At 32.2% G+C, this 64,527-nt stretch overlaps 5 protein-coding genes, 2 long non-coding RNA genes and 1 pseudogene across 9 annotated transcripts; 5 read left to right on the forward strand and 3 right to left on the reverse strand.

Annotated features, from left to right (window-relative positions):
- Positions 1-348: 348 nt before the first annotated feature.
- LOC114417837 lies at positions 349-1,394 on the forward strand. Its single transcript, XR_003667944.1, has 3 exons — positions 349-486; positions 787-850; positions 972-1,394. It is a non-coding gene; the product is annotated as an uncharacterized LOC114417837 (long non-coding RNA).
- Positions 1,395-2,027: 633 nt separating this feature from the next.
- On the forward strand, positions 2,028-6,498 carry LOC114418296. Its single transcript, XR_003667999.1, has 2 exons — positions 2,028-2,393; positions 5,871-6,498. It is a non-coding gene; the product is annotated as an uncharacterized LOC114418296 (long non-coding RNA).
- LOC114418295 (laccase-6-like) lies at positions 2,983-6,134 on the reverse strand. Its single transcript, XM_028383571.1, has 6 exons — positions 5,983-6,134; positions 5,711-5,862; positions 5,379-5,623; positions 5,150-5,278; positions 3,891-4,832; positions 2,983-3,745 (listed from the first exon to the last, which is right to left on the reverse strand). Exons 1-6 carry the CDS (start codon positions 6,100-6,102, stop codon positions 3,615-3,617), a joined length of 1,719 nt encoding a protein of 572 aa, XP_028239372.1. The 5' UTR covers positions 6,103-6,134; the 3' UTR covers positions 2,983-3,614.
- Positions 6,499-18,931: 12,433 nt separating the features above from the next.
- On the reverse strand, positions 18,932-19,438 carry LOC114418297. Its single transcript, XM_028383573.1, has one exon. The coding sequence runs from the start codon at positions 19,346-19,348 to the stop codon at positions 19,076-19,078; it is 273 nt and encodes a 90-aa protein (XP_028239374.1). The 5' UTR covers positions 19,349-19,438; the 3' UTR covers positions 18,932-19,075.
- An 8,116-nt stretch (positions 19,439-27,554) lies between these two features.
- On the forward strand, positions 27,555-28,426 carry LOC114419106 (annotated as a pseudogene).
- Positions 28,427-29,552: 1,126 nt separating this feature from the next.
- On the forward strand, positions 29,553-46,098 carry LOC114418298. 3 transcript variants are annotated; one of them, XM_028383574.1, is made up of 16 exons: positions 29,556-29,982; positions 30,381-33,104; positions 33,232-33,679; positions 35,445-35,673; positions 36,738-36,902; positions 37,144-37,416; positions 38,199-38,444; positions 39,280-39,666; positions 39,769-41,154; positions 41,244-41,300; positions 41,856-42,287; positions 42,771-42,994; positions 43,678-43,811; positions 44,371-44,613; positions 44,692-44,870; positions 45,367-46,098. In XM_028383574.1, exons 1-16 carry the CDS (start codon positions 29,625-29,627, stop codon positions 45,481-45,483), a joined length of 7,602 nt encoding a protein of 2,533 aa, XP_028239375.1. In that variant the 5' UTR covers positions 29,556-29,624; the 3' UTR covers positions 45,484-46,098. The 3 variants fall into 3 exon arrangements, 2 of the variants coding, with proteins under 2 accessions (XP_028239375.1, XP_028239376.1); XM_028383575.1 differs by having other exon boundaries at positions 29,798-29,982; positions 30,401-33,104; XR_003668000.1 differs by lacking the exons at positions 44,371-44,613; positions 44,692-44,870; positions 45,367-46,098 and having other exon boundaries at positions 29,553-29,982; positions 42,745-42,994; positions 43,678-43,809.
- A 3,030-nt stretch (positions 46,099-49,128) lies between these two features.
- On the forward strand, positions 49,129-51,872 carry LOC114418299. The gene is made up of 3 exons (XM_028383576.1): positions 49,129-49,430; positions 49,823-50,721; positions 51,169-51,872. The coding sequence occupies exons 2-3, from the start codon at positions 49,844-49,846 to the stop codon at positions 51,623-51,625; spliced, it is 1,335 nt and encodes a 444-aa protein (XP_028239377.1). The 5' UTR covers positions 49,129-49,430; positions 49,823-49,843; the 3' UTR covers positions 51,626-51,872.
- Positions 51,873-54,811: 2,939 nt separating this feature from the next.
- On the reverse strand, positions 54,812-56,829 carry LOC114418301 (uncharacterized protein At4g00950-like). The gene is made up of 2 exons (XM_028383579.1): positions 55,926-56,829; positions 54,812-55,203 (listed from the first exon to the last, which is right to left on the reverse strand). Exons 1-2 carry the CDS (start codon positions 56,571-56,573, stop codon positions 55,126-55,128), a joined length of 726 nt encoding a protein of 241 aa, XP_028239380.1. The 5' UTR covers positions 56,574-56,829; the 3' UTR covers positions 54,812-55,125.
- Between the last annotated feature and the right edge of the window lie 7,698 nt (positions 56,830-64,527).

Raw genomic sequence — 64,527 nt, forward strand, 5'->3', positions numbered from 1 at the left:
TTATTATTCTGTTAAGATGGAACTTGCCAGTTTTGCAAGTACCACCATAATCATGCATATCTTCAATAAAAAGCAGCGTAATCTCCCTCAACAGGAATACAATGCAAATAAATCAGCATATAAGTGTACTATAATATCTGAATAATAATAATAATAATAGAAGAAAGTACAAAAAAACTTGAACAAACTACAGGAAAGAGACAGAGTAATTAAGGAAAGAAAGCATCTATATGATTATTTTATGTGTACTATTAAATAAACTATCAGCTTTTGATCGTAATTCTTGCTAAATGATTCTGGTTTGGTATTTAGGAAACATTCACTAAAGATATCATGCATATTTTCCAACATGCTCTTCTCTAAATCTATCTTTTGGTAAGTCATCTGGATTTTATTCTATCTTCAATGTACATTTCATTTGCCTCACAATTTGTAAGTTTTCAGGAAGATGGAAAAGACATCTTCCAATTGTACTGTCGTTTTCAGGTTATCTCTCTTTCCCTACTTCTTTCTTAGGATGTGTTTGGTTTAAGGGGATAAATTTGAGATGTAATTGAATTGAGGTGATTTAGAGATGAAAGTTTTGGAATGGGTGCTTGTCAGGAGTAAATTTGGGCTGCAAGTTTTAAAAAAATTGTGGGTCCCATGGTGTAAAATTTTGATCCCAGACTGAGATGAAAGAGAGTGAATTTGGGTTGGGTACTAAGAAAAAGATGATCCTTCCAAAATTGCCATGGAGAACTAGTGACCCTGGTGGTCCTTTTTTTTTGTCTGCATAATTGATAGGCACAAGCTGGTTTCGAGGACCAGAGCCTCCTAAGAAGAAGAAGGGAAGAACAGAGAAGAAGAGGTAACTTGTATATTGCTTATATTGATCTGCTGTTATTACAATATTCATATATATATATATATATATATATATATATATATATATAACCTAGATTCCTAACAGAATTGTGATTCTGTTATAGGAAAAGATTACTAGCATAACAGAATTGGTATTGCTGTCCCCTGAGGCTCGACAAACATCTCAGCAGATCCTTCTAATCCAGCTCAGCTTGGTCATGCATAATCCTTCAGGTATGCAGGCTTGTTGATGGTCCTCTTTGGCTTTCCTTCTTGCACCTCCTTGTTGCTGGCTTTACTCTTAGTTACTCTCTGCACCTCTCTTTCTGTATCAATAATCAATTATCTTATTTACATTATTGGTTATGTAAAGCACTAGAACTTGTGGGTTGTCAATATAATTAATTATGCTTATATCATAATCGATTATGCTGTCAAATAAAATTGCATAATTGATTATGTAATTTTCAAAATCAATTATGAGCATAATTCTCAAAACAATTTGTCCAGTAACCTTTGGAAAACATGTGTGAATATATTGGAGGTAAAAGGGACTTATGGACAATTAATGACCCAGGATGTTCTACTTTTTTTTAGAGGATTCCAAGACAACAAATAACATCCAAATTAACACTGACATCTGCACTCGCAAGGTTATTCTTATTTTCTGTTAATTTTTCTAATTTATGCAATAATACTAAAGCTAAAGAGTCACTTTCATCCTTCAAAGTGTAATATAATGATAATTTAATCCTTAAAAGAATAAAAATTTTAAATAATCCTAAAATTGTAAAAAGTATGTCAAAAATGTCTTGTTAAATGTGAAACCTAACTTTAACGTCCAACATCAAATAGTCCCTAAAGAAGATAACAATGTTGACATGTTCTGTAAAAGCAATGTCGAACTATCTTAGTGCATGTTTGTTTTTCAGCTCCAAGCGGACTTTTGGAGCAAAATGACGTTTACAAAATCATCTAGACCTTTTCTTTTGTAAAACTGAGTTTGTGGACCATTAAATTTATTTTGGAATTCGTGCACTACATTTTGAATTGAAATCCAAATATGCACTTAGTGATTTAAGGATAAGTTGAGCCACATATAACTGGATAAGGAAAGATTAAAATGAAATGGTGGTCAGGAATTGAACGTAGCATATGACCAAAACTACTTCTGATTTTCCTCAGAAATACATTAGGCATATGAGAAATCACATATAATTGACAGACTAAGTAACTCAAGCAGTTGTAGCTTGTAGGGCATCCTTATGGACTGGATGACATTCGCTACCAAAGTGGGACTTGGGGTTTTACACTATTTGTATACACGTGCACCCTGCAAAATCAGGAGAAGTAAAGCAAAACTCTTGGGCCTTTTTTCAGTTTGGTTGTAAGTTTTGAGTTTTGAAAATTTGTGGCCCAGGATTACCATATTTGTGGCCTAACCCTGGACTTACTGTCTAAATGAGCAAGCACAAACAGAACTATCATTAGATCCTTCTAAAGGTCCAGTTGATGCGTTTTGTCTACTGATCCTGGAGCCAAATCAGGTAGGCATATCTGATATCTCTCATAGTCTAACATAAATATATGCCTTTTTGCATCTACACTTTCACTTTGGTTTCAACCCTTTTTACAGGTTGGTTACTTGAATTTAAAGAGTAACCAAAGGCTAACATTCAAATAAAGTGTGATTGTGGAGAGGGTCAATCCATAATCTGTTCTCTGTCAGTGTCATATACTCCTGTTCAGATTTCACTGTAAAGTGTAAACAATAAATTGCATGTTATGAAAGTATAGGACAGAGGATTGACTGGGAATGTGTTAGTCAGATATTCATTTAGAAATGGTCACTATATTAGTCAGATATAAACCTAGTAAGATTAGATGTGATTTAGCCTTGTGTATGGCAAATAATCTATGCGGACACCTCACTGAGAATTAGCATAGAGGTGGAACCTAGGAGAGAACTTGAGTCTCTTTTTATCACTTTCATTTCCATGATTAATATATTTGTTAATGTCAGAATTTTGATGGATTAGCAGATATAAACCAAACTATAGAGAATGAAATTTACATTTATCTAAGCGCATGTTTGGTTCAATTTATTTTAGAGATATAATTGCTTATTTTTTACTGCTTTCTAATAGAACTTTTGAAAAAATAAGCCATTATTTCTCCAAATTTAATCTTTACCAAACATACTAGTCATCTTACTTTTTTACATCCATAGTATTTTGCTTTTACTTTTAAAAGAATGACTTAATTGTAAATTTGTCCCCCTATTTCTCTCAGATTTCGAATTTGGTCCGCCTATAATTTAATTCAAATTCAGGAAATTAGTCCTCCGGTTTTTTGTAATCCCGTAATTTCAGTCTCCAATCCTGAAATTGAACCATTAATTGCTTACTTGACTGTAATGTGTCACACTTTTATTGGACGTATTGGACGTTGACATTAATTAGGTGTACGAAATTAACGTCCAATAAAAACGTGACACGTGACCGTCAAGATAAGCAAATATCAACGTTCAATTTTGGGATTGGACACTAAAATAATAGGATTGCAAAAAATTAAAGAATTATATTCGTGAATTAAATTATAGAGGGACCAAATTCGAAATCTGATATAAATAAGGAGACTAAATCTGCAATTAAGCCTAATGCCAATACCACATTCTATGGTAACAAAAAAATGGAACTAAAGAACGCTTGAATGAGAAGGTCTCAAAATCATGTGCTAGTTCTATTTGTTATGATCCGCTGGTAGTCTTAACATTGTGGCAGGTCTGGTGGAGGATGTGGTAAGGATTCCAGCTCTCCTTTTCCATTGTTTACTATAAATACCATTCCTAGTCCCCATTGCATGTGTATATCAATGTGACAGTGCATATACCACACCCCTGCAAAAAAGTTTCATGTTATTTTGATGATAAGAAATCAATAATTCAATTGACAAAGAGAGAGTGAGAGAGAAATCAGTAATTCCTTGCTGTTTCAATAATAAGAAAACAATAGAGAAAATAACTACAGCATTAGGATCTATACCTGGATTATCAGCAACAAAGCGAATTGCTGCCCATCCACCAGCTGGAACTCCAATTGTGTTCATGTATGGAGGATCCACTAAATTGAATTTTGCTGTTCGTGGGTTATAGTTGCCTGTGCCATACCCTACCACATAAAAGCTGTAGCCGTGAAAGTGCATAGGGTGGTTTTCAGTGTTGACTATCCCTGTGTCCTGCATAATGAGTTGCACCCTGCTACCATATTTAAGGACTTTTGTTCTAGTACCATTCAATGACTGCGTGTCGTATGAAATGTTATTAGGGGCACCATTAACAAAGTCATAGAACTTTGGGGGGGTGTCTGGGAAATCTTCAGTATATGATCCTTTAATCTTCTTATAATATGCTCCCAGGATTGAAATATTGGGATTAACAAAACTTACATTGTTCATTGAAGCTGCTAATACCCCATTGTGCATGAATTGGCAGTTTTGCTTTGGTTTCTTTGAATGACACTTTTGAACATTCAATCCAATGGTGACGAATAGATTTTTGTCAATTTCTTTGAAAACATTGACTTGATTTAGGCTCCTTAATCCGTCCATGACTGTCTTGACAGCCAATTTATCATCTAGTTTAGGCAATTTAGCTGGTAAAGGTAAGCTATCAGATGAAGTGCCTATGTAGTTGAAGTAGGCTATAGCCGAAATGTTTTGATATTTGACAAACCTTCCAGACTTGTAAGGTGTTATAGCCATGGAGTATTTTCCTATTGGTTGATCTGCAGAGAGAAGGACATTCAGTGTTTGACCAGGTCCAATCATTACTGTGTCTGTGGTGAATGGCTTTGTGTATTCTGCATCAGCTTCCACGATTGTTAAATTGTGATAAGCAATGGAAAAGAAGTTCTCAGTGTTCAAACCAGCATTAATCAGTCTTAACAAATAGATCTTCCCCGGAATCACATTGATTTGGTAGACATCTGAAATGACGAGGAAAGAAACGTATGTAAGAAAAGGGAATGCAGAAAATTCAAATTACAAATAGTATTGATTTGTGATAGACGACTGGTTTAGGAGACCAATGCTTATGTAACCTCGTCCATGTTGCCATGATGTCAACGAGTGTTAGTGAAAGATGACCATCATCCATCTAGAATTTTTATCTATTAGCTTAGTCTAATTGAAACATCAGTTACAAATAATGATTCTACAAATAGACAATTGTAAACAATCCCAATAAATGTGAATCACTATTATCACAATTACTTTGTTAATTATCTTTTGTTATCTCGAATACCATTAGTGGAGCAGTTGTAGTTAGGTCCTGGATGACCGTTAATGGTATATGCATCTGCTATAGGAGGAGGTCCTCCACTTGCTATAGTGGCATTCTCAATTTGTTGGAGATCCTGCAGCCAATACTCCCCTGCCATAATGCAAATCAACCCACAAACAATAGCATTATATGGAAAACTTATTACTAAGTAATACTCTAAATTCAAAACCAAAGGGAGCTACCAAGTTACCTAGTATAATTATGTGCTCTTGATAGGGAAAGTTAAATGGGTATGGTACTCCTGTCTTTGGATAAACAATCATGGCACCATAAACTGTTCCTCTTAACCAAGAAATATGAGCATGCCAGAAGAAGGTGCCCTTCTGCTGCACCACTGTAAAATTATAGGTGAAACTTTGGCCTGATTGAATTGGACATTGTGTAATCAAGGATGCCCCATCATACCAGCATGATAGCCTTTGCCGGACACCGTGCCTAAAATTTAACATTCAAGTTTGTCAGCTGTAAAAATATCGTTAACTGAATGAACTATTTCATGCATGAGGTTGTCATTGGAATTACCAGTGAATTGTAACATTGAAAGGTGTCATATTGGTCACTTTTACTATGATTCTATCATCTTCTTGGGCGTAAACAACAGGTCCTGGAAACATACCATTAATTGTAACAATGTCTTTGGAGTTGCAAAGTTTGGTAACTCTTTTAGTTTGAACCTGTGCAGTAACCGTTAAGAGCATCAACAAATGGAGAAAGAGGCATTGGAGAGCACTGCATTCCACTGGAAAGAAGAAAAAATGCTGTGTCATAATGTGCACGTTAAGAGTAGATTATACCTTGAAATCATAGAACCTTGTGGATTCTCCCTTAGTACTTCCATTTGCTATAAGCTTCACACTGTAGATAGTAGACATCATACTCAACCACAGCGAAAACAAGGTGATTAAGTTGGCCATTTTCAAGTGGAGTGAATAGAAGTGGAGGCTTGAGGTAGAATGGACGGGAAGCCCTTTTAAAAGAGTGCGACTCTCTTTGGAGGATTTTATTTTATTAGAGGAAAGCCTCAAAAAGTCTATGCAGGATCTATTCTATTTGTCAGCTTTCATGATTCCTCTAGCGTGAAGGGGTGATAATAAGGTGTTGGCTAGTGATTGTTCAACATGACCACAATGGTAGGGAAGGCTTCAACATACCCTTTTATCCCACTTCTCTGTTTTTATCTATTTTCTTCTTTGCTGTCAAACATTTTCTGTTACAAATCATACCATTGACTGAGAATAGAGGGCACACATGCCTCTAAACATGCTCTATATTAAACCCCACCACAATCAGCCACCTCCCTTTCCATTCTACTAATTTTCCATAAATCTGGATGCTTTATTACTTTTTATTATGGAGTAACATGTTCTAATCAAGTTGCTTCTTACTATTGAAAACCATATGGTAGAAACTCACACCATAAAGCAGCATTCAGCTATCACTAATAATTCAATAAGAAGTCATCAATAACAATTAATCATATTCCATCATTTGGGATCATCTATATGAATTAATTGATGTTATTGGCCAGTGTCTAAAACCAAATTAATTTATAATAAAAAAATTCAAAACATTGTCTTTTTATTGGTTTCTCTTAACGTTTTTAGAATATCAGAAATAAGTCTAGTGGAAGAAGTTAGTCTTACATAACATAGTGAACCTCCTTTGGGAGAGGTATCTACATTTTAGTGTCCTATTGTGCTAAAAAAAAGATACTTGTGGGAAATTAAAAAAAAAAAAGTACTCTATCATCCTGGCCGTTTTCTTTTTGCATGCATGACCAGATCAACTTATTGAATTTGAATTTCCCTTATTAAATTTCCTGCTAACGTTGCTGTAAATTGGTTATTAGTTAAGTCACAAAGCATCTAGATTGTAAGAGTTTAAGAAAACAAAGCACTCTGAAAAGACAAAGATTTAGACAACTCAAAACATTGATTTTCACTTTGTATTTGGGGGAAAAAGGTGGATTATTTTGTTTTGCTTTTATTAGACATCTTCCTCTTCTCAATGATAAGCAAAGTCGATGCACGCCTTCACATCCCTAGACCACCATTATTAGAGTAATAAATTATAACACGACCTTCGTTACAACTTATAAATATACCAGTTTTTAACTAAATCATTCCAAACATCTTTCTGATTGATTTGCTTTAACAGGGTACGTTTCCATTGGTCATCATGCCTGCAATACATGTGCTTTGCATTGCATGGTATCTTTTCCAAACGATTCATTTACAAAGAAAAGATTTCACCACCAATTTAAGGAAGAGTAATTGAATTGATTGATTATACATTCATCATGCAAATGTACTTACTACATATATATATATATATATATATATATATATATATATTCATCCAGTTAAACTACGTACTGATCAACTCAAATGTACTTAATTAGTTAACCAATTAATGACCTCAATAATTGGCAACATAACTAAATTTTACTAATTGCTATCTATTAGTTTTCCTCCATAATATAAATTGCTTTTAACCCCTATTTACTACTTTGGTTGAGGAAAGGAAAAGGGAGATGGTAGAGGTCGTGAATTGAAATTTCTTTACTGATATTTCTAATAAAATTAGTAAATTAACATTTATATGATTAAAAAAATACTTTGGTACCCTCATAAATATAGCTGTTTCTGAACAGACCAATAAAAATATAACACTCTGATCTCTCTCAGCATGCATTGATCTCATTCTTACAACACAGACAGAGTACAAGACGCTTAGGCCTAAAGGCACATACCCAATATAACTCCTTTATCACAACAAACAAGATAAAAAGGTAACAGCAAAACAATCATGCCCCAGAGAGAGAGAGGGATCACCCAATAACGGTTAATGACAAAAAAACTCGAACGATGGATCATGTTCGGTAGTTTTCTTTGGTAAAATTGCAGTAACATTTGAATGGTTATACTAATAAAGAGTCGTTGCTTTCAGTGTCACATGATTAGATTAGATGGATTTTTTTATTATATATACATAGGGGTGAGAATAGGCCAGGTCGGTCTATAGAAGTTTACAACCTAGCCTACAATATAAAGTTTGACCTGAACTGACTTATTTAATTAAAAGATTAGGCTCAGACTTTTTTAAAAGCCTATTAAATTAAATAGATCAGACTTAGACTTATTAAAAAGCCTTATAAACCTGATAGGTCGGTCTATATATATATATAATATTATTTTTTAGGTACCAATATATAATATTATTTTTTGGATACAATTAATTTTTTTTTTGAAATTATAAGACTTTGATTACATATTACTGCTTCATAACTTCTATTCCTATAATCAAGAACTTTAATTACAATTTAGGTGTGAGTCATGTGTCATTTTATATTCTTGGCTTTCCTTTGTGAGGAAGACTTTTAAAAAGACTATCACGCCAGACCAGGCTTATAAAAAGATAAGGCCGAGTCAAAATAAAAAATCTTTGATAGGCTATAGGCCAGACTTAGGCCTCAAAGATTCACTGTATTCGTAGGCTAAGCTCAAGTCTTTCAAAGCATGTCTCGACCTATTTCCACCCCTATATATACATTAGAAAGATAAAGACAAAACTATTTAATAGATTCGATGCCCAAAGTGAAACGACTCTTTAACTATTATTTATTCTCTTTTTATTTATAAGACTCAATTACCTAATTAACAAAAATTAAAAAAAATAATTAATTTAATTAATAATAATAAATTTATCTTAAATTTATAATTTTTTAAAAATTATTCTTATATTTAATACTTTTCTCTTTTTTAATTGTTTGTTGATATATTTTTTTCTCTTCTTTAAATTAGAGATATTTATAGTCTAAAAATAATTAATACAAGAAATACTTTATCTACCAAACACATTTCTTACATCAAATAATACATAAAATCTTAAAATTATTAGTTAAACTAAAACAATCATAAAGTTTAATCAAAGCAAAGGAAAATATAAAAGAAAGACAGAAATCTTTAATGGATTAAGGTAGTATTTGAACTCACAACCTCATTCCTTAAAAAGTCCTATAAAAAAATTCATTACTGCAATTTTGTAAAAGCAAATAAATAAATATTATATTACTTACATGTAGTTTATCTACCAATAAAAAATATATTTGAAAACATGCTAAAGAATATATTACTGCAATTTCTTTTTAAGTAGTGCAGCACACTTAAAATACAAAATTATATCTTCTCCTGCCTCTCTACCAGCTCAAAAGATAAAGGCATAAGCACACTAAATACTGATGAGAAAAAAATGATGGGAAAATAAACAAAAAGTAGAGAGAGAGAGAGAGCTTGGAGGGAGCTGGAGAAAGTGTAGGCAAGAGAGGGTCCAAGTCTCTTAAAGTACACGTAAACTAATTTGCCCACCTTTCAATTCAGTCACTTCATGTGTTATATTTATACATCTAACTTTTTTTCCATCTCATTTCTACCTCAACTTTCTTCTCATGTTTTTTTCTTAATTTTTCATCACATTATTTAAATATATTCATTTTTCTTTTTTCTTTTCTATTTTCCTCTTCATTCTACTCATACACTCAGAATGTGGTGTATGTTTAGAATTTTCCATCATTATTATACCAAATCACCCTTGAGCTGAACCTATGATGACCCGGGTGCCAAAAAATTGCCATTTTTGGAGAGGCATTTGAAGGACAAAAATATTTACGCTAAGTAGCTTAGGCAGGCCAAGATGGAGCAACTAGATGATTGTGTCTCATCTCATGCATGCCATCATACACATTGTAACTTCTGAAATACGCTTCCATCCAGTGTGTGCTGTTTATTATTTGTATAACTATTCATATGAGAAGTATACAATTAAGAAAGGGAAAGTGAGAGAAGAGAAAAATATAAGATGCATAATAAATGATATGGTGAAAATAAATAAACAAAAAAAATGTTTAAATGTTCTATGAGTTGTTGTATGAATAATATAATACGTGTTTATATACAAACAAAATTGAAAAAGATGTAGTTTTCCATCCAATGGTGATTAATTTTTGTAAGCAAAAAATTTATATACTATTTTAATTTTAATACAAAATAAAATATTTTAAAGGGAATAATCAAGATTAACTGTGTGTAGGAGATCAAGATCCAAATCATATAAATTGATCCTCCCAACAACAGTAGTAGTTGAATTCCTTCCCATATCTCATATATTCTCACGTCAACATTAGTTGGCTCCTTTTCTCATTTACTATTCTACTTCATCTTTAGATCAAATACCAAGTATAACTATTGTATACCTCAAAAAAAAAAAGTATAACTATTGTATTCAATATGTAGCTCGCGAAACGCACGCGTATCAAACTCACTTGTTCTTCCTTTATCACGATCCTTTAGATTAACTGTCCAAAATTCCAACCTTAGTTGAAAATTTAAATTTCATTTAGATATGTTTCACAAAATTGTAACTGAGAACATCTTCACCCAAAATAAAGTTGTTTTAAACATAATTTGAAATCCTAAAACACCTACCCCTTTCAAACGACATGAAAGAATGGCGTGTTACCAGGCCATTGATTTCTTGTACATTTTGATTGAGATTTCACTTCAACGCCAGCTTGATTTTGTTGGAAAAATAAAATAAAAAATGAAGGAAAAATAAATATGAAGAAGATGCACAGTCTTGAATTAAATAACAAAATAACAGTAACAAATTAAATTTAATTGACAGCACATGAATAATGCATTATCACAAGAAAAAAAAATTAAGGGAAGAAAGATATAGCCTGGGTTGAAACGCGTAAACTTTATCCTTAGAGAGAAAACGCCCCCACTGCACGGGTAAGAAATTCTGATTGCGCTCCTCTCCCAAGATACGACAACCCGTTGATTCCGATCGTGTGCAGCGAAAGGATCCCCAAACCTTATGAACACCAATGCTCTTACTCTCAAGAAATAAATTATTTTATAAGAAAAGAAATAGAAAACTTTGGGAGAAAGGGATGAGACTGTAGCTCTGTCATGTTTGTAGAAAGGAGGAAAGAGAATATATAGACATTTTGTAACAACAAAATATGACCGTTGGAATTATGACCGTTGAAAAACCAACCTACAGTTGTTACAACAAACATAACAAACTAGTTGACTCATTAAAACAAAATATTAAGAAAATCTAAAATAAATATTTTATTTTATAAAATATAATTAATATATTTATAAATTTTAAATTAAAACACAAATATTTACCAACATTCCCCCACATAATTTAAAATTTTAAAGTATATTTTTTAAAAGATAATTTGTATAAAAACATAAGAGAAAGAGCATGTAATATTGTATTTCGGTATAAGGAACCTTCCGGGTTTGAGCCTTATACCTAGTGTTTATGAACTTCCATCCGAGAAAAATGTAGTGACTTAATTGTCTTGAACTACATATTCTTTAACCAGACTTTAGTACACAACCCCTACAATATTGGCGTTCAATTAGGTTCTAATCAGTGGTAGCGCGTTACACGGCCTTGCGCTTGTATCTTGTTTCGTGAGTGTCCTTTAGAGATTAGCCCATATCTCACAGTGGCGGCCCCACCACCACACTCACTAGGTGAATCCTCAAAGAGTGAGTTGTGACCCTCACCCCTACAATAATTGTCATCGGATTCATTAAGAGGTATTTTGTTTTTTTTTTTTATCAAAAATACACATATATAAATACCTCAACCTTAATATTGCCACAATTTATAATACACCTCGTCATAGGAATGAGAAACGAAACAGCTCCGTCAAATTTCATTTTGGTGTACTTTAGTCAACAAACAATTTCGTTGTTACCCGTTGAACTCCATTCATGGGATCACCAATCACACGGAGACGGGTGTCCATTGTTGTAACTAAATAATGGGCTTTAATCCCATTCCCCTCGACGACTCAAGTACTTGTTGACGCGTCAACCCTTTTGTAAGCGGATCCGCAATATTATTTTTTGACCTGACAAAGTCAAGAGAAATGACACCATGAGAAATCAAATTTCTGATAGACTTATGTCTCACTCTTAAGTGTCTTCTTTTTTCATTAAAATTTTTGCTAGTAACTTTAGATATAGCAACTTGACTATCACAATGCATTGGAATTGGAGGTATAGGCTTATTCAACAATGGTAGATCACATAACAAATTTTTAAGAAACTCAGCCTCACTAGTAGCAGTATCTAAAGCAATAATTTCTGCTTCCATAGTAGAACGTGAAATAATAGTTTGTTTAGCAGATTTCCATGATACTGCACCACCAGCTAAAGTAAAAACATAACCACTTGTTGATTTTGTTTCATCAGAATCAGAAATCCAATTTGCATCACTAAACCCCTCAATTACTGCAGGAAAACATGTATAATGAATGCCATAATTGATGGTTCCTTTTAAGTATCTAAAAACTCTTTCTAATGCAATCCAATGAGAATGATCAGGATTATTAGTATACCTTCCTAATCTACCAACTGCATATGCAATGTCAGGCCTAGAGAAGTTTGTCAAATGCAACAAAGAACCGATAATTTGAGAATATTTATGTGAAGAAATTCCATTACCCAAATTTTTCTTTAGCTTGATGGATGAATCATAAGGAGTAGAAACAGGTTTCACATCAAAATAATTAAACTTCTTCAACAGCTTTTCAACATAGTGTGATTGGGTTAAAATCATGCCATCATTTTTCTTTATAAGCTTAATACCCAAAATCACATCTACAGGACCAAGGTCCTTCATATCAAAATTTCTAGACAAGAAAGACTTCACATCATTTATGAATTGCATATTACTACCAAATATCAATATGTCATCCACATACAAACATAAAATGACACATCCATTATCATCAAATTGTTTCATATACACACATTTATCAGTATTATTGATTTGAAAATCATACGAAAGAATAACTTGATCAAACTTGTGTGTCATTGCTTTGGGGCTTGTTTCAAACCATATAAAGATTTAACAATTTATTTTTTTAAGGAAAAAGATTTTCAAAGAAAGTGACATCTCTACATAATAGTAACATTATAATTTTTAGTCACTTCTGAATTAACAACTAAGAATCTATAAGTAGTACTATATAAAAAATATCCAACAAAATACAATTAACATTTTTTTTTTCAATTTTTCTTTTCTCATTAATAGGGATATTAACCTTTACTAGACACCCCCACACTTTAAGATATTTCAAATTTGGTTCTCTTTTTCTCCATAGCTCATAAAGATTTTTTTTTGTTTGTTTATAAGGTACTCTTTTAAGAATACGACATGCAAAATATAAAGTTTCACCAAAGTGTTTATTTTATTATTTTTGTGTGTTATATTTTCACAGGCTTATCTTTCATCAATGAGTTATAAATAAAGAGACAATCAGTCAACATGTAACAACAAAATATTTGCAGTAGTTATAATAACGTTAAACAATAAAAATTAAAAACCAAACAACAAATGTCCTGATTTTAAAGACTTGTGTTCACAGGATCATTTGACCAAGTAAAAAATACTTTTCTAATCATATAGGAATGAAATTAGAAGTATGCTTTTAGTTTTTCACACAAACTAATTCTAAAAGCATTTTTTCTTCAAAACCATCATTAATAAAGAAAATATATTTTAAATTTCAAATTATAAGAAAATATTTTTCAACAATCTCTCACTAATGTAAAATTTAAGGAAATGAAATAATATAATAAAACATTTTTAATAAAGCATAATACATTGTGTCTTCATCCATTAATTTTTCAGACTTACTAAAAGGGGAGTCAATCATATTCATGACAGATATTTTGATAAAATAAAATGCTACTACAGAAAAGACTATGCAAGAAGAAAGTGATGACTAATCTTCTCTCTAAGACTGTTGGAAAAATAAAATAAAAAATGAAGGAAAAATAAATATGAAGAAGATGCACAGTCTTGAATTAAATAACAAAATAACAGTAACAAATTAAATTTAATTGACAGCACATGAATAATGCATTATCACATACAATAAGCACAAGAAAAAAAATTAAGGGAAGAAAGATATAGTCTGGGTTGAAACGCGTAAACGCTATCCTTAGAGAGAAAACGCCCCCACTGCACGGGTAAGAAATTTTGATTGCGCTCCTCTCCCAAGATACGACAACCCATTGATTCCGATCGTGTGCAGCGAAAGGATCCCCAAACCTTATGAACACCAATGCTCTTACTCTCAAGAAATAAATTATTTTATAAGAAAAGAAATAGAAAACTTTGGGAGAAAGGGATGAGACTGTAGCTCTGTCATGTTTGTAGGAAGGAGGAAAGAGAATATATTGACATTTTGCAACAACAAAATATGACCGTTGGAATTATGACCGTTGGAAAACCAACCTACAGTTGTTACAACAAACATAACAAACTAGTTGACTCATTAAAACAAAATATTAAGAAAATCTAAAATAAATATTTTATTTTATAAAATAGAATTAATATATTTATAAATTTTAAATTAAAACACAAATATTTACCAACGGATTTAAGGCAAATTGAAAGGCTCAAGCATGTGATTTTTAGGAAACATTAAATGTTGTGCATGAAACTTTAAAGAATATATCTATAGCTTGAAGGTCATAACCAGCAAGCCAAGTTGCCACATTGCTTGATGAGTCATTCTCAAACCCCATTCGCCTTCAGATTCAAGGGTTTCAAAAACATGAATTCCACCATCGGACGGTCCTACAGCAAACTGATTTGGTTCTTGTGGGTGTGCTGCGATTACAAGTGTTCGTATGTTGGAACTGTTGCATCAAGATCAATAATGTTAGTATTCAACAAAAATTCCAAAGAAAGATTACTAGCACATTCCAAATTTAGAATAATCCAAATTCCGGTGGTTACTAAAAAAAACTCTAAAATTAATGGATTGTTTTTATCATACATTCATTTTCGCTTTTATCTCACTTTTATTCCATTTTTCTTTATATTTCTCTTTTATTTTTCATCACATCATTTGATATATCTATCACTTTTATTTTATTTTTCTCTTTATTTCTTTATCTTTCGTGTTGAAGGCATCGTACGTAAGCATGTTAGATATGTTTCTTCAAATTCATAGAATACTCTTAAACAACAGGGTTAATTACCTGACACTTGTAGGAAGATATGAAGAAGGATTGATCCGACAACGTAATCCGAAGTTTGAAGCACTAAATACACAGATTGTTGCGTCTAAAAAACTGGCATATAACACCTGGTTATCACATGAGAAAGTTAATGCAATATTGGTGCAGATGAGTCTTTCGGGAACCACTATACTATTGAAGCCATTAGTATCAGACAATGAAATTATTTACACAACACATTGAACTCCTCTGAGGCTAACCTGATTTAGACCTTCTAGTTTTGTTGCTTCATAAATGGCAAGCTGAGTTTCATGTACAACCAAGAACTGTATTTGATCTTGATGAAACTGTACATGGGTACCTGATTGTGCCTGTGGTGTTCTCCTCGGAGGAAAAAAAAGCTGAGTCAAACACTACCTAAGTCTTATCTAGGTCATCAAAGTAAAGGTGTTGCACAAATTTCTTTGTAAAATTTTCATTTTGTAATATTTGCTTAAAAAATAGAAAAATAAGATCAAGTGTAGCTTGTGTTTAATCACACTTGTGGTGGAACTCTTTTTGATACACAATAAAATTCTTTCTCAAACTTTCTCTAGCGTATCAAATTCATGCGAATTGTATATTGGGATTCAGTATTGATATCACCCTTTGTGAAACATTAAAAGTGGGAAGTGTAAATAAGTATTATAATAGAAAATAGAGATGAATAAAAAAGGTAAAGATAAATGACGTTTCATAACAAATAATGTCCATGTTCATGTGCTCTGGGAGTGTTGTAATTTGCTCTATAAATAATTTGAAGCAAACAACTGGAGTTCATGGAGGATCAAGAATCTTAGATCCATAAATGATTTTACTACCTAATTTAAGGATCCCTCAAGATGGAAATATAGGATTGATCAAGTGGTTAAGAAATGATTGTGGGTTTAATTCCTAATAAAAACTAACAAATTAACAATTTACCTTTATCGATAATAAAAAAAATCACTCAAGATGAAACTCTCCATTGTCTTTATTTGGAAAGACTAATGCAAGGGGTCCAATCAGAAATACTACACCATAAATAAGCAAGTCTATAGGCTGAGAGAAGTTAAAAGTTCAGAAATGTTAGAAAAGAAAGGCATAAAATGCACTATTGGATTGCACATTAGGCTGCTTGAGTGACTGATATCATCAAAGACTTTTGTCAACCTAACATGATTTGATCAACATATATAGCTCCTTATTGTAGCATCTTTCATTTTTTAGGCCATATATATTTTCATAGAAGCAGGTGCAATTAGAAGTCAACCTATTGTCCTAAGGAATAATATACTTATATACGTACTCAGTTACTCTGTTTTCTCATTCGTCCTGCTCACCATAAGCAAACACGTGAAAGTTTGAATAAATTGCACCAAATTCAATTGACATTTGCTTCAATTTGGAGAATTTGGACAAGAATAAATTTGCCAGTAACTTTCACAAAGTTGGTAAAAGAGGGTTTTCGAATCAGGGAATGAAACATTTTCAAGTGGGTTTAAATGCCACTTTCAAAACATAACAATCTTATATAGTTATATATAAATTATATGGGCCAGTGGCTACACTCTGGTTGTTCGAATGTTCCATAAATGTCACCTAATATTATGCATTCTTTTGCCAAATTTAACCCAATGCAATATATATAGTTTTATATTTTTTATTAAAAAAAGAAAAACTTTACATGATATCAGATAATTAAACAGTAGCAAATGCAAAAAAAGTATAATTTTTTTATTTTTGAAAATGTTTATTAGAATTTAATTATAATAGTATATTGACAGTGTATTCTTTGAGTTCAAAGATTTTCCCTACCTTAAATGGAGACATCATTTTTCTCACCCTAAAAATTTTAATACAAAAAAGGAAAAATATCACAAAATAATAGTCTGAATAAAACACTAGAAGCACATCATAACCGGGCCAATTGATAAAGGACTATTTTAATCCCTCAATGGATACTACTTTTCTGTGGAGATTTCAAAAGAAGATAAAAAGAAAATACTGTAACAAGCATAACCAATAGAGAGAACTTTGTCTCACTCTTCCTCTGCGATCTACTAATACCAACAACCTCAAGTGTCAAACATAAGTAGCCATGGGATGGCTAACTTTTAAGCTGTCAAGAACAAGGAAACTTCAAGTTTCAAAAGGAAAAGCTTGGAAGGGGAAGTATGCAAAGCTATACATAATCAAGCGTTGTGTTTTGATGCTAATTTGCTGGAGCAGGCAGGGAAATAAATGATTGATTCCTCCTACAATGTCTTCTAATTTGGTAACAGGTGTAAACATGTGTTCACACACTTCAGAGAATTTCTCAAGAAACTTGATGTAAATGAATGCCAGGTTTAGTTTCAAATTGTCCTTATGGATGTTTCACTGGGGTGTTGCACTAAATCTGCACTTGTTAGTTTTCTGTTAAGATAGGAGTTCCCAGTTTTTGCAAGTACCGTCACAATCATGCACATCTTGAATAAAAGGCAGCATAATCTCCCTCGACAAGAGTACAATGCAAATCACAATGTGTACTAATTAATATCTGAATAATAATAGGAAAAAAGTACAAAAAAACTTGAACAAACAACAGGAAAGTGCCAGATTAAAATTAATGAAAGAAAGCATCTATGACTATGACTATCATAAAATAAACTATTAGCATTTGATCACCAATTCTTGCTAAAAGATTGTGCTGTGTTATATAGGAAACATTCACTAGTGAACCAGGACTCACAGATGTTGCAAACCTTAAAGCTGATTCTGTCGGCCTGCCATTGTCAAGAAGTGAAACAAGGTCATTATTTCAATCATAAATGTCTAAAACTTAATCATTGTTCTTCTCTGAATTTATCCTTTATTTTGGTAAATCCTCTGGATTCTATTCTAGCTTCAATACTTAAAGCTTTATGTGTATTTCATTTGCCTCAAGTTGTAAGTTTTCGCGAAAATGAAAATCCCTCGGCCCTTAATAGTATAGTCAATCCACCTGCATTGCTACTTCTATCTTTTGTTTCATAATGTGGAAAGAAATTGAATAAGATTTCAACTAAAAATAGAGCTCCATGACTCCACAATGAGGAAAAACCCTTCCTAAACAAAAGATTTCAAAGCATTACTCACTAAGACATGCTTGAATTTGACATCCACTTCCAATCAAAACATGTGATCTTCACCAACGAAGCAGAAAACCTTATCCTCAATCAAACTCAATGGCAATTGCAGATCATAAAGTCAACTACACCTCTTTATGCAAATTAATTATTTGTCCATCTTAGATTGAAGCCTGATATCAGATACTTGTCAAAACACAAAACAAGCTCTTTCACTCCTTATTAATCCCAATTAATCTCCATGGAAGTTTTATTTAACAAAAAGGGAACTAGGAAACATCTGCAAACTCTCCTTTCCCTTTCTTTTTTTGGTCAAAACCCTAAACTTTTTATAAAGAAAGTATGATATTCAAGTTTCAAAAAAATAAAAATTTAATTCTTAAAGGATAAAGGTCAATAAAGCTAAAAGGGTTAGCCTTTTACAATCTAGAACTATCTATATCTAGTGTCTGAAAGTGTTTTGCGCATAAATGTTTAGACAAAAAAAGGGACATGTGGGAAATCAGAAAAAAAAAACTAAATTGTACTACATGAAACCATGATCCCTAAAATAAAATAAACAAACAAAGTAATCATGTGTCACCAAATTCCCATATATTCATGACAGGAAAGTTAATTCAGGATCCACGAATTACACAAAACACAAAAAGAAAAGAGTAATTTTTTTTTAACAAGTGAACACAGGAATCATAGGATCAAGAGTGAACGTTGGAGTTGGAGGAAAAAGGAGTAGTGGGGTGAGAGAGGAAGAGAGGGCGATCATCGTTGTTGGTGTCATCTTCGTTGTCTTTGATGCTGAGGTTGATGCAAGAGCACCGCTCCAAGGATGCAAAGAAAGCAGAGGCAACGTTGGCGCCGACCCAGTTGGCCACTCGGTCCAGTTTGTCGCACGACATGAACCCACAGTTGTTGTTGCTGTTGCTGTTGCTGTTGCTGTTGCTGTTGTTGGTGGTGTTAACTTTGTCCATTTTGGTTGATTCCTAGTTAAACTCTGTTTTTGTGTGTGCAGAGATATTGGAGAGATGAAGACCGCAAGAATAATGATAATAATAGAGGGAGTCCTTTTTTTTTTTTCTTTCTCTCTTTATGACTTTTTGCAATCCACGCACGCATCAATCTAGTACTATTTTTTTTTATTATTAATATTATCATTATAATTGTTACTAGAAGAGAAAAGAGACATTCTATATCTCTCTAAATTTTTAAATGATAAAAAAATAGAAATTAAATATAATTAATAAAAAATTAATAATATAAAAATAATGAAAAGTTAATATAAATTAAAAGAAAATTTTAAAAATAAAATTATCCACTAAAATATATACACTAAATAAAATAATTTTTATTATTGATAGTTATAAATTCAATTTTTGTCTCTTATGTTTATTATCGATTTCAGGCCTAAAATTAAGAGAGATATTGGTTATTACATTTATGATTTATAATAAAAAAAAGTTATTACATGATTTACCTTCACTTTGATTGCAACGTGCAAATTTATTTGAATACAATTCCTTCCCATCCGTATCATAAGATACAAAATAAAAGTGTGGATTAGTGTTTTCCATGAGGTTTAATTTAAAATATTTTTTTATTAATTATTTTTATAAAAATATTTTTAGTTAATGCTATTTTTAGAATGATATGATAGTGAAAGAAATATATTAACTCATTAATGTTTATTAATCTGTTCCTGTGGTTAGTTTTGTAAGAAAAAAAAATAGTGTCTTTATTTCTAATTATAAGATATAATTAACTAATTTATATTTACTAAGAAAGTTAGTCTATTTAATTATTAAGAATATTAAATTTATCTATAATTATAATACTTTTACAAAGTTATCCTTAACTTTATTCAAAACTCATTCATCTTCTTTCATTCTTGTAAGAGAGAAGAAGACAATTCAAAATATTTTAATAAAAAATAATTAATATAAAAGATAATTAAAATAGAATCTTATAAAAAGGAGACAATAAATTTTCTAAACTATATAAATAAAAATTGAAAGAGTATTAATTAAAGATAAATTTAATATCCTCAACTAAATTAATCAATTTTTTTAATTATGATGAATTAGTTAATTGGAGCTTACAATAAACACAGGAGGGAGTACAATATAAGATAGAGAGAGAAAAATAAATAGAGTATTAAACTTTTTTTTACTTTTTTTCATTTTTTCTCCGGCTAAATTAAAATATATAATTATATATAGTTTTTTTATTTTTTTATTCAAATAAATTATTAATTTATTATTACAAAATAAAAAAATAAAAAATTCCACTGTCAAAAGTCGCAACAATTAAACCACAAAATAAAAAATATATATATTATTTTTACAAACAAATATCTCTCTTTGCAAAGAGCATTTGTTTCTCCTTCTTGCATATATTTGAAGGACTTGATAGGTGATGTTTTCACCTACATCTCACAATCTAGCCACAAAAGCATCCACCGCCATTTCTTCTAGAAGCATCTTCATCTTTTTCATTTCCTAACTTATACAAACTAAGAGAAATTAAACACAATGATAAGAGAGAAAATGTTAAAGGTAACAAAGATAACAAATAAGATAACAAAACGACAACACAAAGCAAAAAGATAAAACTGAAGAAAATTCAAACTAACTGCATCAGAACAATTACTAATGCTTAATTATCGCTTTGTTTAAACTAAAGTTGAACAAGCAACTAATATCAACAAAAAGAAAGTAATGTCCTTAATATAAACCTAAATCACAACTTTGTCTACAGTTGCTTGGTAAATTTATTCCTCCCTTTGAAAACTTCATTTGTGGTACAGATAAAATTGAGTTTCCATCACTTTATAAAAGTTTTGGTGGATAAAAGATATTTTTTCTTTTCCATCACTTTGACATGTATGAAGAAAAAAAACTTTGGCTTAAAGAACTTTTTGTCCATAGATCAAAATTTTAACACCCCTCAAACTAGGGAGTAGATGCTGATCATTCCTAGCTTGGACTTCTATTCTTCAAACTTGGTTCTAGAATGAGCTTCGATCATGTTCACAATTCTTGAATCCATTTTTTCTTTGACAAAATGAAAATATAACTCCAAATGCTTAGTTATGTCGTGATTAACAGGGTTTTATTAGTACTGTAATTGAAATCCTTAATTCTTCAAGTAATCTTTTTAGCCATAATTCTTCACATATACCTTGAACTAAGGCTCTATACTCTGTCTCGGCACTGCTCCTAGCGTCAACATATTGTTTTTTACCGCAAAATGCTACCAAGTTTCCCCATATATAAGTGGAGTATTTAGTAGTTGATTTGCAATCTAAAATAGATGGTGCCCAATCAACATTGAATTTTGTCCAAAAAGTTAATCTTTGACTTCTTGGACAAAATCGATCCATTACTTTTAGAACCTGTTTGGATTGAAAAATTTAAAATTTCTCAATTGAAATTTTAAGAATTTTAAATATTTCAATTGAAATTCTTTTATTTTCAAAATTTTGTGTTTGAATAAAAAAAATTAAAATTATGAGGATAAAAAAAAAAGAGAATATATGATAGGTGTGCTAGTTATACGTGTTCCTCTATGCTCACATCCGATCAATATTTTAAAAGTTCAGACGGTGTTTCTTGAAGAAGATTATAAAAAGAAAATTTCAATTTCTCACCTTTTAGAAGAAAATTGAAATTCCAAATTTTTAGTTGTTTAAAATTTTGTTTTAAAATTCCAAAATTTTAAATTCTTCATAAAAAAAACATCCAAACAATGAATTCTAAATTACAGGATAAATTACTTTCTTCAATTAAAATTTTATGATAAATTATTTTCCTCAATTAAAATTCTCTATTCAAACGCACTTTTAACGAATGTGATGGTTCTCAAAGAGGAGGAAAGAATTTCCTCATACTTTTCAACCATAGGTCAAGTATCTTTGTCATGATGCTCATTGGTAATGGGTAAGATTGGATTTAAGTTTTACATTGAGATTAGGCTTTTAAAGGGATGAACATTGTCATTTTAGTACAGTACATGGACCAAAACTCTTTTGCATAATCTACTATTTTCTAATACTTTGTACGACAAATCCTAGCATTGGACACTAGTAAAAAATGAAAGCAGAACATATATAGTCAGCTTTTTAAGTAAAACACACACACACACACAATATACATTCATATATTTATTTTCAACAATGGTACACCAAACAAGTGCCAAAGCTTAGGTTGCCTCATCGAGAAATCGTACTTTTAAGCAAATGATATCCAATGCATAAATCTATCTCGTTCAGAAAAATTAAATAATCATCAATCACTTCGCAAAATGACAATAATATCAACGGATCAAAAACTGTGAAATTGAATCAATCTAATCTCTTGGGGAAAGACATGAAAGGTTTGTATGAGAGTTGTTGATGAGATGATACTAAGAAGCTTCAAAATTATGATTGTACTTAGTTTATTTTAATTTTTTATTAGTTCAAAGTTTTTAAATTAAGATTTTTAACTTACATTACCTTTTTTAACTAAAATTTTTAATTAATTAAATTTCCAGTATATTTTAAAAAAATCTAAATCATAGCTTATAAACATATTCTTGTTTTAATTATAAAAAACAGTCTTTTTTTTTAAAAAAGTAAACGTATATTAATAACTATAAATGCTAATGCATAAATTACACCTCTAACTGTAATTTAAACAGATTAAATTATATTTTACTAACTATTTTACAAAAACTCATCTCAATATAAATAGTAATAATAAATTTTAAATAAATCATTTTAAAGTAATATATTATTTATTTATCTTTTAACTATGAAGTCGCCCTCTTTTGTTAAATGATTTTTGTTTTAAAACAAATTAATCCTATAATATCATATATATTTTTATATTATTATTATTATTATAAATTATAAAATAAAAATTATAGGGTAAGGCTTTTTAATTTTTTAAATAAACATACTTAATGATAAATTATCTTATTTTTATCGTACAGGAATTAATTTATTACTATATTACACTTTCAGCTATTTTTTTGTCTTTTTTATAAGTACATCTTACATACTTGGTGTCACGCCTAATTAAGTTTAAAATTTACATTTTATAATTTATAAGAATAATTTATTATTAATTTAGATGTCTAATACGTTAAAAATTATTTAGTTTAAAGTTTAATAAATAGATATATCAATAGAAGTAGATATCATTTATAAAAAAATCAGAGACAGTACCTGCGAAGACTGCTCAACGTTATTAATTGTTTTCTCAGTATAACTGTCAAGACTGCAGCACGTTATCACAAACTTACCCACTATTTCTTTTTTTGAAGTACCTACCCACTAATATTTTTCTCCCTCAAATATTTGGTTTCCTATATATATTTGTTAAACTTTTTCTCCCTCAACATAAAACGTGCAACTGTCTGCCAACACTCTCCCATGTTATCTGTTGGTATTGGTATTCATCTATTGGGTTACCACCAATTATTGCCACTATGCATGCAAGAATTTTTCTTACTAATAATTTTAAACTCAGTTTTAATTTTTTTTTTATAGTAGTCACTTCTTCTCGCAACTTTCCACCTAAAAAAATGGTTGTTATTTGAAAATTGGTTGTTTTATTTTATTTTTAAAATTAAAAAATATTATTATTTAAAAACAATTTTTAATTTTAAAATTTCAACTCACTATTCTTTTATTATTAACTTTGTAAAATAAAATTTGTTGTGTCCACAATTTTTGGCTATTTTTTATAATTGTCCGGGTTTTTTTAGATCATTATTTCTTAACTTTTGTTTAATTTCCCATCTATTTTTATTATAAGCAAACAATAGACGGTTAATTTTACAAGATTGGACAACCTAAAAAATTGATACTTATCCAATTGGAGGCCATTTTGGTCAATCTACTCTTTTTTTTCAGCTTTTTTGAATTTCAAAATCCTCTAATGCCTGCACCACATAAGCAAATGAATATTATTGAACATATTTGCATAATTTTGTCCTCATTTTGAATTTTGAATATATTCTTCACCCATCTCACACACAAATAGTAGTATCGTATTAGAACCATCTTCTCTACCCTTCATCCATCATGACCAAACTCCGACCATCACCAAACAACATTGTTACACCACCATCGTCGTGTCACACTAAAGGTGGTTCAATGTGACAGATCAAGTTTGAAATATTTGTCTTGTGTTGCTTCTTTCTTCTCATTAGATATGGACTTTTTATTTGACATACGTTCCAAATTTTTACTGATGTTTTTTAGTCTTGCTTTTGCTTCTTATATCATAAAAACAAATTGCACTTAAAATTGTTGAAATCTGTTTTGCTTATGAGGTGTTTAACAAAATGCCTCACCCAAATTCCATTATGATTTCTAGCAAGTCTTAGGTTACAAAAGCAATAATGATCATTAATTGACAGACCTAAAAAATTGCAAGCTCCTGAACACCATCTCAATATATGGATATTGTTAAACACCATTGATGAAATATTGAAGAAATGTTGAAATTTGTTTTGCTTATGAGGTGTTTGACAAAATATCTCACCCAAATTCCATTATGATTTATAGCATAATCAAGTCATGATGGTTTAGTGTGAAATTTCCTTTTTATGAAGGATGCAACAAATGTTGCTATTGTCACTAATTATGAGTTTCTATTTATGTGGGTTAGGTATCAAGGAATCAAGGTTAGAGCAATTGGATGAAATTCAAGTGAAAGCTATCAATGCTTCTAATGGAGAGAATTTGCCTAAATGTCCAACTTTAATCTTTGAATTCACACTTGTTGCTTTTGGTAAAATAGTACATCTCTTTGAAAGTCTTGGGTTAACTCCTTAGCAAATCTTGGGATAGTTTATATATACATATAGCATTGGGTAGCTTTACTTTTACTTCGTACCCCATTGCCCGGAGGCTCTTCGCTATGCGAAGGTATGGGGGAGGGATGTTGTACGCAGCCTTACCCTTGCATATGCAAAGAGGCTGTTTCTGGATTCGAACCCATGACCAACAAGTCACCAAGGCACAACTTTACCGCTGCACCAAGGCACAATTTTGAATTGGGTAGCTTATGAAAGATTTTTCTTTTCTAGATAAGACTATGAGGTAGGTACACATTGTTGTAATTGAAGTTCAATTTTGTAACATATTATGGGCATATTTGTTTTAAATTGTGTGATTTTTTTGTTTTGTTTAATTATTGTTATTATTATTATGTAGGTTCTAGCTGAATGTCCTTTAATTCAACCGTGAAACTTTGTTGTGATGATGGGATTTTCAGTCTATGTGAGTTTTATGCTTCACATGATACAATTGTATCATCAGATGAGTTTTGAAAAGTTTTTACCTTGTTTTTCTTTGTGTGGCAGCACTTTGTGTTTGTATTTTGTTCTTAAAAAATCTTTCATATATGCTCTTCATTTATTTTGTTCAATATATATTTTTGCATGTGTGTCTATTTGGTATGAAGATTAAATTCGATTGAGCTTATGTAGTGTTTGTCTAAGTTGGGTGTTCCTAACTTCCACATTTTTAATATTTTAAAAATTAGTACCAAGTTTCTCCCATTTCTTTTTTCGCTTTATCTTTCTCTTCCCATTTCTTTTCTTAATCCATTTTTGTATTTGTTAGTAAAGGAAGATGAGAAAACACGATTTATTCAGCGAAATGTTGGTATCAATTTGAAGTCCGACAATGACAGCTTAAGAATTCTCTACTTTTGGTAAGTCTTTCCATTTCTCTTTCCAACTATTTGGTAGTACATAATAAATTTATATATGAAGATGGATATCCTATTCTCTATATGCATGATTCATTCCTCTTCTCTCCCTTATTCCTTTTTTTTCATCTATTTTTTTCTTTTAATGTTTCATTCATATGATTTTATTAGTTTTTGTTATTCCATTGATTTTGGTGTGGCTTTATTGATGGGTTATGGAGAAATAGCTAAATATTTATTTAATTTTATTATGTACTACTTTGCGGGTTTAAAGCTATGTGTTTGGTTAAATGCCCAAATGTACTTTAAGATTTTCTTTGGCTTTGCAAAAGATTTATACTCATTTGTTCTTTTAATGTTTTATCTGGATAATGTTATACGAGTCTTTGTGCATTTTGTTTGAATGATATTGTGTTTTTTTATTTGTTTTGGACTAATTTATGAGTTGCAAGTTATGTGTTTGATCTAATACCCAAATGAACTTTGAAATTTTCATTGGCAAGCTTTATTGGTTGCTTTTTTAAATAGAGGTTACATTTAGTCCATACTCGTTATCACACTACATTCAGAATATAGTTTAACTTTTTTTAGTGAACAAGTTTAGAATGATGTATGATTTTTGGACTCTATTATATGTGTTTTATTTCTCAATTATTTTGTTTTTTTTTTCTTTGAAGCTTAGGTATGGAAGAAGTTGTAGAAGTTTGGATTAAATTTTTGACAGCCCCACGACAGAAAACTGCATAGCAAGATAAGAAGGCAGAGCAATTAGAGAAAATATTAAAACTGGAAGATTGGTGTAAGCAAGTTTTTATTATTAATTTCTTGATAAGGTTATGCATGTTGCCAATATTTTGAAGCACATATCTTTTTATACTAAGAAAAAATTAAAATTATAAATTACTGATTTCTTTATATTCATAAGTGTGGTTCAAAGATCATGTCAGCATTAAGAACAAATACGAGCTTTAGCTTGATTTAACAAGTTACATTAGAAGGTAACCAAATTAGAGGAATGAATGACATTTCAAAGTGGCAATGTACTCGAAATATTGGATGGATACATGCAACCAGTTATCTAGCCTTCATAGCTAACACAATAATTTTCTTGATTTGTTTCTACATGGATGTTTATCAATGTTTGTTTTTGTGGATTGATGGGATAACATCATTATCCCAGGTGATGTTATTACTGTAATTTTGCATATTGAAATGGGAGATTTATTTATTAGAGGTCTCTCAATAGGTGACTCCATTGTTCTTCGATGCTAGAAGATAATTTTAGTTGTCTTTTGGGGAGTTATTTGGAAATAATTAAGTCATTGAGTGGTAGGAATTAAAGGGTTTACAATATGGTATAAGGAGCAAACTTGGTGTGTATTTTCCCCTCCCATATTGTAGAATATTTTAAAGAAACATGACCGATCTATAACATTTTGCAGATTAAGTATTCTATTCTTGTATGTTGATCTTCATGATGAACCTTTCTGCTACCTTTATCTGTGAGTTCTTCAAGGATGCATTGGACAAAGTTATGCCATAAGGATCCTTCTCTGTTAAATTCAAAGAAAAAAAAAAATTACATGTTGATCTTAATAATGTTCATTTTGGGACTCAAATATATGGACTATGTTTTTGGAAATGAGATTGAAGCAAGAACATTTTCTAAAGCTTAAGGCTGGGAGGTAATAATTAATTAGCAGGTCTGAAGGCTTGCCTTTTTTGTTTAAGTTTTAATTTGTTATGTATTTTGACTCTTTTCGTATTGTCCAATTGAGTAGACTAATCATGTTGAGAAAATAGTTTTGAAGATTTCTCACTTGCCAAAAGCATCATAAAAACATAAAAGGATTACTGTTATCACCCAAAGTGCAAATCCTATTTATGTTGTTGAGGATGAGAAAATGAAATTGTATCCTATGATACTATCACCTAAAGACAAATTAGTTGATACAAATGGAGCAGGTACAAACCTATTGCTTTTAGTATTTTAAATGTTAATGTTATATGTGTAGTTAAGTTTATGGGCAATTGGTGTGCTCATAAAATGCTTTGAATAATAAATCATAATCATGCAACCAATACATAGATATTGCATCTTGATGGTAGTGACAAACTAGATTCTAATTTTGTCTATTTTAAATGTTTGTGGAAACTTAAAGAATTGATAATGTTATGTATTTATATTCTTTTGTTTTTGTAGGAGATGATTTTGTGGGAGGATTTCTTTCACAATTGGTTAAGCATAAGCCCATCGAAGAATGCGTGAGAGTTGGGTGTTAAGCAGCCAATGTCACCATCCAAAGTTCGGGCTGCACATACCTAGAAAAGCCTAATTTTCATTAAATGATTCCTCCTTTTCTGTCACTGCTATGAATTATTATTATTATTTTATTATCATTGAGAAGGATTTTAATAATCACACTCAAACTATATGTAAGTCTTCTGGATTTTAATAGTTCTAGTGGTCCACAAACTCCTTCTATTGATGACATTGAAACACAATTTCCTCAATTTTCTACTTAAATTGCATGGCAGGCCGAATACTTAAAAAATAGCCCAAAAAGTAAAATGAATGCTAGGACAATTGGTTTATATGGATCATTCCGGTCAAGACCAAATATCAAAATGACATTGTCATAAATAGATAAAATAGTATTTCCATTTATTTATCAAAAGTAGATGTGATCATCGTAAACCAACAATAATACTTGAAGTCGCTTCACAAAACTTGTGGATTTATATGCATATTTTGGAGTTGTAGGTTCAAACAATAACATTAATGTGTTAAACCAATCACATGTGTTTCACGACGTTTTGCAAGGTCGAACTCCTCCCGTATAATTTACAATTAATGAAACTCTATATAATATGGGATATGATATTTATCCTGATTGGACCACCTTTGTGAAGACCGTACCAATTCCACAAGATCCCAAAAGAAAATTATTTGCAAAATGTCAAGAAATAGCGATGTGGAATGAACATTTGGTGTGCTCAAATGTTGAAGCATCTCGTGACATTCCTTTTTACATACTTGTAAATAAGACGTGTTATACATATAAGAAGAATTCATAAAAACTTCAAACAAACTTGATGGAACATATGTGAGAACACAACCACAGTAAAATCTAGTTAAATTTATGTATTTTTCATTTACTTAACATTTAATCATAAATAAAAATTAAATTTATGCTCATTTTCCTATTTCTTAATATTTATAATTTTTTCCTTATATATTTTATTAATTAAATTTAATTACTTAATTAATTATATTTAATTTAATAAATATTTAAAAATAAAAATTGATGTGAAACCTATTAAAAATTATTTAAAATCCTAAAATAAAATTTATCACTAAAAGAAAAAAATAAAAGAGATACTCTTGTAATAATACTTATTGATCAAGTTTTGTCCTCAAACAAAATGCATGGAAAAAAAAATCAAAATAAATAAGAATTAAAAAAAAGGTACTAAAGAGACAACAGATAGACACATATGCATATGGTCTTCTTCCTCCTCCTCCTCTGATGAGAGAGGAACAATGACAGAATCAGAGAAGATGAACCCCATCGATCACCTTCCCCTCCGTCTGCTCAGATCCGACACGGTTCCACCCGCCCCTACCTTCTCTGAATCCACCGTGGATTTCCTCCCTCACTTCTCCGGCTACTCCTGGATCGCCTACGCCGCTTCTTCACTTCTCACCATCTCCCACTTCCCTTCCCCTCTCTCCCCTCACCAAACCCGCATCGGCCCCTTTTTCCGCCAATCCTTCCAGCTCTCCGCCCATCCCGTCGCCGCCGTCGCCTGGTCCCCCAGCTCCCCCTCCTCCGGCGACCTCGCCGCCGCCGCCGATGACTGCATCTGGCTTTTCCGCCACGACTCCGCCGCCGGTAAAGGTAACTCCGAATCTCTTTTTAATAGCTTCAAGAGCATTGATATTCGTCCACACCATTTTAAGAGAGAGTCTCTATAAGTACTTTCAGGAGAAGAAGATAAGACGGCAAAATGAATTGAGCTCCTATAAGTTAAAATCAACTTATGCACTTAAACTTTTATAGAAGCTCCCTCTTTTTTTTTTTTTTTTTTACTTCCCCAAAAGCTGAGGTGCGTCAAATTTATTTTACTTTCTTATTTTCTTTTCTTATAAATGCTTTGTGAGTTTCGACTTTTGAGAACTGGTCCAGTATATTTTCTATATATTGAAAAGAGAAAAAGAGAAAATTTTACAATAGGATGAGTCGTCTCTTTTGTTAGTTCTATATATTAAAAACATGATTTTGTCACTCATATTCAGGTTCTTTTTGTTGGAGCCAGAATGCAGTGCTTGTACAACATATGAAAGTGGCAAACATCAAATGGACAGGATCAGGAGATGGAATAATTTCTGTTGGAATGGAGGTGGTTTTCTGGAAAAAGAGTAACACATGTTGGGAAGTTGCTTGGAAGTTTAAAGCAGATCAGCCCCAAACTCTTGTTTGTGCAACTTGGTCTATTGAGGGCCCTTCAGCAACTGCAGCACATCCAAGTAGAGAACACATTGAAGGGACCTTGACCAATGAGGAAAGCAAATGTGTATTGGTATGTCAAAGCAATGGACTATCTGAATATTCAAAAGTCAAACTACATCATCCTCTACCTGTCGTAATGATTCAATGGAGACCATCAAGAGGAAAGCTATCAAACAGATATGGTAAGTGTTCTGTAAGGCATGTACTTTTGACTTGCAGCTTAGATGGGACTGCAAGGTTATGGAGTGAAATTGATAATGCAAAGGCCAGGAGAACTGCGAAGGACATCAATGATCAGAAGAATGCCGGATGCTCTTTTTGTGTTGTTGCTGTTATTGAGATTAATCAGTCCTTAAATGCAACTCTTAGTTCAGATATATTTGTGAGATGGGGAACAGAATTTGAGGGACTATTTCAAACTGACAAAGAGGCCAAACAAGTTTTTTCCAAAGAAGGATTTGAGCATGATGTTAGAAATTGTGATTGGCTTGTTGGGTTTGGTCCTGGAATGCTGCTTAGCTTTTGGGCTGTCCACTGTCTTGATGATGTTTCACCACTGAGATTCCCCCGAGTTACGTTATGGAAGAAACATGAACTCCAGAACCATGACATAGCAAATGTTTACAAGTTTAACTCATCTGATTTTAAAAATGCACTATTTCTTCATAAGGTTATTATATTGAGAAGTTGCCTGTTTGGTCCACCAACTATATGCTCTTCACTTCAGCTATTGCCTTGTAATTCCTTAGTTTGGTCAAATTTCCGTATTCAAACAATACATAATGCTGTGGAGGACTCCAATGATAATGTTAACACAGATAACATCTCCTCCCATTTGACTGGTGGGGTTTTAAACTTAGATGGTCATAGTGGGAAAATATTAAAGGTTTCACTTCATCCTTGTACATGCAAAGTTCAATTTGCTGCTTCTCTGGATTCTAATGGACTGCTTCTTTTTTGGTCACTTTCTAACATTTCAAACTGCATTTTGGGATGCCCAACTTTGGTTCCTACTATGGAACTCTGTGGAAAGCTTGCAACTCAAGACTCGTGTTCCTTGTACACTAGCTTGAAATGGGCACCTTCAATACTTGGTGACAAACTGGTTTTTTTTATGGGGCATACTCGAGGGATTGATTGCTTCATTGTCAACATTTGTCAAAGTGAAGAAGAAAACATAGAATGTCACTACTTATGCACTATTCCTTTCAGTGGTCATGGTCCTTATGAGGATGGCCCTTTTGATATCTTTACAATTCCTTTAAACTCCACCTGTGACAAAACTTTCCGTAATAATAAACTTATGCTATTGGCAATATGGATGGGGAGATTTCAGGCCCTATCATGGGAAGTAAACTTGCACTCATTTGACATGTCAACAAACTGTTGTGAATGCAATTTTGATGTTAAAAGCATTGATAACTGCAGTGTTCGGGCATTTGAAAGTACATTTGCTAATAAAAAATATTGCATTACTGTAAATCCATGTTCATGTGAGTTTCCAAGTTCCAAAGATCTGGTTACTAGTTTTGCGGTGGCTGATTCAGGCACTCTAAGCCATAGGCAACAAGAGTTTAGCCTTGCAAATGATCTGTGTAGTAGTTATCCCGCATATATCATGGCCACAGGCTCATCTGATGGCATCTTGAAACTATGGAAAAGTAAACCTGGCAACTCATTGACCCAACACTTGCCATGGGAGCTTGTGGGTTCGTTTGTTGCACATGATGGTCCCATCAAGGATATATGTTTAGCTAATTGTGGTGAGAAGATTGCTACGTTCTGCTACGAAAGCAATTCAAATGCTATCAATACCATCCATATATGGGATGCTGTACCACTAATCAGCGCTGGGACTTTTATTTTGGAGGATAAAATAAAGACTGAAAGTGATGTTATTGCTCTAAAGTGGTTAACTTTAGGAACTGGGGAGTTATTGCTTGGAGTTTGTTTGCAAAATGAATTACATGTGTATGCTCCTAAGCGTTGTGTTGGTACAACATTGTCAGACTCTGTAAATTTTCCAAAAATGAATATATGGGTTTGCATTGCATATGCTCACACTTCCATTCCAATTTATGATTTCTTATGGGGACCCAGAGCTGCAGCAGTGGTGATTCATGGAAATTACTTTAGTATATTTAGTCATTGGCTGTTCCATGAGGATAAAAAGCAAGGGAGTAAATTTCGTCCTTGTGATTCAAAGCCTAATACCTATAATTGCAAGGATGAAATATATGAAGACATACTTTCTTCAGTTTTCACTGAATATGACATTGGTGCTTACAGAGAACAGTCACTTGGAGACAGTCATGCAGATTTTGATTCTGTGCAGTCCATCAAAATTAATATGAAGGACAATTCCAGTAGCTTGTTTCTGGCCAAGGAACAATTAAAATCTGAACTTCTTACCAAGGTTGGTTTATGGAGCATCTTAGAAGTAGCTGAGATAATTAGTGGATCATTGCCTACTTATCACCCTGATGTACTACTTACTAATATAAGCTCAGGTAATGGTTAAGTAAATTGTTTTTTTTTTTTTAAGTATGACCGATGACCAATTAATTTACTCAAGCATGTAATGGGAATGATAATATGTCATTCATGTATTTTTATTGTTATTCTTAATGTTTTCAGGAAACTGGAAACGTGCTTATGTAGCTGTGAGGCATCTTGTTGAATGCCTGACTAATTATGATCCTAAAAAGAGACACATCTCCAAAAGAATTGGCCTTCCAAATGTTTTATTGTCATATTATCTAGAAGGCTGTATACCAAAAGGTTCCCAACCTAAGGGATTCCAGTGGGGCGGGGACGCTGCATTGATCACATCAATTTCACAGGCTCAGAGTAGCTTGTTCCGGTTTCCATATCATTCAGATTCCAGTGTTGAAAATGAAAGCATTTCCTCATCAACAAAATCCGAGCTTAATGACTTTATTGAATCTCTTGAGAAATTTCCTGATTTACCATTTTTGGTCGACATAGAGAAGACGCAGATTCTTGCAATTATAGATCTGCTTAGTGAAGTTAGTAGTGCTCACTCATCTTCTGCATATCAGAGTCTTGATGAACCTGGACGAAGGTATTCATGAACTTATTTAATATTTTTATGGTTTCCTGTTACTTTTCCTTTTATCTTTTTTTTTCCCGTTTGATAAATAATAAGTAAAAAATATTGGAGGATATTGATGAAGTTTTTCCCAATCAAACTCAATGTAAACAAAAGGGATAACCTGCAATGGACCAGGATAAATGACAAATTAGTGATATTATATCATTAAAATCCTTGATTGAAATTTGGGAGTAGAGAACAAAATACAAGTCCAAGTATATGAGGTCTTGAATTGAAGACTTCCCTCTGAATCTCTGCAATAGAACTTGAACTCTCTTGAAATATTATCCACTCAGATTCATTACACACAGGTGGATAATAAATGTATGTAAGAGACATGCAATTGGCAAGCTACCCCAGCTTACATTTTGAAACATTCATAGCTTGGTTATTTCACTTTCATATTTCTTTGTATTATTGTTGTTGCATTTGAAAATCAATGGCAAAGCACCTGAGGTCACCTTGTTTCAGGACATCTTTTAGTATGATCATTTTGTTAAAATCATGCTCTATTGCATTTTTTGCATACATTCCTTTACTTGATTATTTTCTCTCCAAACATTAATGAGAAACAATTAAGTGGATAGAGAGATAAGAAAATGGTAATTTTGAAATGATAGTATAATTAATTGACAGATTTAATGTGATTAACTAAATTAACTACTTTTCTTAAGGGGTGTGAATTACTTAAAAGGTTCTTATAATTAGGGACGGAGGGAGTAAATTATAAGGTCATGAGCTATCTTGAAACTAATATGCTGGCACATGGAACAGACTTTAAGGGGCATATTTGGTCTGGGCAGATCCTTAACTATTTAGAGGGTGTATTGGCTATATTAAGTATTTTCTATTCTTAACTTACGTCATGAGAAAGGCTGATATAATTTCCAAGCTAAAAGAAGTGTAAGAAGAAAAAAAGGGTTGACCAAGTAGTTAGTTTCTGTTTTTTTATTAGGTTAGTACTGAAAGTTGGAGTTTTTTAAATTTATTATACATTATCAGAAATTTTCAGAAATTATCTCTCCATCTATGCCATTCTTTTGGAATCATCTAATTTATCTTGTTGTCTGTGTATCCTCTGTTCCTTCATGAACTGTCCATTCTACTAATATTCTATTATTCTTATCATGGAGATTCTATAACCTATCAATGATATTGTTCACATGTCAAAATTCCTTTAATAAATGGTTGTAGATCTGCAAAATTATGGAGTGCCATTGCTGATGATAATTATAAATATGAACTTAGATGATGAATTATATATTGGTTAAATTAGTTTATTGGTCCTCTAATTTATTATTCATGTTCGATTTGGTCTTCTAATTTTTCAAATTGATTCTATTTAGTTCTCAAATTTTTTTTTTGGTTCAATTTGGTCCTCTAATTTTTAAAATCTGTTCAATTTGGTCCCGCTGTCTAAATTAATTTGAGTGATCCTGCCATCCAAATTTGATGCTACCGTCTAAATGTGCATTTTGTGGCAGTTTAAAACTGTCACTAAGTGCTTTAAGCAGCCACAAAAAAAGCGGTTTCTTAACACCATTGGCCTAATTTAGACGATAGGATCAAATTGAATCGATTTTAAAAATTAGAGGACTAAATTGAATCCCAAAAAAATTAGAGGACCAAATCAAACCTAAAAACATGTGGTGGCAGCAGTGGGATTTGATGTGTATATGGTTGCTTTTTGGTAGTTGGTACATGAGTGATGTGATTTTTAAGCTTTTCTTTGTAGGTTTTGGGTGGCACTAAGGTTTCAGCAACTGCTTTTTCTCCGAAAGTTTGCCAGAGCTGCATCTTTTGAAGAGTTGCTCGTTGACTCAAGGTTATTTGTATGGGCTTATCATTCTGATTGCCTAGATAATTTATTTGGTTCTGTCATACCCAATGAACCATCGTGGCAAGAAATGCGTGCTTTGGGTATGGGCTTTTGGTATGCTAATATACCTCAATTGCGTGCAAGGGTAATGCTTAATCCTTTCCTATTTTCCATTCTTCTCCATGTTCTATATGGGCTAACAAACATGAAACAAAATCTTGGAAATTGAAATCTTAAGTTTCTGGCATGTGAGCTGCTATATCTAATAAGAATTTACATTTCTTACTGGTGTTATAGGACTTTTAGGTGAGATCTTTGAAAGAAAATATAGAATAGTTATACTTCAATGCATCACTGACAGCAATTTATTTCTTTCGCTGTGTATAATTGCTTGGTAATTTAGTTTGCCTGCTAATTTAAACAGTTCCTTGTTTCATGCATTCCTTACTTGATTTCAAAATCTGTATGCTACCTTTGTTATAGAGTTCTTTGACAAATTCAATTTTGATTTTTTTTTTGTTTTTCTCCTTCTAAAAAGTAGAAAGTAGAAAATATTTGGGAACCTATTTTTTGCTGTTGAACCAGATATTAAGAATTACATACTTTTGTTATGAACTTCGGTAGAGAATACTTTAGTATCCTTTTACATTTATACACTTTGTTGGGAGTTAAGACCCTGGGAAGTAGTTGTGGTGTCTATAAAGTATCAACTGTTGCGATGCTTTAAAATGCTGTTTATCAGGGTAAAAATCCACCCTCTCATGTTCATTTCTTTTACTCTCAATATTCGCTGATTGCATGATGCCATAATGTTGCAAGAAAAACTGGAATTTCTCGTCAGCTTTGACAAATTAGAATGTGACAGGAAGGCTTTTGTTTTACTAATTGTTGATTTATTTTCTGTTTGTGTTTGTCATCTGTTGATTATTGTTGTCATAACTCAAAATATCTCATTGTTTATTACTCTTTTCCAATTCAAACAGTTTTTTTTTTTTTTATCAGCAAAAATAAGATGTATATTGCTTTAGTACCAGAGGTACTGAAAAGTACATTATAAGTTAATTGGTATTTGATTCAAACAGTTTAATACTTCCTTTGTTCCTCATGCTCTAGATGGAGAAATTGGCTAGAGTTACTGAAAAGTACATTATAAGTTAATTGGTATTTGATTCAAACAGTTTAATACTTCCTTTGTTCCTCATGCTCTAGATGGAGAAATTGGCAAGAGCTCAGTATTTGAAGAACAAAAATCCCAAGGATTGTGCTTTGCTGTATATTGCACTGAATAGAGTTCAAGTTTTGGCTGGCCTTTTCAAAATCAGTAAGGATGAGAAGGATAAGCCTCTTGTGGGCTTTCTTTCTCGCAATTTTCAGGTAAATTATCTTACAAATCTGCAAGAGCAGTGTTTTTATAATGCCTCCTTGTTCATCAATGTCATAAAGGGCTTAGTGACTTACATTAGACTGATAGAGTCATGTAGATTTTAATTTTTAATTGTTCTTTGAAGTTTGAATGTGGATTGTGTAAGCAATGAAATCCTTGTCCTACATGCATTTGTTTTTTCATATTTATGGTATTTAAGTCATTGATCCAACCATACTAATTTTATTACAGGATGAGAAAAATAAAGCTGCTGCTTTAAAAAATGCTTATGTCTTACTTGGAAAGCATCAGCTGGAATTAGCAATTGCTTTCTTTTTGCTTGGAGGTGATCATTCTTCTGCTATAAATATTTGTGCTAAGAATCTTGGGGATGAACAGCTTGCCTTAGTCATTTGTCGTCTTGTTGAGGGCCATGGTGGACCATTGGAGCATCACCTAATTACAAAGTACATACTTCCATTTGCAATTGATAAAGGAGACTACTGGCTTGCAAGCCTTCTGGAGGTGCCCAAAATACTTACATTCATTTATCCCTAAAGGCTTTCTGCTATACTCTGCGTTTAAGGCTTGCTTGGTACATGTTCCTATACCATGTATAAATAGCTCTCCTTGATTTGCACTGTGAAACAAGTGATTACTACCAATCTTTTTTAAAATACTAGATTTTTGTTGAATTCTTTTATAAATAAGATACAAAACCTTAGTGTCCAAAAGTGCAGAAGATAAACATGTTACAGGTATAAAGCATATAGTTCCTGTCCCTGATGACAAAAAGTGGAAGATTTTATGGACCTGATTGTGGTAGCATATGTCTAGATGACATTATTTGAATTTGATTCTTGCTAGATTCATGCTTATATGGACTAGGGAGTCTAATAGTCTATACTCCTGATTATGGGTTCTGATAGCATAAACTTGCCAGAGCTGATTAGATTGGTCTTGTTTAGCTTATGTGATCTACTGACAACAGTTACTTGTGTTTGTTATTATCATGATATGCATATTTTTCTTTCACCACCCCAAGAAGGAGCAAGGCTGAAATAGAGCTGGCCTGATCTAATTAATATTTTTCCTTTCTCAGCCTAGAGAAGGGCTGTGGCTGAAATTGGGCCAGTCTGATTGCTTTTGGTCAGGTTGGCCTGATCTATTTTTTGTACCCCAGAGATGGAGTTGCCCAAAATACTTACATAATTCAATTTATCCATCGTTACATTTTGTTATATTCTGCTTGTAGTGGCTTGCTTCATATGTGATCCTAACTCTAACTGGATGTCCTTGATTTGCAGTGGGAAATGGGTAATTACTACCAATCTTTTTATAGAATGCTAGAGTTTTCAGTAAACCCTGTGCCTCGGGAGTCCACTGTCATGTCCAATTGTGGTCCCTTTCTGGACCCTACCGTCGGTTTTTATTGTCAAATGTTAGCAACAAAGAATAGCATGCGGAATGCTGTGGGGGAGCAAAATTCTGCAATTCTTTTAAGATGGGCAACTTTGATGACAGTTGCTGCACTAAAAAGATGTGGTAATCCTGTAAGTTTATTTTACATATTATGCAATTAATCTACTATAAGTTAATCGAGTTTTGTATATGTACATAAAAACAAGTTTGCTTGAACTACAACATATCTAATGAATTCTCGTATTGTCAAAACTTCAACCATTTACTGAATAAAATGTCTTAAGCTCTGTTTATCTTGTGCTGGTTGATATGGAAACTGTGTAGTGTGAGCAGGGCCACTTCTGTCTTTATGTGTTCATAGCCTTATATGTAGGTGTGGTAAATGATTTTCTGCTATTGAAGATGGAGAATTTAGCATCTTATTGGACTATCCTTTCCTTAAGAAATTCTTTTTCCAGTATGTTTCTTAGGCCTTTTCACGTAACTGTGTCCACCTGTTGTCAATCTAGGAAGATATTGTGGTGATGATTTTTATGCCCATCCAAGTATCCAACCATATTAATGAAAAGAATTCTGAGAATTTTTAAAGAATTCTATGATCCTAGCAGAGATATTGGACATGTGTCAGTACAATGCCAATATGTGATGGATGGCAGATTTGGTGGACCTCTCTTCTTTAGAATTCTTTTTTGTAGAAGGGTACCCCAGCTTAGTTATAGATCTATGGTTGCCTAATATCTGCTTTCAATTGCTAATATTAGGTTACCATAGCTCAAAGTAGGGTTATCTTGGGATGTACATTCCACAGTACCTCTTGTACTGATATATTTTATTTATAATATATATATATATACTACTTTTGCTGATAAAAATAAAAACAATGCTAGTATGTGAAATATATATTTGTGTGTGTACTCTACCTATGTTACTGGTCAGTAATGATCCATAATGTTTTCTTGTTTCAAGCTTGAGGCGTTGGAGTATTTCTCGTCTTCGCTTAGCATGCCTGGGACTGCAGATCAAGAGAGTGAATTAGGTGACAGTCATGATGTGCTGTCCAGTACTCTTAAGCCTTTGCCAAGAAAATGCTCTAACTGGTTGTCTGCTAACATGTCTGTGCATCTGGAGTTCCATATTAAATTGAATTTGGCACTTTGCTACTTATCAAAATTGATAAAAGAGCATCCAAGCTGGCTTGACACTTTTGCAGAATATAATGGAGAAGCTTCTGATTCTGACGAGTACATGATGCAATATGAGAAATCAGTTGAAAGTTTTAAACAAAAGTTATACACAGGGCTTGCTCTATTTGAACGGAGGTTTTTATTGGCTCCTCGCTGTCTAATCAGTATGGTATGATTTTGTATTCCAGTTCTCCCCCCCCACTTTTGTATATGTGTGTCACCATTCAGCAATATACTTCTGTGATCACTCTTTAATTTCCCTTTTCTGCAGATTTTACTCTTACTTTGCCATCATGGATCATTGTACATTGGGTATGATATGACAGATGGATACACTCAAGCAGAACTGTCTCAAAAGAAGAGCAATATATTTGATGATTTCAATTTATATTACTCTCGGATTAAACCCCTGTTCAAGACTGCAGAAGAAGTCTCCTTTTTCTATTCAAGATTTTTTTGTGCCTGCAGTATGGAAAATTCTCAACAAAATTCATCTATTGATAGCAAACCTAAGTTTTTGGATGCTTTTCAATGCTGCTTTGAAGGTGTTTTGATTTCATTGTGGTTTTTAAGAGCAAATTTTAGGATTCAGTTGAGTTCTATTTGCAAAGATCTTGTCAAAACACATCTTGATATCCTGGATTTGTATGAATATTATTTACATTTTTCATTAGCTTGGCTTCAAAAAAACTCGGAAGCGCTTTTGTATATGTTGGAACCATTCTTGGTTGCACAATCTAATGACCGTAATCCTTACAACATTGATATTGTGAATCTGAAGAAGCTTATCCCAAAAATTGGGCAGTTGTTGGCTCAAACTTCTTTCATGTCTAATATACAAAACCTTCAACTATCCGAACGTGCAGAAGATAAACTAGTTGCAGATATAAAGCATTCAATTCCTGATGATGAAAGATGGAAGATTATAGGGACCTGCTTGTGGCAGCATATGTCTAGATTCATGATATTTAATTTGAATCTGGTTCTTGCCAAACTTGAAGATGGTAAACTGTCGGGTCCTTTCCACAGAAAATATACTTATGGGGAGTCTTATCTCATAAATATGGATTCTGAAAGCATCAGCTTGCCAGAGAAGATTCGGTTAGTCTTGTTTAGCCTATGTGATCTACTGATGACAACAGTTACTCACATTTCTTCTTATCATGTTAAACAACAAGCAGAATTTCTGTGGCAGAAAGTAGGGAATGATTTGAATGTAATGACTCTTCAATGGTTAAAACAAAAATCAGAATTCAGCCAGAACCAAAACCTGGACATTTTGGAACTGGGGAACATGAAAGATAACTATTCAGTTAATCAGTTATTATGGGATCGCTGTGCGGATCCCAAATTGATATCTGATTGCTTTGCACAGGAAAAACTCAATTGGCCAAATGATTTGGATCAGATGAATACTAAAGGATGGAATGATTTGTCTATAATTATGACAGGACTGCATAAAACTGATGATACATGTGGTGATGGATGTAAACTTAGCACTAGATCTTCTAATCATGAAGTTGGAACTCCTGTTAAAGGAACATCTCTAAGTGGCAATGCTTCTGCAAGATCAAACCAGAAAGATATAACTTATACAAATTTTGCAGTTTTCCAGAGTCCCAGAGAAATGTACAAGAGAAATGGAGAACTTTTGGAGGTGATTTCCCCTTCTGTTTAATCATTTTCACATGGCCACATATATGTATATATAAGAATCAAGAATGACATTGTTGCTATATTGAGCAGGCATTGTGTATAAACTCTACCAATCAACGGGAAGCTGCAGTTGCTGGCAACAGGAAGGTTTGTCTCTTAATCAATGTTATTCTGAAGTTTTGGATGCTTGGATGTTGATTTTTCATTGGCGTGCCTGTATGTTTTATGTAGAAAAGATTGTATAAATTGTTTGCACATCTGGTCTTTTGGTATTGTTTCAGCTCAATCTTTTTCTCTAGCCTTTTTCGTTCCTTGGGCTTAGGGTTCTGTGTTGAGTTTTTTGTTATGGGTGGGCATTGAATGTGGAGCCAAGAAGGTAATATGGGAAATATTTCCAACATTAGTGTTCAACGTAATTTCCATTTTTTGGTCAAATGATGGTCAATGGACCAATGTATTATGTAAGTAAAATATGGATACGGTATTTTATGTAGATGGTTATTTATTATGTGTGTTTATTGTTACTATTGTTTGAAATGATAATTATTTTGCATTTGCAATTATACTTAGTCCTCTTTTTTAGATCTTTTTTTATTATTATTTTCATTGCATTTAAACTGATTGTTTAGAAAACTCAATCATCCAACATCTGAATATACAACAAAGTATATAAATGCCTTTGTTTCTGTTTATCTAATTCAGGGTATAATGTTCTTTCATTGGGAAGATGAGATTCCTTTTAGTGGTAAATCAGATGATCTTTTGTGGGCCACAGCTGATTGGCCTCAGAATGGATGGGCAGGTTCAGAATCCACCCCTGCTCCAACATGTGTTTCTCCTGGTGTTGGCCTTGGGAGCAAGAAAGGGGCACACCTTGGGCTGGGTGGAGCAACTATTGGTGTGGACTCTTCAGCTTGGCCCAGCAATGACTTGACAGGTGGTGGAGTATTAGGAATGCTAGGTTATACTGGTATTGGTGCCTCTGGATTAGGTTGGGAAATTCAACAAGATTTTGAAGATTTTGTGGATCCACTTGCCACTTTGGAGAACATAAGTACCAGGGCTTTGTCTAGTCATCCTATGAGACCTTTTTTCTTGGTTGGTTCTAGCAATACACACATTTACTTGTGGGAGGTAAGGAAATTTCAAGTTGCTATGCATACATGATAGATGCATTGACTTACATGTTTGTATTTGTATAAACAAATATTGAGGCAGCTTTTTTCCCCGTTATGGTTTCTTCTTTTTTAGGTGGCCAACTTTCTCAATTGTTTCTCGTAAGTTTGCTTGTTTTACTGTCCAAGCTTCATGCACAATTGCACATGCAGTTCTTGTCACTAAAGAGGAGGGTGTCATTTGAACCAATGGTTTGTTATATTTGGTTCTTTTGAATATGACACCCTTCTTCAATAATTTGAGTTTAAAACTGAAGATCTATCAGCCTATGTATTATTTGATTATTTTGCAAGAGGTTATAGGTTCAAATCTTGTGTCATTATTGTAACACCCTCTCCCAAAACAAAAAGATATTTTGTATATAGTATCTGGATTAGTGCTGTTAATTAATTGCATGTGTGTTGAATATCTCAAGGCTAATAAGGAGCGTTATACATACAGTTCAACAAAGACAAAGCTACTGCTACATATGGAGTGCTGCCTGCTGCCAATGTCCCTCCACCTTATGCCCTTGCATCAATTTCAGCCTTGCAGTTTGACCACTTTGGACACCGGTTTGCCAGTGCTGCATTAGATGGAACTGTCTGCACGTGGCAGCTGGAGGTTGGAGGAAGGAGCAATGTTCGTCCAACAGAATCATCTCTTTGCTTTAACGGTCATGCATCGTATGTACTTTCTCTTTCTCAACTTTTAGTTGCAATTGTTGAGATATTAGCACTTCAGCAGATATTATTCAGATTTTATTGTATCCCCTTGATTCTTTCCTAGTTTCCTTAGATAGCTGATTATAATCCATAAACCTTAGGGATTGATTACATAATTCATGTATATAAAATTGTACAGTATGTAGTGTAAATAAATACAATTATTTGCTCTCTCACGCAATTTGTCACTCTTGATGTTAGGCTGTTTCTGGGAGATAACTGTTGGTTCAGAATATGCATCAGCTAAATTACTAGAACCTTTTAAATAGAGTATTTTACATTCTCTGGTTTGCAGTACAAGAAAAAAAAAAGAAATTCTCTTTAAATTTTGCTCTTTTTTTGTGGGGGTGAGGTGTTACCTCATTTGTTACCCTATGTTGTGTGGTGCTAGTTATGTTGACCACCCACAAATGAAGGGCAAGGTTAGATTAGATAGCATGTCATTAAAAGTTAGAACTGGCTTGAAACTAAAACTGCATCCATAATCAGGAGTGATGTATTAACCCTTGTGTTTACGATGGGGACGGGGTTCAACAAGTTTGAGTTTTGTATTTTGTTGGTGTGTTTATTTGTTATTTTTCTCCTTAACAAAGATGTCATTTTGCTCTTATTTAAATGCAAATATATTCTACACTTGATTTCAGGGACGTCACATATTTTTCCTCAAGTGGATCGATAATAGCTGTGGCTGGATATAGCTCTAATGGTGTTAATGTGGTCATATGGGATACTTTAGCTCCACCCACTACTTCTCGAGCTTCCATTTTATGTCATGAAGGTCTGTCTCTAAATTAGGTTTATTAATTAATGTTTATACATGTTATGTATTATAAAAAGGTTTAACTCACTCCCAAAAGCTAGCTTAAGGGGGGAGGATTGGCCAAGTCTTACAAGTATTATAGACATTTGAGGTGTGAAGTTTACTGGACTAGACATGTGTGAGTGGCCTCACATCAAGGCTGGATGGGCTCTATTACTATATTAGAAATGGACAATGTCTAACTCATGAGGGGTGGATTGCCCAGGTCTTATAAGGAGTATTATGGCCTTATTCTTAGCCAACGGATGAAACTGGATAAGTTCTGAGATGATGTTAAAAATAGGCGCATAACTCACTTCCAAAACCTAACTCAAGGGGAGAGAATTGCCCAAGTATTGGATTTGAACATGCATACTGACTTTTTGCTCTTGTATATTTTTCTGTGAAGGGTGAATTGTGTTCTAAGGTTTATGTCATTTCCCCCCCTCCCCCCTCAAAAAAAGGGGTTTATGCCCTGTTTCTTTAATTTATGAAAGATTGGCCCAAGTCTTATCACATTACCAACCTTGCCTTGAAGGTGGTGCACACACCGTGTCTGTTTTTGATAATCATGTGGGAAGTGGTTCTGTATCCCCCCTTATTGTGACTGGTGGTAAAGGTGGTGATGTTGGACTTCATGACTTCCGCTATATAGCTACTGGAAAGGCTAAAAGGCATAAGCGTGCTGATAACATTGGGCAAAGCTCTGTCTCATCTTTAACTCGTGATAAGGATCAAAATGTAGATGGGATGCTTTGGTACATTCCAAAGGCTCACTCAGGTGAAGAAAGTTTATTTGCACTTGTAGTAATGGTTTATTCTTTTCCTAACGATTTCTGCTTAAATTTTATGATCATAGGGAGTGTCACAAAAGTAGTTACCATCCCAAATACCAGCTTGTTTTTAACTGGAAGCACAGATGGAGATGTCAAACTCTGGGATGCCCAGAGCACAAAGTTAATACATCACTGGTCAAAGATACATGAAAAACACACCTTTCTGCAGCCAAGTTCTCGTGGATTTGGTGGTGTTGTTCGGGTAATTTTTTCATAATTTTATATTAAATTCTTATGTTTCTTGATTTGTTTTACACCAAATTCACCTATTTTAGACATAACAGACACCCACCATTTTCAGTTCCTGCTGTCTGTGAAAGTGAGCTGCTTTAGAGCTGATGCCATGGGGTGTTGTAGCTCTGTCAAACTCAATGACCTTTTAAAAAAAAAAAAACTAGCATACCCCGATGTCATAAGGCTTTTTGCTATGTGAAAGTATGGGAGAGGGTCATTGTATGTAGCCTTATCCTTGCATATGCAAAGAGGTTGTTTCCGAATTCGAACCATAACCAACTGGTTAGGCACAACTTTACCAATATTCTTGGACCCACCCTCTAGCCAAATGACCTTAACAAAAAATACTCTCAAGCTAAATGAGTTGTGCTGATGGTGTTATTTTAAAGTTTAAACATATAGGTATAGTTCATCAGTGACAAAAGAGTTCACACACTAAAACTGTTAGCATAAAATTGTCACAGGCTGCTGTTACGGATATACAAGTTGTTCCCCATGGTTTTCTTTCTTGCGGTGGGGATGGAATTGTAAAGCTGGTACGGCTGGACAATCACCTGCGTGCCCATGGAATTGAGTTATGATACTTCTGAGATCCTTTGTGTTGATGACAACTCTACTATGCTGCAAATGCTTCACGACAGTGGTCATCATCGGTCAGAGGTTATCAAATCTGCATTATTGGCTTCGTCAACAGCTTAATATAAGAAATGTGAACATTGCTGAAGCCACCATCCATTTTGAAAAAGGATTCTTCATTGGTATGTTCAGATATCCAAAACAACTGCAACTTGGGCAAGCCATACATCCCGGAACATAAACATCTCATGCTAGTGAACCTCATTGCTTCTTTGAACAGATTGGATGGGTTCATTTTGATTCGAGTCAGTCTTTCTGCATGGAACAAAACTTTAGTCAGTGGCCGGGCTATAATTGTATTAAGTTATGAATACCTCTCGAGGTTGGCAACATTTTTGAGACAAAACTTGTCTTTGTTCTTGGTGTACATTACCTGTTTGAATTTGTTGAGGCATGTGAGTATAGTGTATACACACGGCAAAAACTTAGATTCTCTAGTGAGTTTTGTTTACATTTGTAGTCATACTTTGCAGCATGTATATATTAAGAAATAGTGTCGGTGATTTTAATTAGAACTTGAGAAAAGTTATAATATACTACTGTTCATAACTTCTTGGGAATCAAAAGCTTGAAACCTTTTCCAAGTGCAACTTAAATCAAAGATGAGAAACATACTGCCATGTGTGTCTTCTGTCTGTAGCTTTTTCGTTGTCTAAAATTGGCACCTTGTTAACTCACGCAATTAAGATTGGTATTAAAGATTATTAGTACTGACAATTTGAGGTGCTAAACAGAGAAAGATAAAAGTGTGTGAAAGTAGAAAAGACTTGTATGAGAAGAATGCTTGAGTTGGAGGGTTTGAGACTTCGAGCCTAGTAAAGATTGTGAAAGAATACCGAGAAGTGCAAGTTTAATATATTCTTATATCTAACTATCTTAGTAAAACTCTTGGTTGCATTAAGGACTTAATGTAATCTTTAGTTATAAGATGAAGCAATTTAAATACCATATTAATATTCCTTACTCTTACATCTTTTTATTTGTTCTGATAAAGATTAAATTATGAAATGTTTTTCTTAAAGGTATTTTTTAAAAGTTATTTTTACTGTAGTATCTTAGTTCTAAGACAATATATTCGTTGTAAAACTATTTTTTCTTTACATAATCTTTTTAAAGTTTTTTTAAAAAAACATAATATTTTTAGAAATAACAAAACATAATTCAGCTTTTTAAATATTTTGTATTTGTCTTTTTCACTATTTATTACAATAGTTAAACCTAAGACCCTACTTAGAAAAACCAATATTACTGTTTAATAAAAAAATATTAATGCCTTTTTCCCTCTTTGAAATGCAGAAACATATTTTTTAATGTAGACTTATATAACAAATTTAAGTCATTATTATTTAAAGATAACTTCAGTATTCTCATTTTCATAAAGTCTTGAATCTTTCTTATTTTATAATACATATTTCTAAATTTATGTATTAGGACAGATTAATTGTTTTCTAATTAAGTATTTAATAGAGATATTTACTTTAGTTGGTTTTTCATTAATACTCAACTTTCTTCTACTATCAATACATAATAAAATATTTACAAATTTCTACTAACATGTTATTGTTAATTGAATTAATTCTTACATTTTTCAAAAATTAAAATTTGTGAGCATATATATTTTATATTTCAACTTATTTTTTATTACTAGCAAAATAATTTCTTTATCACTTAAAAAAAATATTTAACTTTTTTATATTTTATAAAAGTCCTAGATAATTATCATGAAATTAATCCCCATAAATAAGATAACATATATATCCACCTCAAATAAACATTTGCGTCTTTTGACTCACGTTTTAGCAAACTCACTATGGTGAGGTTAGTGGGAAGAGATTTAACTAGTTTGTACAGAGTCTTGAGTTTAAACCTTGGTGCTGACACAGATTCACACATAAAAAGAACATATTTGCAGCATAATTCCTCCCATTTTTTTATGGATAAAGTTATTAAGAGACATTTATTTAAAAAATAATTAAAATATGTGAAGATAATTTTATTTATAAATAAATATTCGTTTTTTAAGAATCCTTGTCAAAAAATCTTAATGGACTGGAAAAACAAAAAATAGAAAAAAATTACTTTCAAAGAAGTGTTTGCTTACAGCAATTAAGCTGCTGTTAGATTCACCTACCAACCTTGAATTTTGACTAATCATATTTTCTTTACTTGGCAACCCAAAAGTGAAACGTGGATCACAATCATGCTCCAAAACCCCATTGTAATTTGTAAATACTAACCACAACCACAATAAAACAATGGGTAAGTCCCCTGGTTATGAACTTTGTGTTGACACAACACGAAAATGTGATCTAAATGCAGCCCACGCCATGTTAGTTGTGATATGATTTGTCTTATCAACTGTACATAAGTGAAGAATTATTTTTGAGTAAATATTTAAATTAGTCTTTAAAATTATGTGGTTTAAATTTTTGTTAATTTTTAATTTAATACAAGTTAATTTATTTTACTATTTTGTGTAAAATAATACTTTATTTAATCCATATGTTTAAGTTCAATATAAAATATTTAGTTATTTCCCTACTTGATGAATGCTATTATATATGGTGAAATTCTTCTGAATGTTTAGTTTGGAGAAAGCTCCACGCCCCTTTCTGATCTATGAGATTGTTGGTATAAACTATAAACAAATCTTTCCACAGTGTATCACTATTTTCTTAATCACTGAGTGGCCATTTAAAGGCATGCATCCGTGCATGCAAATTGCAAAGTTTGTTTACAAGTTTATGAAAAGAAAAAGAGCTAAAGAAAAGATATAAAATCTTATTGGCAGAAATGGATTACGGAACTTGACAGGATAAATGGCAAAAACTTAAAATATACAGTATCGTATTAGTTAAGTTTTCTTTTATTAAGAAAATCATATAAGTTTTTATTATATCCTAGTGAACTTCAATTAAGTAGAGTTTAAATTTATGAGAATATAATTACGCTCAAACAATTCAATTAAACACATGATGAAATAATATATTTTCATATAACTCTGAGGATTGAGTTTAGTGGGAGGGTTGAGTTAGTTTCTTATATTATTATGAACTAACATTCAAATTTTTATCAGAAGAGACTTTGATATTTAATGTTTGATTATGTTTTAAACAAAATTGCTTCGATTTTAACAATAGGAATATATATAAATAAATAAATAAAGGTATCAATTGATCCTATCTCATATATAAACGTGTGATCTTAAAATTTGACAATTTAGAATGTACAAATGGAATTAGTATCTTGGTAATCAGGACTCAACAGAATCTATGTGCATCTTGGGAAGAAAAAGAAACTCTTGTACTAGCCTCATGTAAATGATGTAATAATTGTAATGTCTTATCTATTGAGAACTTGGCGTATCAGCGATCAGCCGTCCATCTTGTTCTTGTGCCACGTGTATGGCGGATATTGTTCTGATCATATGATGCTGGTTTTGATCCTTAAAAAAAACCTGAAACCACCGACCTCGTAGAATGTTTTTTTCCCAGTGGACCCCACCAACCAAGAGAGACCGGCGATAGTAAACGACGTCGTAATACCCGTCCATACCATGCCACTGCGGTTGTGGAAACCGACAACATAGAATGATAACAAAAAAACAACGTAAGCTGACACGAAAGCCATCATCATCTCTTCTCATAAAAAGAAAAAAAAAAAAAAAAAACTACCATCATCTTCTTCTACTTCATTGCTCTCTCTGATTATTTATGATCTCAATCTGATTTTTCTTCTTTTCAATCTCTAACTTCCTTTCACCTTCGTCAACTCAATCTTCAATTTCAAGCCTCAAATTGTTCAGCACACTACCACCCCTCAAGAGATTTTGCAAATTCTATAAATGAATGTTATGTGCTCCCTGTCCCTTTTGATAATCGTGTATGGTCTGGTGAGTTCTGTGATGGCTTTTGTGAAAATTGATAACCTTTTTTGTTTTTAATTTTCTTTACATTGGATGTATGCATGTTGCAGTAAAAACTACTATCTGTTTCTGTTTCTTTTCATACGAATGTGGGGAGTACTAGTTCCAATCTTCTTCATCTCAATGTTTTATTTTGTCACATCATTCAATTAGAAACTATCATGTATGCATTCAATCAGAAACTGTCATCTATGATAAGTTTGTTGATCTTTATAATAACTACTTTCGATTTCTCATTGGTGGATAGTCTAAAAACTTCTAGATTCACGGTGCATGTTTATTGAACTCATCACATATAATGCATGTATTCCTTTATTTGATTTTGGATGTTTAACTGCGAACATTTTTGTTTTGCACAGAAATTATGAATAGGTGAAGTGATGGCCACAGCAGAAGTGAGAGCTTCGTGGCAGAGAGCTGTTAACCGTTGCTTTGTCCCAGAAGATGCAAAAAGAGCCCCTAAGTTGGCTTGTTGTCAATCTTCATGTGCAACATCAAAATTGTTTGATGCTGGAGCAGCCAGTGCTTCTGATGAATTTGATCATGCTGCTGTTGATGTCACCCATTTTAACCAGAACTCTTCATTTTCCAATGTGATTCCTGATTCAAGATGGTGGTTGTTGCAATTGCAACCTAACTATGAAGTTCAAAAAGGTTTAACATATGAACAGTTAAATGCATTAGAGGATGAAGTAGAAAATTTGAATGCTAGTAATGAAAATAAAACATGCAAAGGAGATGCTGATCACTTTGGTGATGAGAACCATGAGTATATTTCTTCCATGGAAGGAATGCAAGAGGCTAATAGTAAAAAGTCTCAAGGATGTCCTCAGCTAATGGATATGATTGCTAAACATGAGAAAGTGGAGACTGATTCTGTTGGTTGTACAATGTCCAAGCAAACAAATGATTTCTCCTTTGATTCTGATTATTCATGGATTGGGGTTGAGAAGGCACAGCCATGGTGGAGAACTACAGATAGAGATGAGTTAGCTTGCTTTGTTTCGCGCAAATCACTCAACCATATTGAGAATTGTGACCTTCCCCCTCCACAGAAGTATCTCAGAGTACAACCAAGTGCTGATATCAGTAATGTCAAAATAAAAACATCATCTTTTGACCGGGAGGCCAAATCCAGTGCCTTTTCCAATTTCAATGTTCAAGCAAAAAGAAGTTTAGAATCAGAATTGATGCATAGGAAGCTTGTGCCTTCCACCAATAAAGGGCATTTAAATTTTGATTGTGACAAATATTCAAGGTATTCTCCTCTTCACATTTGTTTGGTTCACTTGGTTGCACTAGCACCTTATGTGGCTATAATTTACTCCTAAATACTTTTAAACAAACAAGTTACAAATTGAGAAATGGTGTATTGTGGGAAATTGGTTCATCTCATTCTGTTTTCTAGGGTCTCATGAAGCTATATTTTTAATCTTTAAGAAAATTACACTAACATCTGAAGTTTTTTGAGATTGATCATCACTCCATAGTCCATATTTTTTTAACGTTTTTAATGTTTACAATAACTCTCTTGTAGGGGTGCTTGGTGTAATATGTTTCTTGGGTAATAAAAGGTGTCATTGTAATGTATTTCTGTGGTTGAGTGAATAGAACTGGTTTAAATTATGAAGATTTTATGAGGTTCATTTGGGGCATGTGATTTGGTTTTCAAATCAATTTGCTTGGACTTGCAATTTTGTTGCAGTTATCCCACCATCCATGGGGGTGTCACAGAACAAGTTTTTGAGGGAAACCCCAGCAAAGCTCAACTTATGGAAGCATTGTGTCATTTCCAAACACGTGCGAGGAAAGCAGAGGAGGCAGCAAAACAGGCTTGTGCTGAAAAAGAGAACACTATTGCACTCTTTTTCATACAAGCTTCACAGCTTTTTGCCTATAAGCAATGGTTTCAACTGTTGCAGCTGGAAGCTCTTAACTCTCAAGTAAAGAACAAGGATCAATCAATCTCTACTCTCTTCCCATGGATAGGTACGGAACCCGGTGAGAGAATGCTAAAATTTGGCAATGCCAAACAAAAAATGCTTGGCAAGCCAGAAAGTGGCATTGCAACATATGCTGTTGCATTGGCTTTAGGATTGAGTCTTGTTGGGGCTGGCTTGCTCTTAGGATGGACTGTTGGTTGCATGTTACCTCGTTTATAGTTTTGTAGGATTTAGAGTAAAGTCTTGCTTTGCATGAAGATTGGTAAACAAAGGAGGAAATTGGTTCAACTAGAGAAAGAAGATAAATTTTTTTTATCAAATGTGTATGCAGTTTTGTAGATTTGTTAGTATGTAATGTACATTCTGCATTGTATTTCTGAAATGTATACTAATAGTTATGTACATAAATATCTGTATTTCTTTGAATCTTTTCAAATATCCTCTAGGGACTAAGGAATTGTTCTAAGCCGGAGAAAGGAGAATGTACATTCTTCATTGTAGCGTTAGGCCAAGTCTATATCAGGGCAAGTTTTCCCCTCCTTCATTTTTTAGTTCAACTTACACATTTTGTTGGGTTAAATTGAGCTAATTGATGGGGTTTAACCCACCACCTCTGCTGGTGCAATCGTGTTTTCATCCATTAGATCTTAAAATTTTGGGGAGTTAATTTTTCATGTACTGCCAATGTAAATATTTTTGCACTGTAAATAAATTAAAAAGGACTTGAGTTTGAGTTTTAAAGTAAGTATTATGAAGGAAGTTAATAGTCTTGTTCACGGGAAATCCCAAAGTTAGAGGCTCTAGAGTCGTCCATGAAACTCTAAAGTGCATGTCAACTTAAGGTAACAAAAGGGGTCACCCTTATTTATGGAATGTCCTTGGGCCAAAGGTCTAAGGTCCAAATATTAGAGGTCCAATTGTTCCATTATGATCGGTTTACTATTTTCAGTCTGGACAAACAGTCCATAGTCCAACAAGCACCGAGCCTTTATAATAACCTAAAAAAATTTACACTCCCATGAATGTATTTTAATTGAATTCATTTTGGGAGTAGAAAACTCTAAATTAGTCTTGGACTGATGGCTAGGTTGTTGAATTTGCGTATAACTGCTGAATCTGTATGTCAAGTGTTTTAGGTATGCAATGAATAACATGACACTAGTATTAAATTGGCTTGTTTTCACAAAGTCAATAATACAGTCAACAAAAATAATATGTATTCAAAGTATGTTATATCTTGCTTCTAACAAAAATAATGGGTATTCAAACTATGTTATATCTTGCTTCTAGATGTGGAGAATAAGCCTTGTAACCGGGGCCAGGGACTACTGCGATTGCAACCGTGAAGAATAATGACTACAGCTTATCTGTTTGTTGAAATAACTTGTGCTTGGTGACAATATTTCCTCTGGTATGAATTGACCATTGAATCATTGATTTCATGGTCCATTCTTTTAAATTCCATTAGGACAAAAATCGTTTTCATAATAAGCCAAAATAAATAAATGCTGTACAAATTTGGGAGCCCGGAACCTACTTCAGGCTTCCAAAAAGATCTGAAATTAACTTATTTTAAAAGATGTTGTATAAATTTAGTCCTAAAATGAAATAATTTGTGTTGTTTTCATTCTTGAAATAGCACATTTATATGGTCTCCAAAAGTGTCAAATTACTAACAAGTTTTTTCTATTAAGTTGTTCACTTGTAAACAATTTTATTTGATAAAGAAACTATGGCAAAATTATGCGTGGTAGTTTCGTACTTAGAATTGAGCATAAAATTGATGCTTGAAATTGAAAGGAAAATTGTACTTGTATATCCTTTGGAAAGTGTAGACGTATTAGGAGAGAGAAATAGGAAAAGAAGAAAGATAAAATATAATTGATAACATAATGTGATAAGAAAAAAAAATATAGAAAAATAAAAGTTATCAATAGGATATTTATGCTATTACGATGTCTAAATATTATAACTTAAATTGAAATTTGTCTCATTAGTTTTAAGTTTTATATTTGAAAATCCTTTTAAAATTCTAATCGTAATTGTATATCAATTTTATGGAATTACAAAATACTAATGAGCTTATGCTGTTTCTGACTTCTGACCAACACATTAAAAATTGTCTTCTTCAGTCACCAATTCATTAAAAACTATCAATTCCTCACTCATATTGCACGAATATTGCTGTGCTTACTTTAACTGTGGCTGCTACCGTCATTTTCTTCATTACTAGATCAGTTGTTTTCCAAACTCCATCCATCCAACGGACTTATGTACGCTCCTAATCAGAAGTTTCAAAATGTATAGTTTTTTGACATATTCAAAATGACTTATAGTTATAGATAACCAAATCAAGTTGTTGTTTTAAAATAATAATTATATCATTATAAGAGAGTTTTTATGGTGTTTCCAATAATTTTAGGAGTTTTGGTACTGTTAGTTTTTTAATTAATCAAATTACATGTTATTTCCTTATTAATTATTTTTTTGTTTTTTCTAATTAGTCCTTGATTATTATTTTTAAATTTTCAAAATTATATTTTTTTAAATTAGAAAATATGATTAAAAATATCTTTTGAAGTTTAAACCTTAAAATTTTATATACAGTTTACAAATTTTCTAATTTAAAAACGTTGCAATTTTAAAATTTTAAAAAATAATTAAAGAATAATTTAAAAACAAAAATAATTAATGAGAAAATAGTATATAATTTGATTAGTTAAAAAATTGGCAGCATCAAAACCCCAAAATTATTGGGGACACCATAAAAACTGTCTTATTATAATTAAGCTATATAATAATTAGTATAGAAAATATTTTTTAATAAAGATTTATAATTAGTTTTTATTTTCAAACTTTACATCTTAAGATTCAATTCCTCTAAAGTTATTATAGAAAACAAAGTAAATAATCTTGGTCATTGACAAGTAAATCAATTGATGTTCGGGGTACATAACAAATCATGCATTTGTTGTTATATTAATAATTATTTTTCTCATAAACAACTGGCATATCCGCCTTTATCCTTACTCACTTTAGAAGAGCAAAGTCCTGCAACTTGTATTTACACAACAAAATTGAAATTGATTTTTTTAAAAAAATTCTAAGTCTAACTCCTTGTATAAGTCAAACATAACATCTATAATTTTGAACCAATTCCAATTCTATTAGAAGTTATTGGAAATCAAATCGAAATTCTAGTATATAATTATAATTTCATCACCTAACATACCCAAAGTAGTTATTGATTTATGCATTATCGCATTTTCGATCCATTCCATCAGTCTATTTTGAATTTTTCTTTCCCTGCTAAAGGTAAGAGGTTTCTTTTCTTATTAATTGATTTCAACGGCAATGAATCAATAAGGATGGCACCGTCCACAACGGCTATGAGCATGATTACAATTTAATAGATATTGCACCTGCCAGATTCCATTAAGATACCATATCATGAAGGTTTGAAAATTTTGTACATCTTATCCTATGACAATAATATATATAACATAAAGTTTGAGCAGCAACGAAGGAACCAATCCAAAGTATTACGGTGGTATAGCAGCAGATGAAACAAGTTATGAATGCCACCAGTGACTCTGATTTTTTCATTAATACAAGAGAAAGATAAAATGGAGTAAAGAAAGTACTTAATATGGCAGTGAATAAATAGCATCCAAGGTAATCGATTTTGACCTAACCATGACCAAAAAGGTCCCAAAAGCCTAAGGCCAACACCCATATTTCTTCAGTTTTTTACCCCTCCATGGAACCACCTGCTTCAACCCCTCACACATCCTTGTCTGCAGAAATCAAAACCCGTGCAATATTAGGGACCATGTTAACTTTATCGATAGAATCTTACAAAAAAAAAACACACACACACACAATTTTATGACACAAATCAACCCGTTTTATGGTACACCCTCTACCCCAAATTACAACTTTGGTCAAGTGGACTGAGTACCCTCAATTTTCAGATTCCTATCTAACTTCTAAGCACCTATTATTGGGACAAACTATGCTGACACCTTAGTGATTTTTTAAAAATTTACACAAATACTTCTTCTTTTTAAGACCTAAAGTAGTTTTCCTTAATTATTTGAAACACATCATGTGAAATTTCAAGAAATATTCCAATTGCATACTGCTAGATCAATGATAACACACAAATAGATGAGATTGCTATCTTGGTAAACTAAATCATTTAATATGACTATGAGCCTAAGAGAATTTTATATACAGTTTCCTCCACTCAAAAATAGTAACTATGGTTCACGGAAATTCCTCATTCTTACAATCCTATTCCCCTATCCTAACCATTATGAATCTTCACTACATAATCCTGACCAAATAGCCATTCAGGGAAGCTTGACTTCAAAACCACAGCGGCCAAGATATAAATTGCTACAAAGCTACATGCTTTATACATCATAACACAAGCACTGAGAAAAATCTCTAAACCCAATTAAAGCAGAGAAAAAAAAAAGGCATAATAAAGTGTGTTAAAAGTTGAAAATCTTACCCAGACACTACTAGACTTGGCATGGAATGGGTTAGTAAAGCTCCCAGGACGGTTCCTCTTTCTCATACTCCTCACCTTCTTATGAGTGCCAACATAATCAACAGAAGATGGAAAGACATGACTACCCCCACCACTAGCCTCTCTTTTCAAGGTCTTTTCCCTCCAAGAACCAAACCACCCTTTCTCCTTCTCCTGCTCCTTCTCCTTGATCCCCACACTTTGGTTTAGAACCATGGTCCCAAGTTGCCCTCTTTCAGAACCAAAAGAGCCATACAAGTCTTCACTCATTCTAAAAGATGGGGAGTTGCAAGTGTTGTTGGTGGTAGCCACATAGGGGTATGGTCCCTCCAAAACAGTGGTGGGTGATGAAAGTTTCATGCTTTTGTTGTTGTTGCTTTGGGAATCAAGTAGCAACCTTGGAGGAAGTTCCAAGCACTTTGGAGTAGGGTTGGAGAAGCTCACAATATCAGTGCAAGGCCTTGGCTTCCCTGGCTCCTCTTCCCAACCAAATGGAACTGAAGCTGAGGTGAAAAGTGGTGGAGTTTTCATCCCTGATCTCTCTGGAGAATGCATTGTAGGAGGGTTCAACAAGGGTAGCTTTGGTATCTTGCACTGATCTGCCTCAAACTCTACTTCACAACCACCCATCACTACTCTCTCTCTCTCTCTCTCTCTCACACACACTTTGTGTGTTGGAACAACTATGAGTCTATAAGTGTTAGCTTTTGACTGTGCTTTTTGAAGTTTTGATGATATAAAAGAAGAAAAGACAATATTGAAATGTGGAAGAGATGAAGGGAAGGTCTTTCAGCCGAAAAGGTTGGATCTTTCGGTCATATTGGTATTTCTGTGAGGCAAATTAAGCTCCAAATCAAAATGGGGTCTCATTCATCACTATTAATATTACGTGTAATTGTGAAATAATGTGCATACATAGACTACTGAGGAGTGGGGACTTTAATTTCTTCACACGATAACGTTTGCTGGAGCCGTATAACGAATAGAAAATAAACTCCTCCTTCAATTCAAATTAAATGCCTTATTTTTTTACTGCGCAATTATTTCATCATTGGCATTGGATTTTGCTTTTGTAAAAGTCGCTAAGTGGTTTGATTATTATCAAATCAAATCAGTTTGTTGGTGTCAAACTAGAAACTTGAGCATTTTGTTTAATTGCTTGCGTGGAAGGGGCTAGCTAGGACTTTAGGAAAAGGAATATTTGGACGCGATTTAAGTGTGAAAATATATTTGATGATGATCGTTTACAATATTATTTTAAAAGAAAATAATTTTGCAAAGTTGAATTTAGAATAAAGTGATTTATATTTAGATTTTTTTTACCCACAAATTTGTTAGTTTTATTAAAAATATCAGTGAAGATTCAAACTCCCTTCACTTTATGTCTATATTTTTTAAGTCAATCTTATATTTTCATATTTAGATATTTTAATTTTAAAATAAGTTAATAGTAAAATTAGGTATAAACTTATTTATTTAATATAAATGTTACTTAAAGCTATTTAAACTCAAAATTAATTTCGATTCATAATTAATCTTGTAACGTAAGATTTGATCTTATGTGAATTTAAACATACACATAACATGAAAAAAAAAAGATAAATGCATAAATTTGATTTTAAAAAAATGAAATTATGATGAATAATTTTAACATTTAGTTAATAATAAGTACATAAATGATATTTGACTAATATTTGTTTTTCGTTTCTCATTTTCTCCCCACTCGAAAAATAATAATTTTTGTGAGCCTCCCACTATCTTTTCTTCTCAACTTTCCATTTTACTCTTTAATCCATGGTTAAAATTTAAAATTTTTCTTTTCACCAATCTCCACTCATTTTCATTCCAACCGCACATACTACTGGCTCAAATAGTCAAATACATGTAACACTCCTTTCTCAGTCTCGACTCATTAACAAGCATTGCTCTCGTATTCGTTGAAACCGTATTGTGACAAAAATATACAATATTTTTTATAAATATGTAAGAAATTTCATTTATTTTATACTCTTTAATGCATACCTTGGCTCTACTTAACGATTCCTTGGTGCATCACGTGACACATCAAATGATCCAGATTTGTTTCATACGAGTTTGACGTAGTTAATGGATTTGGACCTTAACTGTTTCGCCTACACATACGTAAGGGGTCTTGCTAGGTGCACTCAGCAGTATTGCTGGTGCACCCAGCATTTTCCATTTTTCCAATTTTATCATTCACTTTTAGGGAAGAATGACACTCTTATGGAAGAGGTTCTTTGATAAGATTCTTAGGGAAGAAGTTTTTCGTAAGATTTATTTATATGGGTATTTTTGTTTTTTTTAATTTCTTAAAGTTTTATTTTTTTAATTATTAATATGTTAAATTACTCATTTGTGCATTAAATTTTTTTACTATTACAAAATTTAATATAAATTTTGTAATAGTAAATATTTTTTTAAAAAATATATATGGATTAAATAATTCATATGATTTATATCAAAATTAATTGTCACAATTTATTATTTAAATTTACATGTGCATTAAATACACATTAGAAATTTTAGTGTTATATATAACAACATTATTTATTTTATAACGTTATTGGTTCATTAGTTCAGTTGGTTAAAGCGTTGTGTCAATAACCTGAAAGTTACATGTTTGAGTCTTGCATGGTGTACTTGATTCGTTAGGAGTATACGATGAAGTTGGGTTGTTATTCGTCGTCGGAGAAGTAGATATACACCTGAAATCCATATGTTTCTAATTTTCTTTTAATTGTAAATAAAATTATATGAATTATATATTTAATTTGTTTTGTAGTGTAAACTTTTTTGTAATAGTTTTAGCAATTTTAGAAATATTGATTTGGTGATATTATTTTATAGTGGTATAAAAAATGTATTTAGTAATTAGATTGGTAAAAAAAATGAATATATAAACTTTTAAAAATTACTAAAACTAACATTAAATTGCTTAAAAATTAATTTAGTGATTAATTAAAAATAATTTAATTCATAAACATGGTCAAAATAATTACTAAAAGACAGTGTTTGTCGCACAATGTTACTTCAATATTACAAAAAAATTATGATCAAGACATAGTAAAATAACTATCATATAAGAAATCGATAACTAACAAAGGGATAATATTCGACAAATTGTTTGTAGCAAAAGCACAGTTAAAAGGAATAATGTTTCGAGTCCTAATAATTTTGAATTTAATTCATAAACATGGACAAAACAAAACATAGTTAACTGTTGGATCAGGGAATTTGAAGACAATTTTCATGTCAGCTTTGAAGGACTGGGTTTCACAAAAATATTTTCATATAGCTCCAATTTTAGTTGTCTTTCTCCAGAGATTGAACACAATCCGACATTCTGTATTGTCCTCCAAATTCAAATGAGTCTAACCTTTGTCTTTAAGAAAATAATACATGGTGCTTGGAACGTCCTAATATTAAGAATAATGTTATGTTAGAAATATATGAAATTTAGAACTTGGAAGATAAATGATTGTTGGCAAGTAAATTGCAAAGTTGTTTACCAAGCTGCAGGTAATTTTGTGCTGAGTGAGAAGCACGTTGAAAGTGACAAAAATTAACACTTGATGGTATAATGAGTGTCATCTTGGAAATTATTTTGGATGGTTACTGCTCTTGAATACGGTGAGAAAGAATACACTCTTACCATAATGGGTTAACAACACTTGATAATCTCCGTGATAGAAATCTCTTAGTGTTGTCCATCCTGCTACAATGGTTAGTCTGCCCAAATCTTGGTTGTAGAGAACAGTATGCAAATTTTCATCCTTGTCAAACAAATGCCAGAAACGGTCAAGTACATTTTTCCACCTCACAGCAAATGACCTACTAACTTCACTATAATTCTACATTTCAAATAGATAAAACATTAGAATGAGACAAATAGGTTGGTTAGTTGCACAAAATAACAGAATAATGATATGTTAATTAAATCAAAATGAAGATGACCTGGTCCTTGGTGTTAACGGTGTTTAAAATAGCCTCTGATGCAACTATGACCTTCAGCATGATCTTGACCATTTCGCAACACTGTTTGTGCTCTTCATTTGTTAATTTTGACATAATTCACATTCAAGCATGATATTTAAGCAGATTATTATACAATGATATAACAAAATTGACATTTAATTAGCAGTCATGATGAACGCCAGTTCATTCTTAGCGATTGGCAGAATTATTAATCTATTAACTAGACATATATTTGAAAGAAAAATGATTTCAAATAAAACTGTTAAGTAGCATAAACATAAACCGAAACAAACATATAAATGTTGTTCCAAAGCATATTCATCAACGCACACAATAAGTCCAGTGTACAGTTACTTCAAAATGACATAAGTACATTCATCAAACAGTTTTAAGCATTGGGAGAACATGACAAAAATTAGTCATCAGAGTTACGTAATTATTTTCATCATTAATGTCAAAGTAGGTGAATGAAAAACAAACTCCTTTACACATTGTTAACATTAATATTGCAAGCAATTTTGAAGGGAGTGCTAGATTTTAGGTATAAAACTCTACTTAAAACCACTAAGAATTGAGTTTAAAGCCTTCATGACAAAAAGTTTTTACAAGTGTGATCAAAACATCAATGTTGAAGAATAGGGCAAGTGGCTTAAACACTAACATAAAAGATCAAACAGAACAAGTGGCATATTCTTGATGAGACGATGAGTTCTTGGTCGAGTTTGAAAGGTAAACATTCTTATTAAGCATAGTCACAAGAACCACTTCCAATTCCTTGTTGAGGATGCTTAACCATGATGGCGGTGGAGCGGAGCTTGAATGTCGTGTTTCTTGATTCATCAATTCCGAAATATATTTTAAATTTTGGTTTCAATATTTGTTTCAATTTTTGAAAAAGTTAAACAAATATAATATTACAATATTTTAAATTATGGCCAAACTAATCTTAGTTTTAGAAATATAATCTAATCTAATCTTAGACTTAGTAATGTAACCTAATCTGAGTAATAATTAAAATATTTTTTTATATAAAAAAAATCAATACTTAACAAACAAATCAGATAAATATTTTTTGACCAAATAAGCCCATACATAATAAAAAATCAATACATTATCAAATTTCACAAATTATTACCAAAACATAATTACACTACAAAACAATTTCAAAAATAATTCACAGTTTTTTGTTCAATTAAATAAAAAAAAAACTCATACGGATCAACAATCTGTATGGACCATACGAATCATCACTCTGTATGAGTATTTTTTTCAACAAAAAAAAAATTGCTTTTGTCGTTGATGCACAACAAACCAACACATTCATTCAATACAAAGCAATAAATCTCCCAAAAATGAAAAAGCTTTACATGAATACAAAGCAATGAATCAAACAATACATTCATACGAAAAGGATAACTTACCTTGGAGAAGATAAAGCCAAAGGGGCACGCGATAGAGGAACCAACACTGAGTAGCAACGAAGAAGACGAAGCAAAAGGGGTGCGCGACGAAGGAACCAACAAAAATGGAGAAGAAATAAGAAGCAGAGGAAGAACGAGGAAGACGAACAGGTAGAAAACAAAGCGCGGTGCGGAGGAAAAAGGAAGTGACTCGTATGAACGAGTTATTGTTCCTTCAAATATTAACTTACCAAAGGGCAATTTGGTCATTTCATGCAAGCTTCGGGGTGCCCAGCAAAAATGATGGGTGCCTAAAGTAACATCCAAAATTGAGTGACCTGCATGGACTCTTTGGGCTTCATTTGTGTCTACGGACCCACCTTCCATAAGAAACCACTCATTCTTATTTGCCACCAAATTCCATTAGGTTTCCTTCGTATCAGGCAAGAAAGAAAATTACATACTAGCTATATGAGTTGACGTTCATGTTTGTTCAAATATCAGAATCTTCTACTCATATTTGTACCAAAGGCTAATTTTTTAAACTTTATTTTTTTTTTCATTTCCTTTAGTTAATCAGCTGATTGAAGTTAAAACAATATAATTTGTTTCCTAAAATTTTTATTTAAGTATGTTTTACTTAAAACAATTATAGAGTGACTGAACTTTTGAAAAATTTTCTAAAAAACATTTGAATAAGACCAAAATACGTTGAAAAATCTTCTCTTGATTTATAAAAGCAACCATCAAGCAGTCGGGCATTACAAAACAATTCTATGAACCATGATCATGGTTATTGGTGAGAAACATTTTTGCTAATAGTTTAGTTATTAAACATTAATTAATCCTTTTCACCTAGAATTTGGTGATGGTAAAAGAAAAAAATGAAAAATGAAATAAAAGAAAAAAATAACACATATTCTTCAAACCATGTAATGTCTCTCTTGTTACACCATAAAGTCTCAACTTAGTTCATTTTATTTTCTGAAACATGATTCTACTAATTAGATATCTCATACCGTGCTCAAATAAATGAAGTAATTTTTATTTTTATTTTTCACAGACATCTTTTTTCCAAAGACAATAATTGAGACATGATCAACTCAGAAAAAAAAAAACTAAGACATGATCATATATTAAATATGGATACTTCTTACAATGAAAATTCAAACCTTATTTGTCATATTGTTGTGAGAAATTAGTTCGTTCCGCAACACTTAACTTTATAGGTTTGTTTTTGCTTTATTGCTTTTTCTACCTAATTTATTTGCTTATTTTGTCACGTGCATAATACTAATTAAGATCAACTTTTATTTTTCATATTTTAAATAAGTGTCAAGCTTGGTAAAAATAACAAATAAGTCAAGCATCTCTTGTGCATGTGCACAGCACCAGCAAAGAATGCGATTCAATAATGTAATGATGGTACGATGGAATGAGAAGAGATGGCAGTCAATTATTAGATCTCTACTGCATCGTACATATGCATCGCTCAGGATTTTATTTTATTTGCGTATAGATGAATGCATATAAAATCTTGAAACTATATAGAAAAACAAGGAAAACAAATTGCACATAAATTGTTAAAGATCGAAAGATATTGAAGCCATCAACTTTGATCACACAAGTACGCAGTGGACACTATGAAGAAAATATAACCACTGTGACAATAGATCAATACAATACAAAATGTGTAACAGAATAAGTGAGTAGGGATGGAAATGAGTCGAGACGTTTGTCAAGGGCTTGTGGCTTGACCTATTGAAGGTTTGACTCGATTTGGCTTGTTTACAGACTCAAACTTTTAAAAAAACTTTTTTAGATAAAAAGGTCAAAATCAAACTATAAAAAAAGTTTGTTAAGCTTAACATGTCGGCTTGTTTAAATAATAATAATAACTATTATCTATACCATTTTTAAAACATTATGAATGATAGAATGAAGTGACATAAAATGCTTAGAGAGTTTACTTGTATGTGAAAAATTTTCAAAAAGAAAAAGACAAGTTAAAAGGATAATGCAACCAGATTAATACTTCCAAAGAAAAAAATGTTTTCTAAAGATATTTTCAGACAATTTAAATATTTTTTAATATTATGTTCTCTTTTTTTATTTTCTTTTGATATACTTTGTGTTTAAATAACTTAAATTCAATATGATTTTGTTTATCAATTATTTTTTGATTTTTACATTACTTATACAAAATTTTATAAATTTTTTTTTAGTTAGTATTTTACTAGGTTTTAAAATAATTAATTGGTTAAAGACGTCTTTAAACAAACTTTTAAATAGACTCGTAGGTTAAGCCAGACTTTTATGTAAGTCGAGCCGAACCTTTATAAAAAACTTATGACAGGTAATGAATCAAGCTCCAACTTTGCGTATTCAACTCAAATCTAGCTCAAGTCTAATAAAGCTTGACTTGACTTGATTCATTTTCACCCGTAGGGTAGTGATACTGGGCCTCCTAAAGCCTAATTAAAAACAAATTTGGATTACAAGACAATAAAGGGAAATACGTCTAGATATAGTTGCTTTCTAATTATTGCACTTAATCAGTTCCTTTTTACTACATAAGGGTAACTTGCTTTCAGTGTCTCTGCTTTCTTTGCTTGTTTTGAAAATTTTATTTATTGTTTATTTATCGGTAAGAACAAAAAATCTTGTTGGAAGCGACCTTTGCCTCCACTTTTTGGGCAACTTATTACAAGGTAAAACAAACATCAAACCCTCTCATTCCAGCAAACAATATTGGACTAAGACTCAGCATTCCACCATTGCTATGTATCCTATCATTCATTAGCAAAATTACTTGCTCTCTCGCCTGAATATTTAACATACAAAACTAAAAAAATATGGGATACAAAATTGAAGAGAATTAAAATGGTAATGACATATTTCAAAAACATACAACAAGGATTGAAGTTGAGATGCATGTGGTTGAATTAATATTTGATTTATCTTTTTTGAATTATTTTTTTAGAAGTAAAACTTTTTTCTAATTAACTTGAATAGATGCTTTATTTTATTTTAATTTACTTTTGTTTACTTTAAAAAAAAAATAAAGTGTTTTTTAAAATTGTGTCTATTCCAAGTTCTTCTCAAACAAATAGTCAAAAAGAAAATAAAAGTTGATAGATACTTCAATTTCCCTTGTGTTTTGAATGGAAGAAAACTATAGAGAAATC

This window comes from Glycine soja, chromosome 7 (assembly GCF_004193775.1).
Source record: "Glycine soja cultivar W05 chromosome 7, ASM419377v2, whole genome shotgun sequence".
In the NCBI taxonomy this organism is placed as follows: Eukaryota; Viridiplantae; Streptophyta; class Magnoliopsida; order Fabales; family Fabaceae; genus Glycine; species Glycine soja.

Bases quoted from the DNA above. Each gene is read 5' to 3' on its own strand.
- LOC114418295 (XM_028383571.1), bottom strand. From the start codon at position 6,102: ATGGCCAACTTAATCACCTTGTTTTCGCTGTGGTTGAGTATGATGTCT. The intron at 4,833-5,149 runs GTATTCGAGATA...TCGTCATTTCAG, and splicing joins CTACAACTGCTCCACTAATG to ATGTCTACCAAATCAATGTG. The intron at 3,746-3,890 runs GTATAGATCCTA...ACTTTTTTGCAG, and splicing joins CTTTGTTGCTGATAATCCAG to GGGTGTGGTATATGCACTGT.
- LOC114418297 (XM_028383573.1), bottom strand. From the start codon at position 19,348: ATGGACAAAGTTAACACCACCAACAACAGCAACAGCAACAGCAACAGC.
- LOC114418298 (XM_028383574.1), top strand. From the start codon at position 29,625: ATGACAGAATCAGAGAAGATGAACCCCATCGATCACCTTCCCCTCCGT. The intron at 41,301-41,855 runs GTTTGTCTCTTA...TATCTAATTCAG, and splicing joins CAGTTGCTGGCAACAGGAAG to GGTATAATGTTCTTTCATTG. The intron at 44,871-45,366 runs GTAATTTTTTCA...AAATTGTCACAG, and splicing joins GATTTGGTGGTGTTGTTCGG to GCTGCTGTTACGGATATACA.
- LOC114418299 (XM_028383576.1), top strand. From the start codon at position 49,844: ATGGCCACAGCAGAAGTGAGAGCTTCGTGGCAGAGAGCTGTTAACCGT. The intron at 50,722-51,168 runs GTATTCTCCTCT...ATTTTGTTGCAG, and splicing joins GATTGTGACAAATATTCAAG to TTATCCCACCATCCATGGGG.
- LOC114418301 (XM_028383579.1), bottom strand. From the start codon at position 56,573: ATGGGTGGTTGTGAAGTAGAGTTTGAGGCAGATCAGTGCAAGATACCA. The intron at 55,204-55,925 runs GTAAGATTTTCA...TGATTTCTGCAG, and splicing joins CCAAGTCTAGTAGTGTCTGG to ACAAGGATGTGTGAGGGGTT.